This window comes from Scyliorhinus canicula, chromosome 19 (genome assembly GCF_902713615.1).
Source record: "Scyliorhinus canicula chromosome 19, sScyCan1.1, whole genome shotgun sequence".
NCBI lineage: Eukaryota > Metazoa > Chordata > Chondrichthyes > Carcharhiniformes > Scyliorhinidae > Scyliorhinus > Scyliorhinus canicula.
The window spans coordinates 71,963,625-72,035,713 of record NC_052164.1 but is presented as its reverse complement, the minus strand read 5'-3'; the positions used below and the strand labels follow the sequence as shown (position 1 = coordinate 72,035,713).

The window sequence follows — 72,089 nt, the reverse complement described above, 5'->3', positions numbered from 1 at the left end:
CCACCACTGAACAAAGGCAAAGCACCGTAGACCACGCTAAATGTAGGAAGCAGATTGCGCAGCTGCAATCTCTGCTTTCTGTGCAGAATGGGTTCCAAGAGACATTTGGGACACAGTTAGATGAAGAAAATGCCCCAGATTGGCAGGAGTTGAGTGAAACTGCGCAGCGATATGTTCAGGGAACATGTGCTCCAGCAGCACAACAGAAAAGGAAAGCGCCCCAACCCCCCACAGATCAGATAGCACCCGCACCAATGAACCCAGTCACCACCCAAAGAAAAGCAACCGCAGAAGGCGCACCCGCGATCACATACACCACCCCCTTAACCGTAACACAACTAAGGGACGCGTGTGAGAAAATCACCCCGTTCCTCCCCACTGCAGAACCCCACCAATTCTTGTACGGCCTGGATGAGCGAGAGCAAGTGAAGCTCACAGTTTTGAGTTTAGACTCATCCGTAGTAGCAGCCCTCCCCGACCCACAGAACGTTGGAGGAGGCACCCTCGAACAGATGCATACAGCTATTTTAGACGCGATAGGGTACAACAGAGGAGACCCAGTCGAAGGCCTAAATAAGTGTAGGTAGAAAAGGACAGAGCACCCCTCAGCATCTGCAGGAAGGCTGTGGATTCATTTCATTGCCGTTTTTGGTGATTTAGACCGCGCACATTTAACCCGAGACAATATGGTTAAATGGACCCGCACCATCATCTCTCACGCCACAGATGCAGGACAGAATGTCTGCAGCAATTATGACCCATCAGAAGAGGCCCATAATGAAAAATGGGTATTGAAAAGATTGTCCCGCGCTTGGGAGCAATCTGTCGAAGGCAAGATAAAAGTAAAGACCCCCGAAGAAGCTCAGGCTGCAGCAGTCATTCAGGCAGTGAGAGCACACCAAAACCCTGCATGGGTAAATGGAGGAAAGAATAGCCCCCCACAGAAGTCACAGGAATGTTATAACTGCGGACAGTTAGGGCATTTTGCTAGGGAATGCAACGCCCCGCAGAAATCTCAGCGAGGCCAGCAGACAGGCACTCTAAACAGGAACAAAGCTAAGCCTATCCATAGTATTGGGATGCAGTCAGGACAGACCAATGTGGGCGGAACGGACTGAGGATTTTCGGGCTCCCCCACTTGGGTCTGTGACACCCTCTGGGACCAATCCGGAAGACCGATGGTCACGGCGAAAATTCAGGGAAAGCCCACAGAATAACTTTGGGACACAGGAGGGTCCCGCACTACCATTAATTCCTCCACTACACCACAGGCAGACACGTGGCCCACAACAGCCACAATAACCCTCAGCGGCTTTACAGACCACTCACAGCAGGGACACATTACAGCCCCTGTATCAATCTAACTAGGGAATATCTCCACCAGACACCCCATTGTTTTAGTTAATCTGCCCCGCACAGCAGAACACATACTGGGCATTGACTTCATGAATGCCCACAGCCTGTCGTTCGATCCAGTAAATCAGTGTGTCTGGCGAATGGCGAAATCAGACAAAGCACCCGCAACGCTCACAGTAGGAGAGTATGCGAACAGGATTAGCGCAGTAGGCGACTATTGTTTTGACCTGACCACACTTAGCACGGACAAACAGGTTAGGGCAGTATTGAACAGACACAGGACAGCATTTGCCAGTCACCGGCACGACTGCAGCAGAATGACTGGACAAGTTCAAGTTACTGGACCTGACCCGAGACCACAGAGACAGTACCGATTTCCCCGAGAAGCAGAGGGAGAAATTGGAAAGGTTATAGAGAGCTTATTAGAGCAGGGTGTACTTAGGACAGTAGCCTCGACTAATAATGCCCCTATTTGGCCAGTGAGGAAGCCCGATGGGTCATGGCGTCTGACCATTGATTATCGGGAACTCAACAAAGTTACCCCAGCAGTAGCCCCCACGGTAGCAACAAGTCCCAAGACCATGCTCAAGCAGGGACTCCACTCCAAATATTTCACGGTATTGGACATTAGCAACGGCTTTTGGTCAATCCCATTGGCAAAGGCATGCCAGTACAAATTTGCCTTCACATTCAAAGGACAGCAGTATATGTAGACATGCCTCCCACAAGGATTCCACAATTCCCCCTCCATTTTCCACTGACAGCTGGCAAATGGACTAGCAAAATTTTCCCGACCTGAATGTCTGGTACAGTATGTGGATGACCTATTACTGCAGACAGACACCAAGGCAGAGCACATCACGCTTCTGTCCAAACTCCTGGAACTATTGCAAGACATTGGATGTAAAGTTACCCCAAGAAAGGCCCAAATATTGGAGAATTAAGTGATGTATTTGGGTACAATCATCACGCATGGCAAACGCGAGATCGAGTTCAAAAGAATTGACTCGATCGTCAAATTGCCCCTTCCCCAAAATGTTTCAGCCCTCCGGTCGTTTTTAGGACTGGTTGGGTATTGTTGGAACCATATCAATGGTTTTGCGACCAAGGCTACCCACTATCAGACCTCCTTAAGAAAGGAGCCCCTTGGGAATGGCTTCCGCAGCATACAGAGGCTGTGGAAGAGTTAAAGAAAGCCCTCAGCGCAGCACCCGCGCTACAAGTTCCAGACCCACACTCCCCCTATACAATTGAGGTAGCTAGCACAGATCTGACCCTCTCGGCCGTGCTCCTTCAGGAACGGCACGAGCAGCGAGGACCAGTGGCTTATGCCTCACGACTGTTAGACCCCGTGGAGCAAGGTTTCTCAGCCTGCAAAAGGCACCTGCTCGCGGTATTCTGGGCAGTGCAATATTTTTCCTACATTACCGGACTCAACACCATCACCATTTTGACCGAACACACCCCCACACAGTTATTTTAAACGGATGACTGAAGGACGGTTCAGTGAGCCAGATAAGAGCAGCTAGGTGGACACTACTGTTACAAGGACGGGTCATAACAGTTGAATGGACCAAGACACACACATTTTTAGTGGGCAACCTACAGTATCCAGGACAACCCCATGAATGCAAAATCGTAGCACCCCTACACAACACAGGACCCTTCATTGCTAAAACGCCCTCCAGGAAGATAGGGAATTCATGCCAGAGCCCCCAGCACACAGACACGTGTGCCCCCTTGAAAATCTATGTGGACGGTTCATCCATAGTTTTAGATGGCGAACACATTACAGGATGCGGTATTTATGTAGAAGATGCGCAGGGACGCGCACTAGAGGAGATATCACTAAAGTTACCCGGACACTTAGGCGCGCAGGCAGCAAAGCTCGCGGCCATTGCATAAATAGTGGACCACCCAGATTCGTTCCCCAGCCCAGCAGACACATATTCGGACAGTTTATATGTCTGTAACAGTTTAACAGATTTTTTACCCCTGTGGAGGACAAGAGGTTTTGTTTCCTCAGACGCAAAGCCCCTTCCATCAGCCCCATTGCTCCGTCATATCCTAGAACAGGCAAAAGATAGGACGTATGGCATTATCAAAGTTAGAAGCCACCATCGATCATCCCCCCTTGGAAATGTAAAAGCCGACGCACTGGCTAAAGCAGGTTCCAGGCGAGGTCATTTTTGGACATCCGCAGCTAGCGCACCAGCTAGCGTCCCTGTGAGTTCAGTTCAGGTCTCACAGATAGACATCGAGGATTTGGTACAGGCACAGAAGCAGGACGCAAATCTCCGGGAGATTTTAAAAGGAAACTTTGTGGCCCAGCCCGAAGAATTCAAACACGCTTTGACTACACATGAGGGTCTGATTATCAAAGACCAGTTCTATGTGGTTCCTGAGAAGGACAGGAATCAAATGATTGCCTTATTCCATGATGGTCATGGACACCAAGTGATCGACCCTACCACAGCCCACCTTAGATAATTCTGTTGGTGGCCCAATTTAAGAGAAAATGTTACCCACTGCATCGAAAACTGTTTGATTTGTGCGCAGAATAACCAAGAGACATCGACTGTGACTTGGACGACAGCCACATCACGCCTCTCTACTGCCCTGATTTCACAGACTCCACACATATCAACTACGACACCGACAACAGTGATTTAGAGATCACTTATATTAAAAATCCAGACCCACAACCAAACCCACCGCCCAACTATGACGACCCAGACACCGTTCATTCAAATTTAGACCCCACGATTTGGCACAGGGACAATTCATGGAGACTTGTCAGCAATGATGAGAGTGACCCCCGGTCACACAATGCCAAAATTGCATGCCTGATCCATACAAGGGTATGGGATCCAGGAGAAGAGGATGACTTGATGTCTTACTCCCGACACGGCAACCCCGTTGCGAACCTGTTCGCAGAGGATAATGAATGAGGTGTCCAGATGATGAAGTATAAGGAACCGCTTGAGAGAAGCGCTGTCCTTTCTGATGGAACCGGCACGCATGTTTAGACGTTTGTTTGTATGTTAAGTGTTTGATATGGAAATTGGCCACTCGCTTTTCAGCCGAAAAGCTTGTGACCACCTCACATGCACGTTAGTTTGTCCGCCGATATTTCTGAGAACTTGACTCAGCTGCAATATCTGGAGCCCAACTTAAGGCTTCACCCTTCACCCCACTAGGAGCATCTTGGCTCCCCTTTTTTTTTCTGGTGCCCCTCTATTCTGGGAATAGAGGCTGCAAATTCCACAATGAATACATTCATGCCCGTTCGTTCCAGGTTGCTCAGGCAGTGGAGAAATGGCATTGAGGACCCGACCTGTCTGAAGACCACCCCTCTGGTCAGCTAAGCTCGGGTACAGCACAGCACGCCCTACCCGGGGATCCCATTCAACTCTTACCCGTCGCGGCCCATAAGCAACTCATTCAACCTTTCTCATTTCTAAAGCTTGGTTTCATTTTGTTTAAGGTAGCCCTTCGGCCGCCACTCCATATGCTATTTACATCCAGGAACATTTTGGGATGGTAAATTGCAACACTCTGCGAGACGGCTCGCACTGGTTTAATAGATAAGTATATGTCTGGTCCTAAATTCGCTTTCGGAAAAAAAAAATGAGGGAGTCACATGGAGGTCACCATCATAAAGGGAAATTTGGAACAAGAGGACAGATATACTTAAAGTCAAGATATTAAGCTGAACACTAACAGATAATATGCTTGATCCCATAGCTTTCGGATGTTTGAGGGAGGAACCGAAGCAACAGCACAGCAAGATCCCAGGGAGGAAAGAGAAGAGAAGAGAGAAGATGAAGAGCACTCCAATTGCTATGTTTTTAGCTTTTGTGGCATCTGCGTGGTTGCTCATGGACGCGAACCCCCTTTCCCACAGTACAACGTTTGCTAACTTCTCCCAAACCCAGACCACCCCCAGCCCAGTCAATGGTTACACTACCCCGACCTAGTGTACCAGATTTCTGACATGGTACTCCTTGTCGTACGTTATAGAATCACTTTTAGCAATAGCAATCATCTGTATTATAGTCCAAACCCTCAGGATGAGGAAATGGAGAAGGAGAGCCTACCGCTCTCGTGCCTCAACAGTGTGTAGAGTGAGATCCCCTATTTTTGGATTCCACCAGTCCCCCGAACCCCTGGAAATGTAATCAAGTATTTATTTTTACACTCGATGTCTTTGTAAAATAAAGAGATTCTTTCTATTAATGATGTACCTCTGAGCTCGACTGCCGAGTCAGAGAGAATGAAATGTAATGATGCTGCTGTGTGAATGATTAAGGATTTAGAATGTTGTAGAATGTTTAATGATGAGATGAGAGTAGTTTATTGAGGATAGTTAGAGGTTCCCGATTTCAATTGATAATGCATGTCCCCTTTGACATAGCGCCAATCAGAAATTGTTAGTTAAAGTTGTTTTTGCCATAATTGAGGAAAGTATAGAAGTCATGGAACTTGCTGAGGTCAGGGAACCCAAAGACACCAACCTTGGGTGATCCTTCATGATTTCACATGAGGATCACAAGGAGGGAGTGTAGCCACCGAAGTTGGCCATTCCCTCAATACAAAATGGAGGAACGCAAAGCTTGCAGGGTAAAATGGACAAAGTTTGCAGCACAAGCAGGCTGCAACAAGCCACTGTGTATTCTGTCTGCTAAGAGAGCAGACAGCACCAAAACGAACATTCCGCATACTAATGAGGCAATCTCCAGGATAGTTAACATAGCAATGGAACGATCCCAGGGACAATGGACACAAATAGAGAAGTGATTGCAACAGTGTATGGGAAACCAGACACCCCGGCACCAGCGGGGTACAAAGACAAAGTACCTGAAGGCCCGCCCAGTAGCCGAGGGACAGCCTCAGTATTGGGGGGATTCAAACAAATCGATTGGGAAGAGACCCAATCGATCCCCAGCAGATAGAGGGTCCGCCCAAAAGGGCACGAAGCCCTAGGACCTATAAAAGACAGGTCCCAAATTTAGTTTGTTCTTCTTGACCCGGCCTCCTCTCTTGACCAGCCCTCTTGACCAGTCTTTACCAAAGAAGACCTTGACCGAGAGAGAGGAGAGGTTCGGACAGCAGCCGCCAGCAAGTAAGTGTCTCACAACGATCGCTACCAGAGATAGACACTCCTGACCCCTTTTTAACCCGTACCAACCTGAAGTCTGCGGACCCAGTGCAGAGCAAGAGGCCTTGTCCCCTGATCCGGCAGTTCCTTATTCAGATAAGTATTGGTCTATTTAGTGGGAGGAATAGTTTAGTCATCTTAGCGTGTGCATGAGTAGTTTATAATTGTATTATAATAAACTCATTTGTTTGAACTTACTAATTGGTGTGTGGTTTTATTGCTTTGAACTTGACCTTGAAACTTGTGGCGGTATCTTAACGATACCTGGCGACTCCAAAGCTAAGTAACGAAACAGAGCCAAATCGAGTGTTAAGCACACTCACCCAGAACGCGTAACAAGATCTATTAGGGTAGTATATCGGGACATATATTAGGATGGTATACTGAGAGATTTATACGGATACGATATTGGTAGATCTATTAGGGCAGCATCACAAATGACAGAAGTCAGTTATGTGGAGAGGCTAAGGAAGGTGGGATTGTTCTCCTTGGAGATGGGAAGTTAAAGGGAGATTTAATGGTGGTATTCAAAATTATAGAGAGCTTTTGCGAGTTTGAAAAGGAAAGCCTGTTTCTATCAACACGAAGTTGGTAAATAAAGGACACGGACCTGGGATAATTGGGAAAAGATCAAGAAAATACATGAGGAAAAATATTTTTTGGGCAGCGAGTTGTGATGACCCGGTTGGCAGTGTCTAAAAGGATGCCGGAAGCAGATTCAATGATACCTTCCAAAAGTGAGTTGATCATCCACTCAGAAATGAAAAACAATTGAAGGCTATGGGAAAAATGCTGGGGTGCGGGACTAATTGGGTAGCCCCCTCAAAGTGCTGGCAGAGGAAATGCAGAGGCATTGAATAGCCTCGACGTTATCTGTATGATTTGATTATTTAAGCTCATAGAATCAGTAATACAGTATTAAAATTTTTCATTTTGAATAGCTGTCTTACTATACAAGTATCCGGTCAGATCAGAAGACAGGAGTTTCCTTGGATTTGGTTTTGGACTTGCCAGCAATTTGGAAGTAAAATTGATCCCTCCTCAAGTCCAGACACACTGTTAACCAAAATGAATCAATAATCACATCTTCTAGATTGATTATTTAACTCACTTAAGTCTTCAAAAGAAATCCAGTGTATGAACATGCCCCTAGTGTTACCAGTTAGCAGTGGTGTACCGCAGGGATCAGTTCTGGGTCCTCTGCTGTTTGTGATTTTCATGAATGACTTGGATGAGGGAGTTGAAGGGTGGGTCTGTAAATTTGCAGATGATACGAAGATTGGTGGAGTTGTGGATAGTGAGGAGGACTGTTGTCGGCTGCAAAGAGACATAGATAGGATGCAGAGCTGGGCTGAGAAGCGGCAGATGGAGTTTAACCCTGACAAGTGTGAGGTTGTCCATTTTGGAAGGACAAATATGAATGCGGAATACAGGGTTAACGGTAGGGTTCTTGGCAATGTAGAGGAGCAGAGAGATCTTGGGGTCTATGTTCATAGATCTTGAAAGTTACCACTCAAGTGGATAGAGCTGTGAAGAAGGCCTATGGTGTGCTGGCGTTCATTAGCAGAGGGATTGAATTTTAGAGCCGTGAGGTGATGATGCAGCTGTACAAAACCTTGGTAAGGCCACATTTGAAGTACTGTGTGCAGTTCTGGTCACCTCATTTTAGGAAGGATGTGGAAGCTTTAGAAAAAGTTCAAAGGAGATTTACCAGGATGTTGCGTGGACTGGAGAGTAGGTCTTATGAGGAAAGGTTGAGGGTGCTAGGCCTTTTCTCATTAGAACGGAGAAGGATGAGGGGCGACTTGATAGAGGTTTATAAGATGATCAGGGGAATAGATAGAGTGGACAGTCAGAGACTTTTTTCCCCGGGTGGAACAAACCATTACAAGGGGACATAAATTTAAGGTAAATGGTGGAAGATATAGGTGGGATGTCAGAGGTAGGTTCTTTACCCAGAGAGTAGTGGGGGCATGGAATGCACTGCCTGTGGAAGTAGTTGAGTCGGAAACGTTAGTGACCTTCAAGTGGCTATTGGATAGGTACATGGATTATGGTAGAATAATGGAGTGTAGATTAATTTGTTCTTAAGGGCAGCATGGTAGCATTGTGGATAGCACAATTGCTTCACAGCTCCAGGGTCCCAGGTTTGATTCTGGCTTGCGTCACTGTCTGTGTGGAGTCTGCACATCTTCCCAGTGTGTGCGTGGGTTTCCTCCGGGTGCTCCGGTTTCCTCCCACAGTCCAAAGACGTGCAGGTTGGGTGGATTGGCCATGATAAATTGCCCTTAGTGTCCAAAATTCTATGATCTATGATTAACCTAGGACAAAGGGCAGCACGGTGGCCTAGTGGTTAGCACAACCGCCTCACGGCGCTGAGGTCCCAGGTTCGATCCCGGCTCTGGGTCACTGTCCGTGTGGAGTTTGCACATTCTCCCCGTGTCTGCGTGGGTTTCGCCCCCACAACCCAAAACTGTGCAGAGTAGGTGGATTGGCCACGCTAAATTGCCCCTTAATTGGAAAAAATAATTGGGTAATCTAAATTTAAAAAAAACACTAAAAAAAAACCTAGGACAAAAGTTTGGCACAACATCGTGGGAAAAAGGGCCTGTTCTGTGCTGTATTTCTCTATATCTATATCTATCAAGCTCTAAGCCGAACTGTCAAGAGACATTTCATGACAAGAGAGTCCTAATCCATTGCACCCTCAAATACCCTTATTATTGACCGTGTGTGATAACTGGTATCACAGCTCAGAATTTTGAAGTATTTTTTCTTTGTTTGCTGCGAATTGCTGTGTTTCTTTTCCAGTTCTTCGGTGTGTCTCCAGAGATTGGGAAGGCAAGATGGGAATGGGTGAAGACAAGTGTTGTCAATCTTTTACTGTAGCAAACAAAAATGACGCGCAGTCACTAATTCTTCCAAAGGTACATTCCCATGAGTGTTTGCAGCTTATGGTATCTCAGTCGATGTTGCCATTTGTCCTCTCAGAATAAGGGGCAGGTCACTGAGAACAGATGTGAGGAATTTCTTCATTCAGAGGGTAGTAATCTTTGGAATTCTCTACCCCAAATGGCTGTGCACGCTCAGTGTCTGAGTCTGTTCAAAGCAGTGGTTGATAGTTTTCTAGATATTCATGATATCAAAGTAAGTGGGGCAGGGGTGTGGGGGCAGTGTGAAAAAATGCCGTTGAGGTAGAAATAAGATCAACCATGAACTCCTTAAATAGTGGAGCAGCCTCGAGATGCTAAATGGCCTATTCTTGCCCCCCCCCCCATGTTCATATCCGTGAGCCTACACAGAGCATCAGAAAAGCGTGATAGTTTGGAACAACGCAACTAAACCCATTGTTGTGGCCTGGTGAGAACTCAGCTGAAATTAGCTATTGTGGCAACAGACTGAAAATGGTATCCGAAAGCAAGTTTTATGACTTTGTGAAATAACCTGTTAGTGTAATTCATAGCTGAGAGCAACAACAGAATGCATCAATATCATACATTGTAAATATATGTTTGATATATCTTGCATTTTATGCTCGCATTGAAGGATAACTTAACTGTCATTGAGCACCAGCGGGTTATGTATTCAGTTCATCGGCAATGAAAATATCTTTACCTCCTCATAATTTGGCTTCAAGAGGAATGCTGGAGCAGTAATGGATTCTTGAGTTCAGACTTCTGATAAACGGAAGCATCAAGTACTTCCCTCAAGGGGGAAAAGGAGCACTAAAGGGACAGAGGAAAGTAGGAATTGGACGAAGTGCAAGTATAAATTCTTATTGAAAAATGTGCCATTTTGATGAGTTCACTAAACCAGTCCATCCCCAAGGACCAAAAGCTTTCAGGTATGTGGCATTATCCGTTCCTGACAATGATTCAGGAGACAGTTAGGGTCCTAAATGGTTTAGTGATGTCCTAGTGTAAAGTCAGTCAAGCTGTTGGAAGCCCGGGGGACTCTTCTTTTATTTGGATCGAAGAAAAACGTCAACTGATGGGCCTTCTGAACATGATCCTTTGGGAATTTACCACAATTAGGGATGTGACTCCACATGTCAAGTAAGTCAACCAATCAGCAGATGTTTTATTGTTGATAAAATAAAATGCTCAAGCTAACATTGATGGACAGAAACAAAATCATTTCCACTTGTGCCTTTAATTGGTGATGGTTAAGCAATGCTGGGCGGAGGGTATACAGGCCCTGTGCATGTGGGAAAATGAGCAATCAAAGTTGTCCATTTTTAATCATGGTGTTTATTGCACACAACAGCTTTTCCAACATCAGCTCCACCCTGTTAGTCTCCTTGTTAATGAGCCGAGTTAGGAGTTGTTAACTAAGAACTATTGATCTTCTAGTAGTCAGTACCCTTGGCTAACTACTTTTGTGTTCTCACATGAATTGTGGGACGGGCTTCTCTGACCCCCCCGCCGGGTCGGAGAATCGCCGGGGCGGGGGAGGCGTGAACCCCGCCCCCGCTAGCTACCGAATTCTCCGATGCCAGGGATTTGGCGGGGGTGGGAATCGCACTGCGCCGGTCGGCAACTGCCGGCAGCGGCCCCCCCCCGGACGATTCTCCGGCCCGTGATGGGCCGAGTGGCTGCCCATTTTCAGCAAGTCTCTCTGGCGTATATTACACCAGGTATTTGCCGGCAGGACCTGGCTGCGCGGGCGCCCTCCGGGGTCCTCGGGGGGGGGAGGGGGGGGGTGCGAGGGGTCTGGTCCCAGGAGGTGGCCTAGCCGCAATCGGGGCTCACCGATCTGCGGGCGGGTCTGTGCTGTGGGGGTACTCTATTCTTCCTCGTCGGCCGCTGTGGTCTTCCGCGATGGCCGACACGAAGATGAACCCCCCTCCCCGCGCATGCACTGGGATAACGACAGCACATGCTGGTGCTCCCGCACATGTGCCAACTTGCGGCAGCCAGCGGAGGCCCTTCAGCGCCATTTGATGTGGCACCAAGCCCCTTCGCTGCCAGCCGGCGCGGTGCAAACCACTCTGCCGCCGGCCTAGCCTCTGAAGGTGCGGTAGGATTTCGCACCTTTGGGGCGGCCCAATGGGGAGTGGTTCACGCCATTCCTTCGCGCCGGAGTTGCCCTCCCTGCCGATTCCCGCAGAATCCCACCCGTGGTCTGAAGAGAATTCAATTAATTCCAGAAATGCCTGACATTGCAGCCAGGAAACCAATAAAATAAAATAAATCGGAAAATTGACAAACGCTGACATACATAGCTGTACAGTCAGTATCTGTGAAGAGAAAGAGCAGGTTATGAAGCTTCTGTGTGCCTACAACTACTGAGACAGCAGTGAGAAGCATATGCTAAAGGGATTGATGTCTATCCCCATTTCAGGTATTGAATGAGATGTGACTGCTCATTCACAACATGGCTAACTGCATGCAGGGAAGTAAGGTAGCTCGGAATCGAACAGTGTGATCCAGAACCAAGCTGTGAGGTTGGGTTCTGACAAGGTGGAAAAATAGTTGTGAAGACGGGGGGTGTAATCGATAACAATCTTATCACTGGAAACCTAGCAAGGAGTCAAACACTGAGGCGAGGCCTTGGAACAAGCATTGGATGCAAACTGATACGGGGCATTGGAATTCCCCATCCATAAGTTCAAGGTTGCTAGCGCAGCGCACATTATTCTTCGTATGTCCTTTCACACTATCCGCCATCTAACTGATCTGGAAACGCGCAGAATAACCTTATCTGACGTTAGCTAGCAGAACACCCTGCATACTCACCCATCTTGCTGCCCATCGTGGCTAGGCTTGAGAGAAACATTACGGTGTTGCCAAAGCTTCGCATCTCTAAATGATGGAACTTTCAGTTCCGAGAATGGCAAAATGAGAACTATTTGCTACGAAGTTAAGATTCTTTCCATTCAGCTTCAGAAAACCGGACACTGGGGGTGGGATTCTCTCAGCCCGGGGCCCGGCCGGAGAGTGTCCGTGACCAACGCGAATCCCGCCCCGCCGCCGGGATGCGATTCTCCGCTGGCGCTGCGCTGACTACGCGCCCCCCCGGTGATTCTCCGCCCAGGATGGGCCGAACAGCTGTGTCAAAAAACCCGAGTCCCGCCGGCGCCGTTCACAACTGCTCTCAGACAGTGGGAACTCGGCATGGAAGGGTCAGGGGGCGGCCTGTGGGGGTGGGGGGGTCCGGCCGGGTCCGGCACCCGGGGGTGTACCTCCGATGTGGCCTGGCCCGCGATCAGGGTGCACCGATCGGCAGGTCGGCCTCTCCGGTTGGGGGCCTCCTTTCTTCCACGCCGGCCCCTATAGCCTTGCGCCATGTTGCGTCGGGGCCGGCGCAGAGAAGGGAGACACCGCGCATGCACGTGTTGGCGCTGGTGCCACTGCGCATGCGCGGACCCTGCAGTGCTTAGTTCACACCAGGATCAGCAGCAGGAGCAGCTTGGGCCGCACCTGTGCTGTGCTGGCCCCCTTTCGGGACCAGAATTACTGATCCTGAGGCCGGGTTGACGCCGTCGAGAAACGCGACAACGTTTCCGACGGCGTTAACACTTAGCCTCAGGATCAGAGACTCCCGCCCTGAGAATTGGAGCAATGCTACATGCTAGTAAGATGCCCTGTACTGGAAATAGCACTTAAAGAGTGTACCTCAGCACTTGCCAACCTGTGTTTAAGGTTCTGGAATGGTTTGCTAAAGACAGTATTAAGTGTTTTATTATCACCCAGGTAATCTATTTTTTCCAGCCTCTTCACGTCATTTTTATAATATGGAGGCTATCTAGTTGAACTCACTGCCTATTTCTACCATTCAGTTGTATGTTTGGCAACAATTGTATTTCCCTTCATTTACTGATCTGAAAATGGAAACAAAATCCAACTGAACAAAACCTGTAATAAATGTGTGAAAATATCAGATGAAGCCTAATAAAAGAAACCAATGTCCCGGTCTCTTGCCTCCACAGGCAAATATCTGTTATTCCCTGATGTGATTGGGCGCAGTGACACTCAGTCAGATTTCAAGGAATAACTGGACAGCATCATTCTTATAAAGATGCCTGCAACACGAAGCACTCACACATAGCAGGCTCACTGTTTACCCAATTCCTCAGATTCCCATCAACCGAATCCACCAGTGAAAACAATCACAACATTTGGAATATGTAGCCTCGCTGTTGCACAAATTAAGCTAATTCACCTGGGTAGTCGTGTGTATAAATCACACTTTAATATTTTGAAGTATTGTGATGAATATCCTGGTACAAACATCAAGGGCTTTGAGATAAGGAAGACCTTTTCACAGAGATATTGAACAAAATAGTCTCGAAAGATTAGTCAAGCTACACAGAAGCTCAATTTTTCATCTTTCACATTTACCTGAAAAATATTTTGACAACAAACCTTAATTTGGAGCTTCCCAGATTGGGTAATTGCATCTGTCCTCATCCAAGATCCACGCACATATGTATGGAAAAACATACGCGCATACATGGGCCCACAAGCATACACAGTCCTTTAGATGTATGCACACCACACGCTCATAGAAACACAGCCAAACAAGCATACGCACACACACACGTCACATACACATGCCACACAAACACACCATGCGCACGCACACACATTTACGTCCAGTAAATAGCCTGTGTGACATCCAGGAGGGGAAACCACTGTTTTAACCTCCCTGGCTAACTGAAGCAGTCCCCACTGTCATCTAGTTAGGACCAAGTAATTCAGCGGAGCCCACAGATAAAACAGTGGACTTCTCAGACACAAGCCACTTGTTAGAACTTCTTTCAGCAAAGATCATAGAATTCCCAACACTTGCAATTTAGAACCCTTGAAAGGGCCATACAGTGATTGGCTCTTGTTTGATGACAGACTTCTCCTTGGGTATACAGTGAAGTACATGCAAAATATCAACTGATAAATATTATAATAAGTACAGATCTTTTCCTATTACGGCAGCCACACTTTGTTCATCCTTGCTGTAAAGTAATCAGTACCTCCAGTCAAAGACTGTCAATCTTCAAAAAGCATAATGGGCTGCTAATAACAATAGATCACATTCAAGAGTAATTCTGATACAAATCACTTCCCACTCTTAACTATTAAATTTAATTCTAATGTATTAGACCTTGTGTAGACGTCCCAAAATGTAGAATTCCGAATCAACATGGCGCAAACTAGTCATGTATTTTAAATTTTGTTTTTGGAAAATTGGGGAATGTACCCACTTGGATCATCTTTGACCTTGAAGGACCGACACTTCCCATCCAGCATCCACATATATACACACACAAAATTATACAAATTGTGGGAGTCAGCTATTCAATTATAGTGTTCCTCACTCCGCGACTGACTAAATGACAAAGTTCCAGTTAAAGAACTTTAACTACTGTAGGGGAGCTAAACATCCACCAGGTGGCTTTGCAATTCTCCGAACACTGAAAATACAGGGCACGTATACCTTTGCTAATCACCCAAGTGATCAACATATACCAAACAAAAGATTACATTTGTGGAGGAATTATCTGTATCCATTCGCAACTAAGATTACATAATGCATAACATGAGTTTGATTATCCAATCACAATTTGGGCACGTATACTTAATTATAATAAGCATGGTTCAATGGAAAAATTTCAAAGTGTCATTTTGGGAGAGTTTGGCGGTGTGTTAGATCAAAGAGATTTAAGTGCACACCAAACACTAAGTGCATTCCAATCACTCAAGCGTGTGATTTCATTGCACTTATTTTTCTTTGATGTCGTTAATGTTTACTAACATTGGGGTTTCACCACTTAATTGCAGATGATTTGCAGAAGCTGTCAATCAGAGACCATGGGCGGTATTCTCCCCTGCCCGGCGGGGCGGGGCGTCCTGGCATAGCGGAGTGGCGCCAATTCTCCGCACCTTTAGGGGCTAGGCCCGCACCGGAGTGACTCCTGCTCCGCCAACTGATGGCAACGGCTTTTGGCGCCACACCGACCGGCGTCATGGTTGGCCGAAAGGTCGGCGGGAGTCCGGGCATGCGCCAGAGCGTCAGTGACTGCCACCGGCGCATGCGCGGTGGAGGGTGTCTCTTCCGCCTCCACCATGGTGGAGGCTGTGGCGGCGGCAGAAGAAAAAGAGTGCCCCCACGGCACAGGCCCGCCCGCTGATCGGTGGGCCCCGATCGCGGGCCAGGCCACCATGGGGGCACCCCCCGGGGCCCGATCGCCCCGCGCCCCCCCCCAGGACCCCGGGGCCCGCTCGCGCTGCCTGCTCCCACCGGCACCAGAGGTGGTTTAAACCACGTCGGCGGGAGAGGCCTGACAGCGGCGGGACTTCGGCCCATCGTGGGCCAGAGAATCGCCGCGGGGGGGGGGGGGGGCGCAATTCCCGCCCCCGCGATTTCCAGGTAGCAGAGAATTCCGGCCATGTCGGGGGCAGGATTTACGAAGGCCCCGGGCGATTCCCCAACCCTGCGGGGGGTCGTAGAATTCCGCCCCATTTCACAAAAGACATGAGTGGCTTACAGCTAATGGATCTGTGGGAACCAGGTGCAGGCACAGCTACTCTCCTTCTAGGAATGGACATGTGGAGATGCAAGGTACGTATTACACTATAATGCCCCACTGCCCCTGTGTCCAGACAGGGGTTTTTCTTCTGGGGGGGGGGGGGGGGGGAGTGGAATGTGTGCCTGGGTGAGTCTGTGCAGGGGGTCCCATTAGACAGGGGATCCCTGTGGGGGGCTCCTCCTTTACAGAGTTCCCTGTGTGGGGTCCCCATAATACAGAGGTCCCTGGGGGATTCCCTATTACTGGGTTCCCTGGTGGAGGGGGCAGGTCGGGTCACCCCTGTACTTGGAATGCCATCCAGGCAATCTGGGGGCGGGGAGCTGCTGTGCCATGGGAGGGTGGGATCGGAGCCAATGTGCAGTGTTTGTGTGTGTGTGTGTGTGTGTGTGGGGGGGGGGGGGGGGGGGGGGTGCGGCCAGTCGCAGTACCAATCTATCGGGCCGCCTGCTCAAGTTGATGGCCCGACAGTGGGATTCCCGTGGAATCCTTCGTATGCCATGCAATGCATACATCTGCATGGCGTGGAACATTGAATTGCATCCCGCTTTACAACCCCAAGGGTATCGCAGTTCAGCTCTGACAGGAGAACATTGGGTGAGATTCTCTGTTTAAGAGACTAAGGATTGGGATTCTGATTTGGGTTTATTGTCTTGTGCACTGAGTTACAGTGAAAAGTACAGTTCCAGACAGATTGTTCCATACATGAAAAAAACATAGGACATCTGCTAGATACACATTGTAAATACATAGACACAGACATCGGGTGAAGCATATGTAATATAGTACTGCTCAGTAGAAAAGATGTGTCGAGAGATCAGTTTAGTCCATAAGAGGGTCATTCAGGAGTCTGGTAACAGCGTGGAAGAAGCAGATAGCGTCTGCTGTGGACCAGTTTTGGAGGTATGCGAATTACAATGGATCAAGGCATTCTGGGAGTATGGAGTTGATGAGACTGGGCGGGATTCTCCGTTTCAGAAATTAAGGGATGGATTCTTCTGTCCCACCTGCTGCAAGATTGCCACGGGCGGGACGTGGACCATATAAAGGTCCATTGATCTCAGGTGGGAATTTCCGGTCACCTGGTGTGCGAGGCTGGAGAATCCCACCAGAAGAGTTGACGCTGGGACAGGATCAGTGGACTTCTACGACAGCAAAATTGGCGCCGCTCCCAGAGCAATTTAATAACCGTTAATGGTCTGGCACCGGCACCACATGAAAGACAATGGATTCCAATGAGAAACGGTGTCAGATTTGGCAAGGTCAGGATTGACACTAAAGAGGCTCACAAGCTGCAGCCGCATATTAACACTCCGCTCGCCACAAACACTCATCCCAAACAACAAGATGGCAGCACGGCGAGCGACACCCTGGTTTGCGGATGAGGAGCTGGAAACCCTGCTGGGTTCTCCTGTATTCAGGAATGGAAAGGAGATTGCCACCTGCCGGCGTACACCTAACCTGGGCGCAGGTGCCAGCGGCCATGAGTGTCATGGACCCCACCACCAGGATCGGACAGCAGTGCCGCAAAAAACTGCATGACTTCCTCAGGGCGGCCAGGGTGAGTAGATAGCATTGTGCCCCTGGCAGCAACCCCCATCCCAAACACATATAACCCGCCTCCCCAACCTGGAGGGTGACCGGATACCACCCACTGTGTGGGCTCCCCACCCTGCACCACATCCCGGCACCCAGACGGGCCGCCATAGCCCCTAATCGGTGCACCTGGCGGTGATTAACGCGTCCCGTGCATGATACATCGCGATCTGGATCTCACACGCGCTGGGCGAGATTCAGATTGACATATTTAAATGAGCCATACAGCTCATGTAAATATGTCTGTGCCGGATTCTCCCAGCGCCCGGGAGCTCATGGCCTCCCGAGAAAGGCCAGAACCTTGAGCCTTTTAGTGCTTGTCCACACAAACGTGGACCAGGCCTAAGGGCACCTGGGGGGTTTCCCAAGCCATTGGTCACTCCTGGGCTGTAAGGGATAGGGCAGGGTGGCCCATCCTGGCTCTCTGCCTGGCACCTGGGCACCTTGGCTCTACTACCCGGACACCGCTATGATGTCTAGATGGCATTGCCATGCTGTCATGGACACTGTCAGGGTGGCATTTCCAGGGTGCCCGGGTGCCTACATGATACTGCCAAGGGCCAGAGCCTGAGGGGGCCATGCTCTTGAAAGGTGGGTGATTGGGCTATGAAGGGGTGGTGAAAGGTGGATACGAAGGAGCCTCATAAAGGTCGGTGGGTTAAGGGTGAGGGGCCAGAAAGGGGGAGGGGGGAGAAAGCAGAGTGGGGAGCCCTGAAAAGGGGGTGCTCTCAGCAACTCCTTCACAGGGTGTCCTCACCTGGGCGGGGAGGGGCCGGGGGGGGGGGGGGGGGTGGGGGCAAATGCCCATGTGTGCAGGGGGTGACATTACTCATGCATGGGAGGTGTGGGGAGCCTCAAGGTCACTTAGAGATCAAGGTACCCTTTCAAAATGACAGCCCGATCTCTAAGGAGCTGGCCTGGTTACCGAGTTCAGCTCCCCAGTGATGAAAACATTTCGAAGTGTGGGCTCGCCCAAAGAGAAACTTGCCAAGGCCGAAGAAAAATGACAAAGTGTGGTTTGGATAGCAGTGTGGATCTCACCTACAAAGCTGACGAGAAACACCCTGTCAAATGTGCCAAAAATTACACTTAGAAATATTTTGGTTCAATCACGCCTGTCATTTCAACTTGTGAGTCACATCTAATAAGGTTCCAGTTTACACCGAGTGAGACCTTACTTCTTCACCCCTTATCTCATTATTATTCTTGATCACTTTCTTTCTCTAGCCCCTGAATGAGGTGATGAGCGCAACACGATTCCAGCTTCCTCTTCACATAATTTGTGTTAAGCTTCATTATATTACATAATCTGTTGTAACTTGATCTCTGAAGAGCAGAGGGAAGGGTTCAGAAAGAAAATGGGGAGGGTACAAGCCCAACATATTCCCTCTGAGGTGTTAGGAATGAGTGACAAGCCCCAGAGAACCATGGATGGCCAGAGATGTTCAGGATACGATGAGAAGGAAAAGAGAGGCTTTTAGAAGTTGAAAGGCCAGCATTTGTGGAGTACAGAAAGTGCAGGGTGGAACTTAGGAAATCAATTAGGAAAATAAAGAGGGGATATAAGAAATCCCAGGCTGGTAACAGGAGGGAAAATCCCAAGATATTCCATAAATTTGTCAATAGGAAAGTGATAACCAGGGAAAGAGTAGGCCTCTGTAGGGACCAGGCGGACAATCTGTGGGTGGAGCCAGAGGACATTGGTAGGGTGTTAAATGGATACTTCACATCCGTCTTCATCCAGGAGAATGAGGATGTAGGTATTGTAAATATCCTTCATGTTTGTTCCTATATTCCCCCTTTCTTTTACTTCTGCTGTTACATTGTTGATCCATGGATGTTTAATGGACCTGTAACTTTAAGGCAAAGAGCTTGTAAGCAGCCTTAAATTCAAAACAGCAGATTCCTGAAGGCTGTGCTCTTTTAGACTCATTGGAGATTGGTTGGTGACTTGGTTGATGTGGCTGGTGGTCAATTAATTGGGCCAGAAAGCTATGCTCTGCCCAGTAACAGGTGGTGATTGGATATTATCCTTCTGGAATGTTCCTCACAGCCACCAGGTTACATTTTAGTTTCACTTTTGGTTCTGCAGTCTGGCTGGAGGATTCCAACTAATTCTCTCCCAAAAGGTCCAGCTAAACGCTTTACGTAAGGCGAACGTGATGACTGATTCACCCTCCAGCAAGGCTGGGTGTCATTCTCTTGAGACTGCAAAACCTGGAAGTCAAACCATGAGCTGGAAGCAGGGTTTGATGTGAGACAAAGTGTCTCAAGAAAGAAATAGGTCTGAATGGGAACCTTAAGCTGAAGGCCCAGCTTAATAACAACTAAGATGTCTCCCCAGAAGAAAGCCTACTGCTTGAGTACTGAATGAATGACTATGCGGAGAAGACCATTACCAGCTGTAAACCAAAGACTTTAACTAACCAGCGTGCTGTGAGGAAAGGGCCATCATTCGAAGCAAAGACTCTTATCTTTTGACCTTCAGCCTTATTATTTTACCCCATTCAACCCTTCTGCGGTTCTCTGTATTGCCTGTATGGGTACAGGGTGGGGCAGTTAAAGGGTGAGTCATGTTAGCTTGACATTAAGCAGCTGCATTCACTGCATATTCCGCATTTGTTCAAGTTATAAATAAACAGTAATTGTGTTTAAACTTATAAAACTGTTGACTGTAAGTATTGTACAGCCAAGGCCCAAAGATTTGGGTTATATATAAGGATTATTGGTTAATTAACTTATGTTATGACCCCAGGACGAGTGGGGCTGGAATTGACTGTACCTGCCCAAGGTGTCGTAACATAAATTGGGAGCTTGGGTCCGGGATTTTTGGAACGTTAGATGGCAAAGTTCGGGTTACAAAGTAAATTAAAAAGAGACCCCACATTTGCAGTGATATAACAGGATAGATCTGGAAGCTGCCTAACATTTTCTCAAGCTGGAAGACTCATTCCTGGTTTAGTTAAAAGAACTTTACAGAGACAAGCCAGTTGAATTGGTAGTTAAATTAAAAATAAAGGTATCAGCTCGAGCTGGGAAAGTGGAGATAATTGCAGCGACTGCTCAACATTTAAATTTGAATTGAAATTTCGATGTCATGTCGGTGAGGTTTACAGCAGGCTTTTAAAAACTTGATGCAGTCGACCCCAAGGCAAGTATAGCCCCCAGGGAAGAGGGACATGTCCTGCCATTGCCCCTGGTGCTGCCGCCTGGCACTGCCAGGGTTGCATTGCCAGGGATGAGCCCGCTGGGAAGCTCCATAAGGAGGTTTCCATTAAGTGTGTGTGTGTGTGTGTGTGTGTGGTGGGGGGGCGGGGGGGGGGGGGGGGCAACCTGAGGCTTTTGAGCCGGGGTTGCCCCGATATTTGTGAGGGGGTTGCGCCAATGCTTGTGGGAGGGATCCCCAATGTCCACTCTGACAAATTAGGGAAAGGTTCCGCCAAATGAAAAGAATGTGCATAGCTAAGATGGCAAAAAACATAGGGAAACCCCAGTGAAGAAGAGAGAGCAAGGTGATGGAGCATGTGAAGAAACTGATTAATCTTTACTTTCATTATTGTACTTGTTCATGGGTGTGGCAGTGCTAGAAAGGCACGTATGTTTTGCCCATCCCCTACTGTCCTTGGAAAAATTCTTGAACCACTGCAGTTCATATTGTACAGCCACAATGCCATTTTTTCCCGTAGTTCTGTTTTATATAGTGACAGCTGACATTATCTGGTGTTTCTTTGAGAGAGGTAACTGAGGTAGAGAGTGTGAAAGTTCTTAGCTTGAAGAAAGTGCAAAAGCAGAGATCACTGAGTTGCCTCGCGCTAATGGTTGGATTTATTGTTACAATTTCCCACGAAAAGCTAAGAGGCTCATAGATACATACTTTGAAATATGTAATCCTGTCAATCACACATTGCTGCTTACACTTGAAGGTGAAGAATATTCGCTTTCTGCATTTGGTTGCTCAGCTTCTGTATAGCTAAGTGCAATGAATATCAATATTAACATGTTCTTCAATTACACATTCCACATCCTGAGTGAGCCTTTGAACTATCCTGTGTAATCATAGTAGCAAAAGGGTTGAGCGTTTGTTTAACGTTCTTTCGTCTTCTGATCTAAGCAAGGCATCAACCCATTTATTTTAAATGTAAGAAGAGGAAAATGCACTTGTATTGCAGATAAGGAAATTTCAACTGTGTTTACAGGTTCTTTGCTAATATCACACAGCATTCTTTTTCAGCACATTATCGCCAGGTCAAATACAGACTACAATGGTTGCCATTCAAGAGCATGTGACGGAGGAGATAGATTAATGTACGGCTTTTACCCTGTCTGCTCAGTATTGTCAAATGATTGGTGGGATCTCTGGGTTCCAGATTGCTGAAATTAAAGCAGACACATTATTTATTAAAGACAAAATGAACCAGCACAAATTTGGTGAAGCATTATGAATAAAAGATGAGCTAAAACAAACATAACCAAATGATATGAAGCAAAATTCAAAACTCCTGTTTGAGCCCATGGAATGGAATTGATTCCAGGAGATGGAACACATCTAATCAGGTAAGAATTTTGATACTCAGGAAGTCTTAACAATGCACTGAGAAACTCATTGCATGATCAGAGATTGTGTTTGACAAATCTATTGGACTATTTTGAGGATGTCATTAGTAATGCAGCTCAAAGAGAACCAGTGTAGGTTTTGTGAGGGCCACGAAGAATCCAGCACGAGTTGAAGGATAGAAAGAAATAACATTTATTAACAATAACATAAATATACACAACAGCAGCAGCAACTCCCATGCTGCTCATTCTCCTCTCTCGCCAGTTCCAAACTGGCCAGCTTTCCAGGAATCTGCTAATGATTTCTCTGCCTTCCCCTCATTGGGGAAGCTCACACTCACAAAGTATTGTGGGATTGCCATTAGTCCCCAGCCAGTGGTAAGCAGGCAGGTTATAACATCCCTCATCCCCAAAGTCCAAGGAATCCACCGAAGACCCTGGCGAAGGAGGGCGTCGGACTCGTTTTGCCACAGGCCGGGCACCACTTGCACGAGGCGCTGGATTGGGCGGCATGTAACGAGACGGAGAACAGCGTTTCCGTGATGAGCTCCGGGGGCGGGGGATCTTTGGAAGGGATGGTCTTCTGGACCGAACATGGTCTACATGCTTGCGCTGGAGACGACCCTGGGCTTGCACCTGGTAAGAGACAGGGCCCGTTTGCCGAAAGATTATGCCAGGGACCCACTGGGCACCACCAGCAAAATTCGGAACGAACATAGCTGAATCGGCCGATGCCGAGAAAAACCATGTCCCTACTGTTCTTGTGTGTGGCGTACTTTTGCGCCAATGTCCGGGAAAACCATGCTAAGGCGGGTGCAAAGTCTCCGGCCCATTAGGAGTTTCGCGGAAGCTACCCCAGTCACCGCATGTGGGGTGGTCCTGTATGAAAACAAAAAAAACGAGCCAGTCTTGTGTCCATCGACCCAGAATACCCAGTGCGCGCTCCACCAACCCATTTGAAGCCGGGTGGTGTGGGGCAGTGTGGATATGGCGTATGCCGTTCATCTTCATGAAACTCGCAAACTCCTCACTTGTGAACTGAGTGCCGTTGTCCGTGACCAGCACCTCGGGGAGGCCATGCATATTGAAAGACAAACACATCTTCTCGATTGTTGCGCAGGACATTGTGCCTACCATCTTATGCACCTCTAACCATTTAGACTGGGCATCGATTAATAGAAGGAACATGGATCCTTGAAAAGGGCCGGCGAAATCCGCATGCAAACACGGCCAAGGCCGCCCTGGCCATTCCCAGTGATGTTGGGGCGCTGCCGGCGGAAGCTTCTGATGCTCCTGGCAAATGGAGCAGTTTTGGGCCACCTTCTCAATGTCGGTGTCGAGGCCTGACCACCAGACATAACTCCGGGCCAACATTTTCATTTTGGTAACTCCCGGATGCCCATTGTGCAAGTCTCTTAGATTCAACTCCTGTCCTTTTTCCGGGACAATCACACGTGTCCCCCACAAGAGGATGCCGTCTTCCATGCTAAATTCTGACAGCTTGGAGGAAAATGCCTGCAACTCGCCTGCGAGCCGTCTATGCTGCCCACCATACAGGACTATGTGCCGAACCTTTGACAGGACTGGCTCTGTCTGGGTCCACTCACAGATCTGTGATGCCGTGACAGGCAAGATGTCCATAAAATTTAGGGTTGCAACCACCTCGCCGGTCGTGGGGGTCGACATGGGGCCGGTCGATAAACGTAATCGGCTTAGTGCGCCGGCATTCCCTATCTGGGTTCCTGGTTTGTGCTCCAGAGAATACTCGTAGGCTGCGAGCAACAAAGCCTAGTGCTGGATCCGTGCGGAAGCAATGGGCGGTATTGGCTTATCCTCTCTGAAAAGTCCCAGCAGTGGTTTATGCTCAGTCACAACAGTGAAGTGGTGGCCATACACGTACTGGTGGAAGCATTTCACCACAAAGACCACCGCCAGACCCTCCTTCTCGATCTGCGCGTACTTCTTTTCCACTGCAGACAATGTGCGGGAGGCGAAAGCTATAGGCCGCTCAGCCCCGTTCTCCATCTTGTGGGACAGGACGGCCCCAATGCCATACGGGATGCATCACATGTGATGAGCAAAGGTTTTCCAGGATCATAGTGGGTTAGTAACCCAGACGACGACAATTGTTGTTTTACCCGCTGGAAAGCGGTTTATTGCGGCTGACCCCAAACCCAGGTGTGATTCTTCTTTAGCAGAAGGTGCAACGGGTCCAGTGCAGTTGCCAGATTGGGGAGGAACTTCTCGTAATAGTTTACGAGGCCGAGAAAAAAACAAAGATGCGAAGTGTCTGTCGGGGCGGGGGCCTGTTGAATTGCACGCACCTTCTCTGCGACGGGGTGCAAACATTCGCGGTCCACCCGATAACCCAGGGAGACTACTTCCTTTGCCTGAAAGACACACTTTGTATGACGTATCGGACTCCAGCCTCCGAAATACGTCTCAGGACAGCCTCCAAATTTTCCAAATGTTCCTGCTCCGACGTCCCTGCAATCAAAACGTTGTGTAAGTAGACAGCAAAATGCCTTCCATGACCCGTTGAAAAATAGCACAGGCAGAGGATACCCCAAATGGCAACCGTGTATATTCATCCAGGTCCGGGTGTGTATTAACCATTACTTATGGCCGGAGGCAGGGTCCAGCTCCAACTGTAGGTAGGCGTGACTCATATCTAATTTTGTGAACGAGAGTCTGCCTGAAAGCTTTGCGTAGAGATCCTCTATGCGAGGCATTGGATATTGGTCGAGCCGGGAAGCCGTATTCACTGTGTTCTGGAAAATACAGAAGGTGTCATTTGAAACATAGAGGTCTGCCAATATCTGGTCTGGGAGAGTGCAGGGAAAGATCCCACAAGAGGTTGGTGGCAGCTGAAAAGAGCAGAAACTGTGGCCAGCTCTTCTGTCAAAAATGCAGTCAATTTCAGTCTGTCAGAATTGTTATTAACAACCTGCAGCAGGAAAAAGGGAAAAAGAAAAAAACAGAGTTTGCATACATTTCTTTGTGTTGTTGAAATATTGTAATGGACTGCCCCTTTAAGCCCCGTAGTCCTTTCCCTATCGGAGGTCCCGATCTCCCGCCAAAAATCACTGAGCGCAGGCTTCCCTCGCTCCTCCCCCCACGTGCGAGGCAGCAGACATCGGGAGAAAAAGCAGAACGCGAGGGAGCAGCAGCTGGAGAGGTCAGAACGGAGCTCAGAGGAAGGAGGACAGAAAACAGAGAACCAGCATCAGGAGAGAAGAGGAGGAGAGAGAGAGAGAGAGAGAACTTGGTTATGGGAAAGGCAAAGTAAACAGCTGAGTGTAAACGGTAATAGATTTAAAGAAGGCTAGGATTTAAAGGTAAAATGTTAAGTTTGGGTCTGAAGGTCCCCAACCAACCAGACAACATCCAAAATCACTAATCTGTTTACCTTTCTGTAGAGAAAGTGTTTACAACTTATAAAAAAAAAGTATGATAATAATAAAATAATTTAACCTGAAAAAGTGGTTATTAGCTTACTTCACTTCCTTAGCAATGCAGGACCCAGGACATCGATGCTACTAAGGGGTAAGTAGGTAAAATTCTTCGGTGAAGGTATGGGTTATACCGGGGAATAACTTGGAAATATAGTTTGACCTGAATGGCACCCACTGAAGCCTGCATCGGAGTCAGGGAGTGAGAATCCCTGTTCACCATTTGGAATATCGGCCCTTTTTTGGTATAGGGGGAATTCTAAGACAGAGTGGTGGATTTACAAAAACAACTGTAAGTTTATAGTCGCGAAGATACAGATCCTGTACTCAAGGTTGAGCTCCAACATTTTCCCCCTGATCCAGGACGCGCCGAACTATGCTGAAGCCATGACGATTCTCAAGAAAACTACGCGCAGAAGACAAACACGCTCTTCGCCAGGCACGTACTCGGCACTCGCTCTCAACTCCCTGGTGAATCCATCGAAGACTTCTGGCGGGCCCTAATCCCACTCGTCCGGGACTGTGACTGTCAGGCCGTTACGGCCACTGAACATTCAAACTTCCTTATGAGGGACGCGTTCGTTATGGGGATTGGGTCGGAACTCATACGCCAAAGTCTGTTAGAGGGGGCCACGCACAATCTAGCTGAGACAAAGAAGCTAGCGCTCTCCATGACAGTTGCCTCGCGCAACATTCAGGCCTACACCCACAGCCGCGCGGCCCATGCCTCCTAAGCATCATGGACCCAACAGACGGCCGCCCCAGTGGGGGCCTTACCCAGCCAATACGCCTGGGCCGCATGCCAGCCATCGCATCCTGGGGGCCCCCGATGCTATTTTTGAGGCCAGCAGAAACACCCTCGCCAACGCTGCCCGGCCCGCGCTGCCCTTTGTAAAGCTTGCGGTAAAAAGGGGCCCTTCACTGCGGTGTGCCAGGCCCGTGCAGTCTCCGCTGTCGCTGCCATCCCCATAGTCTACGCACATCTTCACCTCCCCGGACCACGCGCGGCCAGTGGGCACCGGCATCTTCACCTCCCGAGACAACGCGCGGTCAGTGGGCGCTGCCATCTTCCCCTCTCAGACCACGTGCGGCCCATGGGCGCCGCCATCTTGTCCAACCCCCGCAACGTGCGACCCATGGGGGGCGCCATTTTGTCCCCCTCAAGATCTTCAGACGCCGTCATCTTGTCTTCCCCACGGCACATGGACACCGACAGCATTTCAGAACCTGGGCCACCCAGGCTCCCCATCATCCGACGTCAGCGACGACCGACCACAACGCGCCTCAGTGACAGTTGACCAGTCTTGTCACCGCATCGACCAGCGTGAAAATCAACGGCCATGTGACCTCTTGCCTGCTGTACTCCAGCAGCAACGAAAGCTTCATCCACCCGGATACAGAAGTCCACATCCGGGGTGTCGCTCCCGACTTGACTCGCAACTCCAGGACCAGTAATGCTCCGTAGGCACATCCGACTCCACAAGGCGGACCCGTTGGTGGAGAGGGCGCAATTGCTCCATGCAAACTCCCAGTATGCCTACGTGGCGTACCCCGCCGTCCCCCAGGATACTGTCTCACTCAGGGACCTGGCACCGGTGCCACGTTCCCCTCCCTGGCGCTCCCAGCAGCAACCCTTCCAGGACCATCCGTCTTCCCCCTGCCCGCACCCGAGGATGAAGAGGATTTCGGCACGCTTCCGGAGTCACCGAACATCAGGCCAGCATCAACATTGCCGCCGCCACTACGTCGCTCCCAGCGGAACATCAAGGCCCCGGGCCGGTTAAACCTCTAGCTGGTCCACTGGACTTCAAAAGACATTTTTTTGCGCTCTCAAATATTGTAAATATAAATTCATTGCCTTATATAGTTCTCCACCACCCCCGCCGGACTCAATTTTAACAGGGGGTGAATGTGGTAAACCACTGTTACACCTTTATTAGGTGATCTATGGTAGGACCTGTACTACAGGTTCGCTGGTAGTCCCTGCCTGCTGGCTCCGCCCAGTAGGTGGAGTATAAGTATGTGTGTCCTCCATGCAGCAGCCATTTCGCCAGCTGCTGTGGGAGGCCACACATCTTAGAGCAATAAAGCCTCAGTTGTATCCAACTCTAGTCTTTGTTCAATTGATCGTGCATCAGCCCCGTAGATATTTTTACTTCAGGTTTCATTCAATTCTCTTTTGAATATTGCTATTGAATCTGCTTCTGTTGTCCTTTTAGACAGGTCATTGCAGATCCAGTCAGAGCTGTTTCCTCATGGCATCTCTGGTTCTTTTGTCTTAAATCTGTATTTGCTGATTACTGAGCCTTCTGTCACTCCATTTTAAAAATAAACATTCATGACTTTGAAGAAAAGAATCTTGACTTACTTCGCTGCGCCGATTCCAGCTTCTCCAATCTCTCCACATGACTGAACTCCTTCGTCCCTGGTTATTATCAACAGATAATATTCTGAAAAGTATTTAACTTCAGATTTGACATGGTATTAATGGATTTAATGAAGGGTAAAATTTAGAAACATCATCACACGGGTTACGGGAGATTGAGTCGGAATGACAGGTAGGTTCGGCTGGCCTCAAAGAATTCTTGGATCAGCAACTTTCTAAAGTTCTGCAGAATCAGTTTAATCTATTTAGCCGATGGATTCAGATGCTGCTTTACGACAACTGGAATAGTTTCTCTGGAACAAAGGCAAAATGCTACAGAGGTCAGATATTTGGAATAAATGGACAAAATGTTGGAAACCCTCTACAGGTAAGTCCTGTCGATAGGTCATCAACCCACACTGTCGATTGCGTTTCTCCCTCCAGAGATGTTGGCAGACATGCTGGGTGGAATTCTCCGACCCCCGCCGGGTCAGAGAATCAGCGCGACACCGCGCGAATCGTGCCACGCTGCCCCGACGCCGGGACGGAATTCTCCACAGTGCGGAGAATCGGCGGTATCGGCGCTGGCATGGTCGGCGCGGCGCTGGTGGGCTTATGCACCAAATCTCTGGCCTGGGCAGGCACAGGCCGTCGCGCCAATTCCCCGGGCCGGATGGGCTGAGCGGCAGTCAACAAAAAGCCGAGTCCGGCCGCTGCCATTCTAACATCCTCTGAGCCGGCGGTGGAGGGGGGGGGGGTCTGACACCAGGGGGGGCTCTGTAGTAGCCTGGCCCGCGATCGGGGCCCACCAATCGGCGGGCTGGCCTCTTTGCCCCCCGGCCTCCTTTCCTCCCCGCCGGCTCCTGTAGCCCTGCGAGGAAGAAGGCGCTAGTTGCCGCAAGCCCAACTGCGCACGTGCGGACCCTGCGGCGCCAGGTTCAGGCCGGCATCGACAGCACGAGCAGCGGAGGCCACTCCAGCGCCGTCCTAGCCCCCTGTGGGCCGCAGAATGGGGTTCCGGAACAGGCGCCGACGCCGGAGTAAAAGATTCCCGTTTTTACTCCGCCGTTGGGAGAATCCCACCTGCTGAATGTTTCCAGCATTTTCCGTTCTGATTTGTGATTCTCGAGAACATGGATTGTTAGCAGCAGGAAGATTTCACAGTGTTGTAACATAATTGGTATAATTTTAAATGAAATTTACCAGTCAGGAGAGTGGGGTTTTTGGTAATTATTTAAGGTACAGTAAATCCAATTCATTAATGGCAACTACTGCACTTTAGGGAGGTCTTGTGGCCCATTGGGTAGTGTCTGGTTTAGCTCACTCGGCTAAATCGCTGGCTTTTAAAGCAGACCAAACAGGCCAGCAGCACGGTTCGATTCCCGTACCAGCCTCCCCGGACAGGCGCCGGAATGTGGCGACTAGGGGCTTTTCACAGTAACTTCATTGAAGCCTACTCGTGACAATAAGCGATTTTCATTTTTCATTTCATTTCCCTGCCTATGAGCCAGAAGCTCCAGGTTCAAGACTCACCCCAAGACATGATGGTCAAGTAAGGTGTATTCATAACACAGCCATACAGGTTAATCATCAATCTTCAAGATCCGTCCAACCTGTTAATGGCAGGTGAGAGTGTGAGAGACTCCTGGTCAGCCTGCTTGATGTGGAGTAGAATCCCGACAGCACTGAAGGAGGCCACTTGACCCACTGAGTCTGCAGAGACACTCAGAAAGAGTTTCCGACCTAGGCCGAATCCCATGCCTATCCCCACCTAATCTTTGGACACTAAGGACAATTTTAGCATGGCCAATCCATCTAAACTGCACATCTGTGGGAAGAAACCAGATCACCCGGAGGAAACCCATGCAGACATGGGGAGAACGTGCAAACTCCACAGAGACAGTCACCCAAGGCCGGAATTGAACCCGGGCCCCTGGCAGTGCTCACCACTGTGCCATTGTGCCTCTCTGTGGTGGCCCTCAAGCAATAAGCCTCTGGCCACTGGAAAAAAATTGCTATGGGAACAGGTGAACGTCTGCCTTGTGCACCACTAGATGTGGGAAGTGAAACAATAACAATGTTTAAGAATCCAGACCGTTGTTGATTCAAGGGTTTGTTTAACCTCCGGAATATCTTCATCATTCAGTCTTGTGCTCCTCTGTAGTGCTGTAAATTTTTGTCAGCCTTCATTAAACTCAATAATGCCACGTCTGAACTGGAACATTGAATTGCTTGTTAATCATTTTCAATCACTTGGGAAATAGTTTGCTAAAAGGCATATAAATGTTCATCCTCTTACACTTTCAGCATTCGTACAGATACCAAACACATAGCAAACCAACGAACTAGCAGAGACAGGGGGAGTTTTCTTTTTTAAACATTTAGAGTACCCAATAATTTTTTTCCAATTAAGGGGCAATTTAGCATGGCCAGTCCACCAAACCAGCACATTTTTGGGTTGCGGGGGTGAAACCCACGCAGCCATGGGGAGAATGTGCAAACTTGGCACGGACAGTGACCTGGGGCCGAGATCGAAACCGGGTCCTCGGGCCGAGAGGCAGCAGTGATAACCAGTGCACCACAGTGCCACCCTGAAATAGGGGGAGTTTTTATGAACATGTTTGATGCAAAGCATATTTTGCCATAACAGGTGGAAGCTATTGCGGCAATTTTAACCCTAGTGGTACAATTGGGCTTGCAGGGACTTAAACTGGCCGCAGTGGCTTCCCTATTTTGATCCTTCTGCTTGCAACCTGCTTGTTTGAGCAGGCCAATCGGTGCCTTGCCAAAGGCAGCCACACCCTTATTTCCCTATGGAGATTGAGCTACAATGGCACCACTGATGCTCAAATTCATTTTTTAAACTGAGCCCTGTGTTTGAAAACTAGGGTCAGAAGAGACCCAAAGAAAGTTAAGTGAGCCCTTTTTTATCCTCCAGGCCCAACAAGTGAACCATGAGCCTCCCTTGATATAAAGGTACGATGGTCCCAGTTGTGTTCTCTGTTTTGCTTTACCTGGATGGCTTGGTGCGTAGTGTTGCATAAAGAACGCAAAGCTTTGTTAATGAACAAAACTATACATTTATTCTACTACTAACAAAGATTTGTTCACATTCCTAAAATAGAAGGTTTCTATATTAATCTATGCCATTTCGAGCTGCAGAACTCTCAAGTACACAACTGCACTCTCTCATGTCTCACTAGCTTCTGTCTGCCTGTTCTTCTTCTTCATCATCTGACCCACAAGGCTTCGCCCCATCCCTTATATACTTATGGGACTAGCTCCCTCTAGTGGATGTCTGTACTCATTTCATTAACTCTTGCATTGCCTTCAGTTCTTTTTTTTTTTAATTTTAGATTACCCAATTATTTTTTCCAATTAAGGGGCAATTTAGCGTGTCCAATCCACCTACTCTGCACATTTTTGGGTTGTGGGGGCGAAACCCACGCAGACACGGGGAGAATGTGCAAACTCCACACGGACAGTGACCCAGAGCCGGGATCGAACCTGGGACCTCGGCGCCGTGAGGCGGTTGTGCTAACCACTAGGCCACCGTGCTGCCCCGCCTTCAGTTCTGATAATACCACATACCCCTTTCTTTCTAAAGAAAAATTATTACACTTTGTTTAAAACATTTTTCTTTGATTCTTATGTCATGTGGTATTAATCATAAATGCATTATCCTGTTCTATTGCTAATGACTATACATGCCATACTATCCCAGTATGGTAGCATAGTGGTTAGCACTGTGGCTTCACAGTGCCAGGGTCCTAGGTTCGATTCCCTGCTGGGTCACTGTCTGCGGAGTCTGCACATTCTCCCCGTGTCTGCGTGGGTTTCCTTTGGGTGCACTGGTTTCCTCCCACAGTCCAAAGGTGTGCAGGTTAGGTGGATTTGCCATGCTAAATTGGCCTTAGTGTTCATTAGGAGGGGTTATCGGGTTAGGGGGATAGGGTGGAAGTGAGGGCTTAAGTGGGTCTGTGCAGACTCGACGGGCTGAATGGCCTCCTTCTGCACTATATGTTCTATGTCTATGTCTATCCCCCTTTCTTCCTGTTCCTTGACTGCAAGATAATTGGAGTTTGCTACAAACTTATGTCAAAATCATTGTCTGTTCATCACAAGTACTAGTGAACAATTGTTCAAACTTTTTTTTTTACAGTCCACAAATTTGAGTATACACTCAGACGCCACTGTGGTAGTGTGTTACAGTGCCAACAAGTCATCAGTCCAAATCGATCAGGTGTTCGACTGGTTGAACCATGTTCGTTGTCTGACGTAGTTTCTTTCTGTGCTTGTGATGTTGCTTTTGTGTTTCATTTGCCTTCAAAACCTGTTTGTTTTCTGGTTTTACGGCAAATACCAACTCATTAAATTTGTTGGCACGACTTATTTTTTGTCTAAACAGTGTCCAGTTCTTCCTGACATTGGACCATTATGCGTGAATTTTGTATTGTTTACACACGCATTTGTCCGTGGTACCCCGATCTGATGCTGTGTTTCACACACTGTCCTGCAGTCCCTTGCTCAGTTGCCATCTGGATTGCTTTCCATCCTGTATGGTCTGTCAAGCCTGTCTGCAAGTTCAAACACTTTCTTGTCATTGCATTGGACTGTACTGTTTAGTTGACCTTCGGTTTCACAGTCAGACCTTTGTGTACAGTCTGTTATTCCGTAGTTACTTTTTGTGTACTCAAGATCTGTTCCTTCTGGCTTTCAACTTTATACTATCAATGTCCTTTGTATTATCTAATGATTCATCAGGCTTTGTGGTCTCAGGTTCCTGTGCATGATCTGATGCATCATTGAGCTTTGTGACATCGGTGCCTTCTGGATGATCTGATTTATCTTTGATCTCTTGGTGCTTCTCATCTGGGGTGAGGGGCTGTTTAGCACAGGGCTAAATCGCTGGTTTTGAAAGCAGACCAAGGCAGGCCAGCAGTACGGTTCAATTCCCGTACCAGCCTCCCCAAACAGGCGCCGGAATGTGGCGACTAGGGGCTTTTCACAGTAACTTCATTTGAAGCCTACTTGTAACAATAAGTGATTTTCATTCATTTTTTTTTACTTGTCCAAGATGTCTTCATTTTCTTGTTGGCTGTTCACAATTGTATGTGCTCTCAGTTGATCTGTTCATTGTTGCACTCTGAAATGAAATGAAATGAAAATGAAAATCGCTTATTGTCACAAATAGGCTTCAAATGAAGTTACTGTGAAAAGCCCCTAGTCGCCACATGCTGGCGTCTGTTCAGGGAGGCTGGTACGGGAATTGAACCGTGCTGCTGGCCTGCCTTGGTGTTGCTCGTTTTACTGGAGTGTGATTAACACGCCTCCGTTTAAAGGCCGTGTGCTTAACACTACTATGGCTCTGTGTATGCAATTATGCTCGGAGTCGCCAGGTGCCATATTTAGACACCGTCACAAGTATATCAAGGTCAGGTTCAAAGTAATAAATCTGTACACCGATTGGTAAGTCCAAACGATTGGTGTTTATTATAACAAATATAATAAATACACATGCATACGCTAAAGAGACTAACTTACTTCTAATACTAAACAACTAAAATACTTATCTAGACAGGAACAGGCAAGGTCAGGGGACAAGGCCTTCATCCCGTTCTTGGTCTGCAACTCTCTGATTCTTAAAGTTGTCAGGATCTAGCAAGGTCTGGATCACGTAGCGATCGTTGTATTGGCACTTACAGTTCGATGGCTGATGCTCAACGGCCGGTGATGAAACTGGAGTCAGGATGCGATGTAACAAATCTGGGCCGGAGTCTGGAAGCAACAGACCGAGTCATGTGCTTGACCTTCTCTTTATAGGTCCTAGAAGTCCATGCCCCCTTGGGGCGGTTCTTTTACCTGCCAGGTATCGATTGGGCCTTTCCCAATCGATACCTTCCAAACCTCCCAATCTGAGGGTCGTTCCTCGATGGGTGGGGCGATCCCTATGGTTCTTTGTGTTGGTTACTGTGGCGCCATTCTGTCTGGGCGTCTACGCAAAAGTATCCATTGATACTTAAATGTTTCTATTGTGCGGGGTCTGGATCTGGATCACCTCATTACTATGCAGATCTGTTCCCATTTGCACCTTTGGCTGAAACTCTGCACCTGGCCAAAAACTGGTTTCTGTATGTGCAGAATGCAAATTAGTCTTCTGCAAACTGCTTGTCCTCACTAAGACTGTTTTTCCCTGCAGCCTTAGCAGTTCTCCATTTTGTAGCCCAGTGTCCATCTTAGATGGCTACATTGGTCTGCTTTAAAAGCCAATTATTTAGCCCCGTGCTAAACCAGCCCCTGGTTTCTAGCCCCAGCCTCTGATTGTCAACCTTTGTGCAGTCCATCTGAGATCTGTCAGTCTCGATTTTGTCCTGCACAGCTTGTATGCTACTTGTGATCACTTTGTCACTCTTTGCAAATAAAGTGGATAGACTGTCATCGTCTTCTTTTTCTTGCTCATTATCTTTTTCTTCACTGTTGTCCTTAGTGGCAAATACAGTGGATAGACTTTCATCGTCTTTTGCTTGCTCATCATCTGTTTCTTTCAGTGCTCTTCCTGGAGTCTTTAATTGCTCTCTTCCTGCAGTCTTTTATTGTTCTATTTCTGGAGTCTTTCAGTCTGTAAACTGCTTGTTCAATGCTGCTGCAAAAGTTATTCTTCTTCATCTTCATTTGCCAGATTACTGTCCTCTACGGATGATTGCGGTATCATCTCTTGTGGGCGGTTATAATGATGCTCTGTCTTCACGCTGTCTGGAACGTGCAGTCGTTGAACGAGGTTCAGAGCTTCACGCGCTTTTGCTCCCAATATGGACTCTCACTTTGTGTCCACAATGGCGAATTGCACGATATGACTTTGATTGTGCACCCATGCTTCTAGGTAACATATCCCTAACGTTTCAATCGCAGTCCCACTGTAGATTTCAGCTTTTGAAATTTTTTGTATACCTTGACCTACACTTTCAATTATATCCATGTAGAATATATCTTGCAAATCCATTTAATCTTATGTGATGTTGAGTTTATACTCTTTACTTTTAGATTTGTGAACATTTTCTTCTGGTTGAAAACTGGTTGTTCAGCTGTTCGGTGAAATTTCATTCCTGTTCTGCATTGCAAAGCCAAATGATTCAGTTTGCTGCAGTTTAAACATTGTTTTCCGATTGCCGGGCATTTTTTCTTTAAGTGGGCGTGGCCACAACGCATGCAGGTTATTGACGTCATGCTCAAACTTCCATTGTGCATGCGCAAATCGATCCTCTTCCGGAGTGTGCTCTTTTTTCAACTGTGCATGCGCAATCTTCTGCGCAGACAGTCATCTCCCGAATCACGGCTGGGATTTTCCCCGACCCGGCGGGGCGGGGGTCCCGGAGGGACGGAGTGTGAACCACTCCGGCGTCGGGCCTCCCCAAAGGAGCGGAATTCTCCGCACCTTTAGGGGCCAAGCCCTCACATTGAGGGGCTAGTCCCGCGGCGGAGTGGCTTCCGCTCCGCCGGTCGGCGCGGATGGCCTTTGGCACCCTGCCAGCTGGGGCCGAAAGGCCTTCGTCGGCCGGCGGAAGTCCTCGCATGCGCTGGTGCATCAGCGGCTGCTGACATCATACCGGCTAATGCGCAGGGGAGGGGGTCTCTTCCGCCGTGGTGAAAGCTATGGCGGGGCGGAAGAAAAAGAGTGCCCCCACGGCGCAGGCCCGCCCGCCCGCCGATCGGTGGGTCGCAATCGCAGGCCAGGCCACCGTGGGGACACCCCCCGGGGTCAGATCGCCCCATGCCCCCCCCCCCCCCCCCCCCCCCCCCCAGGACCCCGGAGCCCACCCGCGCCGCCAATCCCGCCGGTACCAGAGGTGGTTTAAACCACGCCGGTGGGAAAGGCCTGTCAGCGGCGGGACTTCGGCCCATCACGGGCCGGAGAATCGCCGCGGGGGGCCTGCCGACCGGCACGGCGCGATTCCCGTCCCCTCCGAATCTCGGGGGGCGGAGAATTCGGGACACGGCGGGGGCGGGATTGACGCCGGCCCCGGGCGATTCTCCGACCCGCCCCACATCTTTTTTAACGTGGGCATGTGCGAACCGGTCCCGCACATGCACAGAACGTTCAACATACGAATTGTGAGTTTTTTTTCTTTAACTGCGCATGTCCGTAATGTCTGACTTCTGAAGCGTATGTTTTTTTCAGATGCGCTTGCGCAATTTGGTCTTCTTTTCCAGTGAGCTTAATTTTCTGCTGCGCCACAGCTTCAACGGAGACAAAAAAAGTTTTACTTTGCCCATTCAACATATCAGCACTTCTAGTTTTAGATTCTTTGCTCGCACGGGATATGTTACACGGATCTTCTAGCATTTATTTTTGTTGTTTACTGAGCTTTACATTTCTTTTCAGCTCACAATTATTTTAAATTTTTTCAATTATCTCATCAAACTTATTTATTTCAACTTCATTCTCAAAGTGGAATGAGTAATATAATTCTGTAGCCTGCGGTCCAGCCCAATTTAGCGCAATCTTTCGCTTTTCACTGACCACTTCGAGAGTTAAGGCTGAGAGGCAGTGTTCAAACTCTTGTTTGAAAAGTTTGTCACATCTACTTTACCCGATATCCTGAATGAATTTGGAGTCTTCAGACTTCCATGTAGCTTCAGCTGGGTATTTCTTTTTCGTGATGCTGTTGGTTGTAGCTCTTGGAGTCTGGTTGAAATTTTCCCTTCGCACGTTTGTTTTTCAATCGGAGATTCTTTCTTTCTCCATAAACTTTACTAATCTATTCTAGTCAGACCTGGTACCATGTTGTTCTCTATTTTACTTTACCTGGATGGTTTGGATGCATGGTGTTGAATAAAGAACGCAAAGCTTTGTTAACAAACAACACCAATAATGTATTAACTAACTACTATCTAAGATTTGTTTCTATATTAAACTATGCTATCTCTAACTGCAGAACTCTCAAGTACATAACTGCTCTCTCCCATGCCTCACTGTCTTCTGTTTTTCTTCTTCATCATCATCTGATCCACAAGGCTTAGCCGCATTCCTCGTATACTTAATGGGACTAGCTCCTTCTAATGGCTGTCTGTATATATTTAATTAACTCTTGCATTGCCTTCATTTATGATAATACCACAGTCCCTATTTCAACTATTTCCTGTGGCAAAGGATCACTAGTCCAGATAAATCTCTCAGAAAGAAATTCCTTCAAAGCTCTCTCCTGCATCTCTTGGTGACAATTCTTTATTGACGGCCTCTCATTACTGACTCCTTAACCAAAGGAAACAAGTTTTCTGCATTCAACGCAACAGGTATTTTTCATAATTTTAAAAACCTCCATTAAATCTCAAAGAACAAAGAACAATACAGCACAGGAAAAGGCCCTTCGGCCCTCCAAGCCGCTACCGGTCATGATACAAATCTTGGCCAAAGCCGTCAGCACGTCCTTGTGCTGTTTCCTTCTATATCCATCCTATCCATGTATTTGTCAAGATGCCTTTTGAACACTGTTAATGTATCTGCTTCCACAACCTCCCCTAGCAGCATGTTCCAGGCACTCACCACCCTCTGTGTAAAAAACCTGTCTCGGACATCTGCTCTAAACTTTGTCCCACACACCTTAAACCTGTGACCCCTGGTGACTGACCCCTCTACTGTGGGAAAGAGTGCCTACCCATCTACTCTATCCATGCCCCTCACAATCTTGGAATCCTGTAGTCCTCTATCAGGTCACCCCTCAACCTCCGTCGTTCTAATGAAAACAGTCTGAGTCTATTTGGCCTCTCCGCAGATTTAACACCCTCCAGACCAGACAACATCCTGGTAGACATCAAAGAACAAAGAATAAAGAACAAAGAACAATACAGCGCAGGGACAGGCCCTTTGACCTTCTAAACCGCTACCTGTCATGATACCAACCTTTGCCAAAACCCTCACCACACCTTTATGCCATATCCCTCTATAGCCACCCTATCCATGGTTGTCAAGATGCCTTTTGAACGCTGTTAATGTATCTGATTCCACAACCTACCCTGGCAACGTGTTCCAGGCACTCACCACCCTCTGCGTAAAAAACCTGCCTTGCACATCTCCTCTAAGCTTTGCCCAATGGACTTTAAACCTATGCCCCCTGGTGACTGACCCCTTCACCCTGGGAAAGAGTGCCCGCCCATCCACTCTATCCATACCCCTCATCATCTTGTAGACCTCTATCAGGTCACCCCTCAACCTCTGTCTTTCTAATGAAGTGGAGATGCTCGCGTTGGACTGGGGTGAGCACAGTAAGAAGTCTTACAACACCAGTTTAAAGTCCAACAGGTTTGTTTCAAACACGAGCTTTCGGAGCACTGCTCCTTCCTCAGGAGAATGGAGAGGTATGTTTTCAATGAAAACAGTCAGAGTCTATTCAGCCCCTCCATATCGCTAACATCCTCCAGACCAGGCAACATCCTGATAAACCTCCTTTGCACCCTCTCCAAAGCCTCCACATCCTTCTGCTAGTGTGGCGACCAGAATTGTACACAATATTTCAAGTGCGGCCTTACCAAGGTTCGATACAACTGTAGCATGACTTGCAAGTTTTTATACTCGATGCTCATTTCAATGAAGGCAAGCATTCCTTATGCTTTCTTGGCAACCTTGTCTACTTGTGTTGCCACTTTCAAAGATCTGTAGACTTGTACACCCAGATCTCTCTGACTTTCTATATTCCTAAGAGTTTTGCCATTTACGATATAGTTCCCCTCTGTGTTAGACCGATCAAAATGCATTACCTCACATTTGTCTGGACTAAACTCCATTTGCCATTTCTCTGTCCAAGTCTCCAACCTATCTATGTTCTGCTGTATCCTCTGACAATTCTCAACACTATCTGCCAATCCACCAACCTTAGTGTCATCCGCGAACTTACTAATCAAAAATCTCCTCCTAACCTTCTCTGCTCCAGTGGAAAGAGTGCGTGGAATTATCCGCATCCACTACGATATGTTTTGTGACTGCAGATGGGGCTCGCCATTGGCTGGGAGTGGGATCTTCTGGTCCCACTGCTGTTGGCAGAGGTACCCATTGTATGCAATTAAATATTGGGACGACATGAATGTTTCTTTTTATAGTCACACTCAAGAATCCATTCCTTCAACCTGGCAATTGTCCGAGACTAAACCGGACTATTTGAAACTTTGGTGTCATATTTGACGTGAGTTGAGTTTCCAATCTCATATCTGCACCATCACTAAGACCATTTATTTCCACCTCTGCAACATCGCTCAACTGCGCTCCTCGGATCATCCTCTGTTTAAGCCGGGTGGCATGGTGGCACAGTGGTTTGAACTATGCCTCACAGACCAGGCATCTGAGTTCAATGTCTGTGTGGAGTTTGGACTTTCTCCCAATGTCTGCAATGACTGTCATCCGAGTACACCGGTTTTCTCCCACAGTCCAAAGATGTGCTTGTGAGGTGGATTAGCCATGCTAAATTGCCCCTTAGTGTCCAAGGATGTGTGGGTTAGGTGGGGTTACAGGGACAGGGTGGGGGAGTGGGCCTAGTTAAGGTGCTGTTTCCGAGAGTCGGTGCAGGCTCGATGGACCGAATGGACTCCATCTGCGCTGTAGAAATACCAATTCTGTGGAACTCCCCATTACTTTGTGACACTGGATTTAACGGGCGGGATCCTCCCGTACCCGACAGGGCGGGGGGGGGGGGGGGGGGGGGGGGGGTCCTGGTGGGACGGAGTGGCGTAAAACATTCCGGCGTCGGGTCGCCTCAAAGATGCGGAATCCTCCGCACCTTCAGGGGCTAGGCCCGCCACGGAGTGGTTTGCGCCCCGCCGGCAGGCGGGATAGGGGCGCCAACCAGTGCCGAAGGGCCTCCGCCAATCGGCACGGTGGAGTTGTAGACAGTGCGGAAGGATGTTGCAGGTTACAGAGGGACATAGATAAGCTGCAGAGCTGGGCTGAGAGGTGGCAAATGGAGTTTAATGTGGAGAAGTGTGAGGTGATTCAATTTGGAAAGAATAACAGGAATGCGGAATATTTGGCTAATGGTAAAATTCTTGGTAGTGTGGATGAGCAGAGGGATCTCGGTGTCCATGTACATAGATCCCTGAAAGTTGCCACCCAAGTTGATAGGGTTGTGAAGAAGGCCTATGGTGTGTTGGCCTTTATTGGTAGAGGGATTGAGTTCTGGAGCCATGAGGTCATGTTGCAGTTGTACAAACCTCTAGTACGGCCGCATTTGGAGTATTGCGTACAGTTCTGGTCGCCTCATTATAGGAAGGACGTGGGAGCTTTGGAACGGGTGCAGAGGAGATTTACCAGGATGTTGCCTGGTATGGAGGGAAAATCTTATGAGGAAAGGCTGATGGACTTGAGGTTGTTTTCGTTAGAGAGAAGAAGGTTAAGAGGTGACTTAATAGAGGCATACAAAATGATCAGAGGGTTAGATAGGGTGGACAGCGAGAGCCTTCTCCCGTGGATGGAGGTGGCTAGCACGAGGGGACATAGCCTTAAATTGAGGGGTAATAGATATAGGACAGAGGTCAGAGGTGGGTTTTTTACGCAAAGAGTGGTGAGGCCGTGGAATGCCCTACCTGCAACAGTAGTGAACCCGCCAACATTGAGGGCATTTAAAAATTTGTTGGATAAGCATATGGATGATAAGGGCATAGTGTAGGTTAGATGGCCTTTAGTTTTTTTTCCATGTCGGTGCAACATCGAGGGCCGAAGGGCCTGTACTGCGCTGTATCGTTCTCTGTTCTATGAGTCAGCGCATGCGCAGGAGTGCCAGCGTATGCTGGCGTCATCCCCCTGCATGCGCACAAGGATTCGCTTCCGCATCGGTCATCGCGGAGGGCCACAATGGCCAATGCGGAAGGAATAGAGTTCCCCCACGGCACAGGCCCGCCCGCGGATTGGTGGGCCCCGATCGCGGGCCAGGCCACTGTGGGGGCACCTCTCGGGGCAAGATCCCCCCACGACCCCCCAGGAACCCCGGAGCCCGCCCGCGCCACCAGGTCCCGCCGGTAAGGGACCTACTCTGATTTACGCCGGCGGGACCGGCTACAGGTGGGCAGGACTTCGGAACATCACAGGCCGGAGAAGTCGGGCGGCCCCGGCGCATATTGAGTCGCGCTGGACCCTGCCATACTCCGAGGCAGGCGGCGCGATTCACGCCGGTCCGGTTTTTGGCGGGCGGGAAAATTGGGAGGACGGCAGGGGCAGGATTCACGCTGACCCGCGGCGATTCTCCCACCCGGTGGGGGGTCGGAGAATCCCGCTCCACTATTCCAATGCACTCCTGGTTATTCTCCCACATTCTACATTCTATAAACTTGATCTCATCCAAAACTCTGCTGTCTGTTTCTTAACTTGTACCAAGCCCCAATCACCTATCACCACTGACCTACATTGGTTCCCAGTCAAGCAGCATCTAGATTTTAAAATTCTCATCCTCGGTTTCAATCCATCCCTGGCCTCACCTCTCCCTAACTCTGTGATCTCCTCCAGTCTCATAACACTTCGAGGCAGCGGCACTCATCCAATTCTAAACACTTGTGCATTCCCAATTTGAATCACCCCACGAAGATGACCAAGCCTTTGGATGCCTAATTCCTCAGTTTGGAACCTCTCCATCTCTCGATCATTCTTTCATCCTTCACGACGCTCATTAAAACCTTCCTGTTTGACCAAACATTTCCATCAGCGAATCCAAAATTTATTTATTTTACCTCAAAGTCATATTTTCTTTACTAAAAAGCCTTTGGATATTTCATTACAAGGAAGGTGCTATACAATATATGTTGTTGTTGTTGATTTTATCAAAGGGTAAAGTGATCGAGAAATTGTGACAAGAATCAAAATTATATAATTGCACACCTTCTGGAAAGATACACCTTGATGTTGAATTCACAATTAAAATTATGAAATCAGTGCAATGTTTGAGTTTGTGAATATGAGAGAAAGTAAATTGTTGATTAGGAATAAGAGCTGTCGGGCGGTACGGTGGCAAGCAATGCTGCCTCACAGCGCCGAAGACCCAGAATCAATCCCGATCTGGGTCACTGTCCGAGTGGAGTTTGTACATTCTCCCCATGTCTGCATGGGTTTCACCCCCACAACCCAAAAAGAATTGGATACTCTAAATTTATAAAGAAAAATGAATAAGATCTGTGAACAGTTGCTTGTAGCTCATTTATCAGGTACAGGTGCCTGAAGTGCCTCACAGCCAACGGGGCATTTGTTCAATTGTCATTTACCACAGAACCTGTCCGCTCATATCTGGATTAACAAGCTTTCAGAGTTTTGAGTCACGATTAAGTGGTGACCAAATTGCTGAAATAAACATTGACTGAATTCTCATTTACTCATCACCTTTTATGTCCTTCGGGCTTCCTGTTGAATTCCTGTGTAAGTGAAGCCACTGAGCTGAATTTAATGCCCTCCCCTTTGCGAGTTTTGGTGGCATTAAATTGGGCAGGAGGGTGGCAGATGGGGACCCTGCCCCTTCCCACCTCCACCCTGATCACATCTGTAGTGGGGGAGGGGGGTGGGGGGAGGCACAAAGGGTTATTCCCCTGCCCTTGCAGCTGACCCCATCTCCTGGAAATTCGGCCTAGGTATCCAGCAATTATACTAAGTCCGAGGTAGGTATTGTACCAGCAGCAGCTACCACCTTCCCAATGGTGTTGCCAGTCAATCAAGGTAGGAAGTTTTGGCAGGAGGGTGGGATTCTTCCCCCCCCCCCCCCCACCCCCACCACCCCCTGCCCCTCAGGACCTTAACCCTGGGGAAGGCCCACAGCTGTCCAGTTAAGTGCCCAGCAGGCCGACGCTAAAAAAGATGACACAGGCTTCACTGGCTCTCCAGCCATGGTTTAGACACCATCACCTTCATTTAATACCACCACTGTTTTTATTAACATTTAGTCACAGGATTTGGGTGCCGTTGGCAAGGCGATATTTACTCTTGAGAAGGAGGTGGTGAGCAGCCTTCTTGCATCGCTGCAGTAAGCATTGTGTAAATATTCCCATGGTGCTGTTAGGGACATTGTTAAAAGGATTTTGACCCAGCAACAGTAAAGAACAACAATATATTTCCAAATCAGGGTGGCAGGGAACTTATATTGTTTCAATGAACCAATGTTCTTGTCGATGTTCTTGTCAGTCAAGGAGGTGCTGTTGAAGAAGCCTTGGTGAGTTGCTGCAGTGCATCTTGTAGATTTGGAGGGTCTTGAGTGTTGTTGAAGCTGCATTCATCCTGGAAAAGGGAGAAATTTCCATCATACTATTGGCTTGTGCCTTTTGGGAGTCAGAGGGTGAGTCATTGTGCAAAATATGCAGCCTGTAATTTTCTCTTGGAGCTACTGAATTTATGTGTTCAGTTCAACTACATTTCTGGTCAATTGTGACTCCCAGGGTATTGACAGTATTGGGGTGTTCAAGAATGATAATGTTGTTAAGTGCCCAAATGAGGTGGACAGACACCCTCCTGTTGGAGATGGACTTTGTATGGCACCTGTTTAATTAATGTTACTTGCAAATTATCAGCCCAAACCCAAATGTTGACCAGACTGTCCAGACTTCAATGCAGGCACGGTCTTCCTAGTTAACTGACGGGTTCCAAATGGAGCTGCGCACTGATCAATGATCAGCGAACATCGCCATTCCTGGCCTTATGATGGAAGGAAGGTGGCCAGACATAACTCCAAACAGTGGAAAGTATTCCCCTGATTCCCACTGACTTCAGTTTTGCGAGGGCACCTTAATGCTACACACAATCTTATGTGTTAATGTAAAGGGCAGTTATGTTTTGTCAGCTAATCCCCTTTAGTGATATTGGTACAGGAACATGCGTTGGTCAGCACCGGCTTCATTTCTTCGGCATTTGTACCAAATTAACTTATGTGCTATTTCTTATGGATTAACAGGAGTCCTCCACAACAATATTCCGCATGGAAATGGAGTATGAGTTTGAACAGCATTCAAGTGTGACCTTTTCCAGTCAGATGCTCCAGCCAACGGTTCCCATTCTACAGATCTCTCTGTTACCATTTTCTAACTGTTGCACTAAACTGTAAAAAACCATTTGCATCCACTGAGAGCTATTGGCCAACGCTAGGCTGTGTGTCATGTGTCAGATTGTCAGCACTCTGAGCTTTGAGCCCAAAGATTGACGTTGACACTTCAGTTATCTTAAGAAACTCTGTTTTATTGGATGTGCTACCTTTCAGAGCAGATCTTCCCTGGTTATCCACACCAATGCAATTCTCAGCCTTTCGAAAACAATCAGCAGTAGGTACCATAACTGATTGCTTTGCTCTAATTCACCGACACTGAGGCAGCTTGTCTTTTCCCTAGATTAACCTTTGCTAAATATGTACCTGTCAGAGAAACAAAACCATTTCTTTTACTTTATTGGAAGCATCTTCTGAAATAAATTCATCAAAGATGAAAGTATTGACATTGCAATCAATACTGACATTAAAACGCAAAACATCCACAGCGAGGAGAAATATTGAAAAGTTCAGAAAATGTCACGAAATGTCACTCAAGAAAAGGCAACACACCATCAAAATTATACGTTTTGAAGAGGGTTTCAATTTGCATGAGTGAAATTTCCAGTTCATTGATAGATTTATTTACAGCCTCAATGGTTTTAGAAATTAGACATTGAAATGGGAAGGCGGGTATTATGTTTTGACAAAGCATAAAGATCCAATTGGCCTATGCTTGCTTTCATTTCTTCTGCTTTGCGATGTTCCAGCACTGAAACGTAAGAGCTGGACACTGATTTTCGTACATTAGGGGAAAATTTGAAATTTTGAGCCCTGTCTAATTAAATAATCATAGCGTGTGTCCAGCCCAGATTGGGCCTTTTGATTGGCCAAACAAGGAACATAGAGAATATTTCAGGCCTCGGGTAACAAAGAATTAAAGGAGGACTTGCATTTGTATATAAACTTTCACTACCACCAGATGTCTCAAACCAGTTTGCAGCTGATGATCTACTTTGGAAGTACCGTCACTGTTGTAAAGCAGGAAACATAACTGCCAATTTGTCCTCTCACAAATTGCAATGTAATAATGCCCAGAATATCAGTTTTTATTAATGCTGTTTGAGGGATGAATGAGGGCCAGGACACTGTGGGCAGCATGGTAGCACATTAGTTAACACTGTTGCTTCACAGCACCAGGGTCCCAGGTTCGATTCCTTGCTTGGGTCACTGACTGTTTGGAGTCTGCACGTTCTCCCTGTGTTTGCGTGGGTTTCCTCCGGGTGCTCTGATTTCCTCCCACAAGTCCTGAAAGATGTGCTGTCGGGTAATGTGGCCATTCTGAATTCTCCCTCAGTATACCCAAACAGGCGCTGGAATGTGGCGACTAGAGGCTTCTCACAGTAACTTCATTGCAGTGTTAATGTAAGCCTACTGGTGATAATAAAAAATATCATTATTTAAAGAAATCGCACAAGATTTCAAGTTTTAAGACTTTTGCTGTAACAAATAATCTAAAAGCAATAAACACAACAAAGATTATTATTAAGAATTAACCTCCCTGCTTTTCTTTGATATGCCTCCACAGGACCTTTTAAATTCACCTGAGAGGGTCGACGGAGTCTCAGTTAAATAATTAATTGAAAATACAACATCTACAACAACGCAGCACACCAGTAAGCCTAGATTATTTTTCCAATTAAGGGGCAATTTAGCGTGATCAATCCACCTATCCTGCACATAGAACAGAACATAGAACAGTACAGCACAGAACAGGCCCTTTTGGCGCTCAATGTTGTGCTGAGCAATGATCACCCTACTTAAACCCACATACCCGTAACCCAACAATCCCCCCCATTAACCTTACACTACGGGCAATTTAGCATGGCCAATCCACCTAACCCGCACATCTTTGGACTGTGGGAGGAAACCGGAGCACCCGGAGGAAACCCACGCACACACGGGGAGGACGTGCAGACTCCACACAGACAGTGACCCAGCCGGGAATCGAACCTGGGACCCTGGAGCTGTGAAGCATTGATGCTAACCACCATGCTACCGTGAGGCCCCTTTGGGTTGTGGGAGTGAAACCCATGCAAACATTGGGAGAATGATAACCACTGCGCTACCGTGCTGCCCTCAGTGTCAGCTTAGATTTTTGTTCTTGAATAGGACTTAAACCTCCAACCTTCTGACTCAAGTAATAAAAGTGTTACTAACTGGACCACAGCAACAAGGTCAAATGTTACGTGGTTTGTTCCTCAACTCCAATCTTAGAAACAAAACTTCTGCCGTGGAGCCACATCCAATGGTTTTGGAGAGACAGGGGTATCGGCTGAGGGCTGGATTTCAATGGAAAGGGTGGAAATTGTTGTACTGTCATAGAGATCCAGCACAGTCATTGTAAGACTGACATATGAAATGCATTTATTCCTTTTGCTCATCCATAGAATCCCTACAGTGCAGATGAAGGCCATTTGGTCCATCAAGTCTGCACCAACCCTCTGAAAGAATACCTGATCTCGGCCCAATCCCCACAACCCACCTTACCTGGACACTAAGGAGCAATTTAGCATGGCTAATCCACCAAATATGCACATCTTTGGACTGTGGGAGGAAACCGGAGTATTTGGAGGAAACCCACGCAGACATGGGAGAAGGTGCAGACGCCATGCAGACAGTCATCCCAGGCTTGAATTGAACACCAGTCCCTGGCGATGTGAGGCATCTAACCACTGTGCCACCATGCCGATTCAAAATGGGCGTTCAATGTCCATTCAAAAGCACTTGCTGAGCCAGTTGTCACTTACAATGAGGAAGCAGACAGCGCACTTAGACTTTGGGTGGAATTTTTCAACATCACCATCAACTCCTCCCCCCGGCAATGTGTTTGTTTTTCCGATGGTGGAGGCGGCTCAACATTGGCCGTCAGCAAGATCTTCCGTCTTGCCGAGGTCTGGGATGTTTTTCATGGCTAGTCCATCTTGTCACCAGGGAACACACTATGGGGGGGGGTCACCTTTGGCGGGACCGGAAGACCCCACCAGTGGGATGGGCTGGAAATCCCACCCTTTGCAATGATTTTCGCTGGTGACATTTTCACTTCCTTCCTCAGATGCCTCATCACCACGACCCCAAATGAACCCTGAGGATCCCCTCCCACTCTTGATGCCCGAGGAGAAACATCTGCCAGATGCAAATGTATCACATTCTGTCTCTGCACCGTCCACCAGCACAGATGCTGGCATATTGGTGGGCATATGCTTCTCAGATCAGAGGTTGGTGCACTGTGGTGAAGTCATTTCACACTCACTTAAAGTGTTCTTGGAGGCAGAGGACACTGGCAGTAAAGGAGTGCTGGAGTCTGAGGCAGATGATTAGCCTCTGGAGTCAGCAGATGCTCCATGCCCGGCAGAATGCGCGGGAGAGATCCCTGAGGATCTGTGTGCCATTGTGTTTGCCTTTGAAGCACTGCATTAAACCAATGCCCAGCCTCCTCCATAAAGAGTGGCGACTCTCATGGAGAGGCAGCTCCAGGAACTCAGTCAGGGGTTTCTGGGATTGCGTTCCGACCTGTGAGCCCACATATTGGTACTAACCTCAGCCAGTCACTGCCATTGTGAGACATGGATGAGGCACCTAATAAACCTGTTGCCTGCCCATCCAGCTATGGTGAGCAGGGAGGTTCAAATCAACCACATCTTGGCGGATGAGCTGCAACTTGTATCTGCGGAATCCTCTCCGGGCACTCTGGATGATGGCAGCAGTTCCTCTGACCCTCCGCCAGAGACTGTCGCACATGATGAGGCTGCAATAACTGAGCTCAGCCTTGGCACTGGATTCTCCACCATGTGGGACCTGCACATTTCTCGATGACCACAGGACAGCGGTCAAAGTCATCAAGGCCTACAGAACATCAGAGTCAGCAGACTGCCACTAATCCAGCTTCCAGGGAGGAACAGCATCAAGATATATCACCCCATATGTATGTTTACATCACTGTGATCACAAAAAGGGGTTATCACAAGTAATTTATGTTTCCTTGACACATGTACACTGATTCATTCGTACATTTCCCTTCATTATAAAAATGCCTCATTATGTGCAGTGGCCTTTGTGTGCTTCACGTATTTGATAGGGAAGAAGCCTGGGACTTGTGTGAGACACAGAAGAAAGACTGCAAATTTATTTCAGAGGTCAGACCTTGAATTAAGAGTGAGACGATTGCAGGAACAGGAGAGGTCAGGAAGGTGACGTACCCTTTGCAATCACCCTTACTCCTTGGTTTCTATGCCGAGTTGAAAGTCTCTGGGTCAAAGCCTCCCTGGTCTTACTACCTCCCATAAAGATTCCCTGTTCCTGATCCTCACCCAGGGGCTGCTCCAGCTCCTCCTCAGATCTAGCACTTGAGTCATCCTCTGTGGAGCAAGATCACTATCTTCATCCTCCACTGGATCCCCCTTCACAATGCCAGATTGTGCAGCCAGCAACAACAACAATGGAAAGGTGCTCAGCAGGATATTGAAGTGCTCTTCCTGAGCAGTCCGGAGACTGTAACCTCATCTGTGCTCCTCACACCTATTGCCCTTGTTGAGACATCACAATGACAGCTCTCCTTGGCTTCTGCACTTGGGTGTCTCAGTGGCGTCTTGAGTAACCTTTTCAGTGGATAGCCTTTGTTCCCCAAGAAGCCAACTATACAAGCAAGCTGGAACCACAAAATATCCATGCCAACTGGGAGTGATGGAAGATGTGGGCAACATGATAGCTTCCTAGGTACCTGGCAAATCTCCGATCTCTTACTTTTGCGGTCAGACACAATCTGGATGTAAAGGGAGTGGAAATCCTGCCTATTGATGAAGATGCCCGACTCCCCCAATCTGTCACGTTAATATTCACAGTGGGCTTGCCCACACACACCACCCCCCCCCCCACCCCACCCCCCCCCCCCCCCCCCAGCCCCTGTTACCCTTCACTCTTCCTCCCTACCCCTTGGATACAGTGATCCAAGATCAAAAGCCCCCAATGCAGACCCCATTCAGAGGATGGGTGTGAGCGCGCTGTCAGCAGAAGGTCAGGAGTTAGACTTCAGCAGAAAATGAGAACACCAGAGCTCTCCTCACAGCGAGTTACCCTGCAGGCTGCACAAACCCTTGGAAGAGAAATAGTGTGGCCGCGGTGACGGTGGTGTGATGGGACTGAGTATTGAGGAATGGTGGGGCGAGAAGGGGGGTGAGTGCAATTGGGGGAGGTAGGGAAAGCGGGGGAGGGAGCGAGGGATGGCAGGGGTTGGTGGGAGAATTGGGGGCAGTGATGGAAATGGAAGGGATTGGGAGAGGGAGGGAAATGGAGGTAAAGGGGGATTGGTGAAGGGAGGGAATTGGAGGGGAGTAGGCATTGCAGCGGAGGGGCGGAAACGGGGTGGGGAGGAGGAGAACTTGGGCGGGTTGAGTTGGTGGACACAGCCTCAACTTAGGAGAATCTGGAGAAAATGAGGCTCTTCCTGGCATGTCGGACCTTTGCTACCGTCTGTCCTCCATCCCTCTACTCTTCCTCAGGCTCATTCTCCAGCTCTTCCTGGACTACTTCATCCTCCTCCTCAGATGAGGCCATATGTCCCTCTGCCTTCTCCTGTTCTTCCTCCTCCTCCAGCATGTAGCCTCACTGCTGTGCTAAATTGTGGAGGGCAAAGCTCCTCAGAATCGCATTTCCAGCAGCTCGATGCAGCGCTTAACGACAGCACGCGTGGTAATGTGGGCCTCATTGTATCGGGCCGTCGTCTCAGGTTCATGCCTCCACACCTGCGTCATCAGCCATGACCTCTTCAGGTATCCTTTGTCTCCCACAAGCCAACTCATCACCCTGGAATGGTCTTCGAAGACACCAGAGATCTCGGAGAGCTCCAGGAAGTAGGTGTCATGCACGTGCGCAGGGTAACGGGCACACACGTGCATGATTCGGAGTTTGTGGACACACATGATCTGAACATTCAGGGAGAGAATGACAGGGCACTCCCAAATGCCAGTGTCGGTAGGGTAACATGGGTGTCGTCAATAACCCCCTGGGCCTGGGGCATCCTGGCAATGGCAGCAAATCCTGCAGCCAAGACACCTTGGTGGGCCTGGTTCAGCTGGAAGGGGATATGGCGGATGACCGGGCACGCAGAGCATTCATCACCTCCGGATGCACCCGTGGGCTGAAGATTGGGTTATGCCACCCAGGAGCCCTGGGATAACCGGATGGCATAAAGATTCAGGGCTGCAGTGACCTTCATGGCCATTGGGAAAGGGTGACCTCCTCCTCCACACTGACCACACTGTCTCCCTGTTGAAATGCAGTTTTATGTATCTGCCAGCACATTGAATGACGCAGCTACACTTTGCCCCCCTTCTGGGTCCCTCCTCAGCTTGATTGGCGGCCGAATCTTCAGGGTGAATGGCGGCTCCCTGCAAATGGGGTGCCACCTACAGCCTGCATTTTTGTTGCTGCCGCATTCTCCGGTATCTGCCCGCCTCGGCTGCCACAAGCAATGCGAGGGCAGCCGCTTTGGGGTCGACTCCAGCAAACATTGTTTTATCTTGAAGGAACTGGAGAAGGAAAGAGACCGACAATCAGTTCGGGCTTCCATGCCGGGACCCTCAAATCCACCTATGTCTCGCCCATCCTTACTATCACTGTCCGGCTTCTCTCAACCAGCGAGCCAGTTGTGCTGGCAAACTTTGCTCTGCACATTCACATCAGGAGCGCCTAGCCCCCTGATCTCAGACCTCTGCCAGGGACATTAGGCACAGCTGCCCACTCCTCATCCACACACTTACCCTTTGCTGGCAGGAAGGTCCACAGTGGGGAAGCCCTGCTCTTTAGTGTTTAATTGTTTTCAGCTGCCTCTATGATGCTGATGCTCCGAGATCTCAGGCAGACTGTTCAAGCATCAAAGTCTGCTATCCATAAAATATTCCAATTATCTTCTGGGACATGGCACAACTGCCCTCGAGGAGGCAATTGAGAATTGAGAATTCTGAAGTGCTGTCAGAAAAAAACAAGGCTAATTCCTCATTTGAAATACCCTTCAGCTGTGGAGCTCGAGGCTTTTCTTAGTCAAAGGGAGTGAAATTGAATGTCAGGATGAAAGCCACAGCAGGGAAATGTCCTGGAAGCGTTTGGTAGGACAGACAGGCTGCAGTTATGGTTGCCTCTGTTATGGGTCTCCACAATATTTATCATGATATTGACCAAGCCCAACCCCTCCTGAGGGGGTCGCCACCCTGTCCAAGCACTGGGCAGCAGCTCCAGTGCCCTTGAGTAGCATGCCGGAAAATGGAAATGGCTACTCACCTCCTCACTCCTTCCCTGTAGCCATTGCGCCAGTCTCCCGTTTTTGAAAAGGTGTATGAAATGACGCCCGCATGACTTCCCCCTGGCGTGTCGGGTCATTCCCAGGAGGGCGATGCTTTCATCATCAATTTCAGTAATTAATGAGATTGAAATGAATGCAAATGAGGGTTAATTATATTCTCGCCATTTGTGGATGAGATCTGGAGCTCGCCATTAGGAGTGGGCCAGGTGAATCGCAAAATGGTTCACGCCTGGCGTGAATCTTGATTTTGCCCTCACTCGCTATTCATCCAGCGCATCTTGATCAGTGCCAGGCACAATGCGGTTGCTGAATTGCACCCTTGGTGTCCTCTCTTGTGTGTTTGCAGGAGACAGTGGGTAGTGTTATTGTCGATTGACTAGAAATCCAGAGATCCATCTCATACTCTGGGCACAAGTGTTTGAAGCCGACTCTGACAGCTGGTGGAATTTGAATTCAGTTAATAAATCCGAATGGAAGGGTGGGATTTTCCATCCCTGCCTGCTGAATGGATCATAAGGTGCCGTGGAAAGTCAATGGACCTTTGGCTGGGCTTAAGAATTTCCCTTGGTGGGTCTCACCACAACAGCCATCGTCTGAGTGAAGGTATCCATGAAACAATCATTGATTGTTGTAAAAACCCATCTGGTTCACTAATGTCCATTAGGCAGAAAATCTGCCATCCAGGCTTGGTCAGGCAGATATGTGACTCCATATTCGAAGCAGTGTGGCTGACTCTTAACTGCCCTCGGAAATGGAATAGCAAGCCACACAAGAGCAATTAGGGATGGGCATAAAATATCAGCTGTTCCAGTGATGCCTACATCCCACAAAAGAATAAAAGAACAAAAATATAATGTGCTACCTGAAGAAGAACAGGAGAATTGGTTTGGCCAACATTAACTTATCAACACCAAAATCATTGATTCCTGAAGTAATACTCTTGAAGCACCTTAGGCTGGTCTGAGTATATGAAAGGTGCTATCCAAATGTAAACTTGTTTGTTCATTCTTCCTTTCTTGGGAGGTTGTGGAAGCAGATGCGTTAACGGCGTTCAAAAGACATCCTCACAAACGCACGGATAGGACGGGTATAGAATCAGAGAATTTACAGTGCAGAAGGAGGCCATTCAGCCCATCGAGTCTGCACCAGCTCTTGGAAATAGCACGCGACCCAAGCCCACACCTCCACCCCATTTCCATAACCCAGTAACCCCACCCAACACTAAGGGCAATTTTGGGCACCAAGAGCAATTTATCATGGCCAATCCACCTAGCCTGCATATCTTTTGACTGTGGGAAGAAACCGGAGCACCCGGAGGAAACCGGAGCACACACGGGGAGGACGTTCAGACTCTGCACAGACAGTGACCCAAGTCGGGAATCGAACCTGGACCCTGGAACTGTGTTAACCATTATGCTACTGTGCTTCCCATGAGGGATATAGAGGGATATGGTTCAAGGAAATGCTGAGGGTTTTGGCAAAGGTTAGTATCATGACCGGTACAGGCTTGGAGGGCCGAAAGGCCTGTTCCTGTGTTGTATTGTTCTATGTTCCTTGTTTCTTTTGCATCTGGAACATTAAAATGATTGAACAAATGCTCATTGCATAATCTCATACTGCTAATCAATTTTTTTCAAGAATGCACCTTCCCAACTCTATCAATTCTTCATTCCTCATTACAGCCTTCAAACTTCTAGACCACAAGGTATTTAAATATTGTATCTTCAACCTATCTTGTTTCATTAAATTATTTTCAAGATTGTGCTTTGCTCCGAGAACCATGGATGAAATGGTTTAAAACTGAGTTAAACCATTAAACTCAGCTCTTCCATCTTGCCATTTTTCCCAATCCATTAACCCCCTTGGCATCCAAAGATCTACCGGGTAGAATAGGGTGTTTCTAAAATGTCTTTAAAAGTGCAAGGTGTTTGGTGAAATAAAGCTGGCAATTAGCACAAAGACCAGGAAAAGAACATTGATTAATGCAAGAAGACAGGATAAAGCCATAAAGAGCAGTAGGAGAGACAAAGAAAGATGGATGGAGTTAAATGGAATGAGGCACAAGAAGAAGCAAATTGGTATGACTTTAAAATGGTGTAGAGGATTGCATAGGACCTGCCTGGTGCAAGAAGCAACACCATCTCACCAATCAAGAGCAAGGATGACAAGGTGCTATTGATGAATCAGGAGCAAGAGGTCAGGTAGGTGAAAAACTTTCAGGTGGTCCGCAATTTGCCCGACCCCCGCTCCATATTTGCGATCAACAACAGCACTGTACCTAAACAGCTAACGTCAATTTGGGAGAAATTGCCAGATTAGAGGAAATCCAAAGAACCATCAAGAGCCTGAAGAACAGAAAGGCACCTTTAATCAATGAGATACCAGAAGAGCTATTGAAACAGGACAGGAACACGGCCACAAAAGTGCTCATGGACCACTTCAACAACCTTTAGATGATGGAGGCCATTCCAGACATTGGAGGCGGGGAATAATCGTCAAACTGCCAAAGAAAGGGAATCTCAGTGACTGAAGCGATTGAAGGCACATAACACTGTTGTCAGTACTTGGCAAGGTCTTCAGCACTGTGCCTCTCAATAGGTTGAGGAGCAGAAGTGGACAGAAACTTTCATGAAGGACAGGCAGATTTCCAGGCTGGCAGATCTTTACTCTCAGGAACATAACAGATCACAGCCTAGAGTATTGAAAGCCACTTGTTATAATCTTCATTCCTTTCAATAAATCTTTGATGACATCCATCAGTAGTCACTTAGATACAGTGGAAGACAGTACACCATCCCAGAGTGGATTATTAGCACCTTCAAAGACTTGTACTATGAGTTCAGCTGCTATGAAACATCATTGCAAGACTATGACAAGGTTGCACAGTCTCCCCATTCCTTTTGCTCATGATTGTTGATTTCACCATGAAGAAGGCAATGGCAAGTGGTGGCGCAGTAGCCCACTGGTCAGCACTGTTGCTTCACAGCGCCGGGGACCCGGATTCGATTCCCGGCTTGGATGACTGTCCGTGAGGAGGCTGCACGTTCTCCCCGTTTCTGCATGGTTTCCTACAGGTGTTCCGGTTTCCTCCCACAGCTCCCGAAAAATGTGCTTGTTAGCTGAATTGGACATTCTGAATTCTCCCTCAGTGTACCCAAACAGGCGCCGTAGTGTGGCAATTAGGGGATTTTCATAGTAACTTCATTGGAGTGTTAAGGGAAGCCTACTTGTGACACTAATAAAGATTATTATTATAAGTGAAGACTTTGACATCCTGTGGCAACACCGCTGGTTGTCAGACCACATCATCTTACTAGATGAAGAATAAAGTACACCGTATGGTTTGACCACCAGTATTGAACAAAATGGCGCCAATTGGCTAGTCTACGCATCAGCTGCGAAAAGACCAAGGCAGTGATAACTGGACAGCAAAAAGGTCCTCCTATAACCATTGGGCAACAAAACATCGAGGACATCAACCTCTTCCCCTACCTAGTATACAACATCTTCCAGGGAGATGTGAAGATCAGACAAGAATTGGCAAAGAACCATTGGTCTTCCAACAGCTTCAAATGGTCTTGTCATCCAAAACCATCAACACAGCCATTAGAAGAGGACTACCAACTGCGACATGTGCCAACAAGACACGGAAGAGAACAGCAAAGGTCTCACCTAAGTTGGATTTATTTCACCAGCGTTGTTTACGTAAGATCCTGAATATTACATGGAGAGACAAGATAACCAAAATGGCAGTGTTACAGAACACTGGACAGACGTGTCTGGGGGACATTGTGATGGAAAGATGACTGAGACCAGCAGGACAAGTATTTTGCCTCCTGTAAGTGCACCCCTCCAGTAGAACGGACACCACCAGATGGGAAAAAGATGACCGGTCTGGCCTTAGAAGCGTTGGTGAAGTGCATTCATGGAGGACCTTCGAACGTAGGAAAACCACTGGGCTAGAGCAAAATAAATTGTGATGACCTGGGGCTGCTGCGAAGTTTTGTTGCGTATTGACCTGCAGTAAGGAACTAAGTCGAAGTAAACTTACTGATGGAGAAAAATTGTCAGAGGAATGAGTTAAAAATAGAAAATGAAAGTAGGAACAATAATTGATGATGCAAGCTAAACCGTTTCTTGGGAATATGAGCTTTCATGTCAGGAAATATTTCATCAGCATTATCACAGTACCAAAGACTATTAAGTGCAAGGAAGTAAACAGTGGATATGGAGCAACATGCTGAACAGTGGGAATCGGGCTCTGACTTGTATACAAATTAGAAGCAATTAAGATCGGAAGCAGATGTGCAGGTGGATATACTGATGAGCAAATCCAGCAAAGGGAAGAGTTAGGATAATGGTTTGAGTATTACAAGTAAGAACAAAGATGTGTACCAAAGAGACTGTGAAAGGCAAGGCGCAGAAGTGCAGGAGAGCCACATACATGCAATAATTACAGAGAACTTGTAGCTCCCAGTGTAATTGATGAGAGATTTTTTCTCAATAACCCTGCAGTGATTGTATTGTTATGGCTGATTTGGTTGTGTGACGATGACCATTCATCAGGGATAGAGGATGCACTGACAGCCAATGTCAGCATGGAAACAGACACAAAACCAAATGAAGCAGAAACGAAGAGAGAGACACTGAAGCTGCAGGGAGGGTAATCTCAAGGTTCTTATAACAGTTATGAGCCTTTCAAGTTTCACCTGTTCTTGGAATTAATGATACCATTGAATACTTAGTGTTAGATTGTTGCTTCAGATAGCCATTATTCTCTCTGCAATGTGCAGAAAAGGTATAAAACCACAATAATTTATGTAGTCAATTCCTGATCAGTGAATAAGCCAGTACGCCACAGGGTTGTGCTCACTTATCGTGATTCACAGTGATACAATATAAGTAATTTACAATGATGTGACAGTAAATTATTGACAGCACACTAGCAGTAGGTAACATACAGTAGACTGGTACGAACTATGATGGAATATTTCTCTGTGGGTTGTGTGTGGGAAATGGAACATATATTTTTTTCTCCCTATGTCAAGTATCCATTGTCAGCTTCAAAAGCTCCTGGGTCATGTGAGGGACAATTGGATGCAACATAAAATTCCCTCCTCAAGCCCCAAACTCAGATTAGTCAGTCTCCCACTGCAGCCGTGCGATTTTCTTTTCCCCCATTTACTGCAGCAGCCAACCAGTAACATCTCTGAAGAATGGTAGCCATGATGTGGAGATGCCGGCGTTGGACTGGGGTGAGCACAGTAAGAAGTCTTACAACACCAGGTTAAAGTCCAACAGGTTTGTTTCAAACACGAGCTTTCGGAGCACGGCTCCTTCTTCAGGTGAATTCACCTGAAGAAGGAGCCGTGCTCCGAAAGCTCGTGTTTGAAACAAACCTGTTGGACTTTAACCTGGTGTTGTAAGACTTCTTACTGATCTCTGAAGAAAACCTGGTGTCAGTCAGTGCCAAATGGGGAAGTTAATGACTCTGTGCCCTATGGACAGGACTCTGTGCCCTATGGACAGGACTGAGGTGACCAAGAAATGCAACTCCTACAACCATCAGGCCGAGAAGGCTTTCATTCGCAATCAGGTTTAGATTCAGGTGTCAGAAGCTAGTGCAATCGCCGAAGATCCCAACTTTCACCTGTTAACTAAAAGGTTCACTGTATCTCTAATGGGATTAATCAACTAAAGCTCAATTACTTCTCCAGGCAGCACGGTGGCACAGTGGTTAGCCAGACACCCGGGTTCAATCCCAGCCTCGGGTGACTGTGTGGAATTTGAACGTTCTCCCCGTGTCTGCGTGGGTTTCCTCCCACAGTCCAAAGATGTGCAGTTTAGCTGGATTGGTTGTGCTAAATTGCCCATAGTGTCCAAAAGGTGGGGTTGCGGGGATAGGGTGGGGGTGTTTGTTCAGAGGGTGGGGGTAGACTCGATGGGCCAAATGGCCTCCTTCTTCACTGTAGGGATTCTATGATATGGCTATCTGTTCAGAGCACCAGAGGGAGTTAGGGTACTATCTAATCTCTGGTGTCACTTGGAACTTCAAAATTATGAAAGCATTAAAATATTTATAAAAACGCATACCGAGGTCTCATAGCAAGTGATACAATTTCTGGGCTTTCCAGGCTCAGAATCCCATACACCGAGAGTACAGATTGAGGAGTTTGGATGTCTTTCAGGTTGACCACTGAAGGTGAAAATGTTTCCCTCCATAATTATTAACATTGAGAGAAAAAATACATAAACAGGACAACTTATCTAAAATACTCACCTCCCTCTATTTGTGGTGGATGATACTTTCAGTACCTTATGTAATATCTTAAACTGCTCCAGTTGAATCGATACAAATGGAGCTCAAAGGGATGATGCCATTAAAACTTGATTGGAATATTAATGCAGTAGACACAGCTGTGCCACTTTGAAAGTCACGGAGAAATGTTGCTCAAAATAATGATTTAACCCTCAACTAAATTTGGAATTAGTTTTACTCACTGATTTACGATTGTGAATCCCTTCCCTGGTTTACCTGCTGCTCCTTTGTGATTAGTTACCACTGCTAAATTTGTCAATTTCTATTAATTTGACTATGGGATCTATGTCTGATTGTGCAAGCTGCTAGGATGCACTTCCTGAGAGAGTACTGTACATATCTACCAAGACGGATCTCGAATTTTTCCATTGTATTTGCTCTTTATTAGGCTAATTTCCCCGATGGCATGTCTTCTTCGTAAACAGGTTGTGGTTATGGTAAAATTGAATCATTCACGAGGCAAATTCAGAATCAGCCACACTGGTGTGGGACTGGATTCAAATTCAGGTCAGACTAGGTTGAGACAGTCAATCAGTCAAGTTTTCAAAACAATTCGATAGTCATATTTACTGATACCGTATTTCTACTTAAAGCCATGGGCTGGATTCTCCAAAATCCCGGCCAAGTGTTGACGCTGGTGTCAAAACCAGCACATGTGACGCCAGCATCAATGGCCCTCCTGGCCCAATAATTTACCCCTTCCTAGGGGGCTAGAATGACACTGGAGTGCTGTGCGCTGCTCTGGCACCAAAAGCCGGCCCACCACGGCCGGCACGGGTCTACGCACGCACGGCACGGCCATCTCCGCGCTAGCCCACGGGCAACATGTTGAAGCCATACAGGAGCCTGGCGCAGAGGAACATAGGCCCCCACGGAATGAGCCCGCCCGCCGATCAATTGCTCCCGATCACGGGCCTGGCCACTATGGAGCCCCCCTCTGGAGTTGGCCCCACCTGCCGCCCCACCAGGATGGCCCCTGCAGGAGGTCCCGCCGGATAGGACCATACATAAACGATGCCAGCGTGACTCAGCGGAACTTGGCGGGCACTCGGCCCGTCGAGTGCAGAGAATCGCCGGGGGGGACCACTTTCAATGGCCCCCAACCTGCACCGTGGCGACTGCACCGGCGCAAGATCAGAGAATCCCGGCCATGAATTCAAACTAGCAGAAGAGGATTTGGGCTGACGTTCATCGGGACTATTCAACCACTGTCAGATTTCTAGTTCTATAAAATAGTCACTACACTATCATAGCTTCAACTGCTGGCATTGAAATTTCAATACAGAAGACAACAGGGAAGCTATTCAGTGTTCAATTATACAATTGTTCTGAAGTTGATAATGTGAGCCTGTTTACTACTGATGCTCAATGTGCTTGATTGGTTAAGTCTGAGTGCGAATTCAGGGTAAATGTAACAAACTGTATAAAGAGTTGGAAGTCATAGCTGAAGCATTGAGTAGACATTTTAAAGCACTGTAAATAAAACCTGTCACATACAGTGTCATCTCAGCATAAATCCAAAGATATAGAATGTAGAATACGCAGGGAGTGTAAACAAATCTTCATGCTTTGAAAAGGATGTATTAGTTGGGCTCAATATTTTTATTGCTTTCAGTGACTCATGTTAGAAGGCACCTGTGTGTGGTGTCATGTGAGAGTGCCTTTAAGAAATGGATGCTTAAGAAATGTACCTTTGAGAAATAGAGCTGGTCATGTTATTGGAGTGATGTCAGAGTGCGGGTGGAGCTGAGCTCTACTTCTGCTTTTTAGTTTCAGTTTGAGAAAATGCTTGGGTGTGTCTATGTTTTTCAGTGAGCTGCATCTGGAGTTTAAGCAAAGAGCTGTACGGTTGATCTCTGCCATCCAAAGACTATCTATGGATCATTTGGTGAACCCAGAATTGTAAACGGTCTCAGTATTGAATGTAAACCTAATGTGATCCTGTTTGAAGGTTTGTTAACTCTTTGGGATGTTAAAAGGACAGCTTACAGGGTTACCCAGGGTTGTAGTCTTTGGGGTTCTATTTGAATTGATGGTTGACTAGGTGTTCACTGTTTGTTTTAAAAAAGGTTAACTTGCGTTCATAGAATGAACATTATTTTGTGTTAAAAAACACTTGCCCTTTTCTGCTGTACCACACCTGCAGAGTGGGCTGTTTGCTCCCCATACCACAATCTATTAAAAGTTGTGGGTCAAGTGAACTCCATGATAGACGTTGGGGTTCACTAAACCCTGATCCATAACAATTGGGGGCTCAAGGGGGATAAAAGTCTACCTATTCGATTGGCTTAGTGAACTTAAAGACAGTGAGGGGTGAACATATTGTGGTTGCTTTTCAGATGTGGTATTTTAGTTTAAGTGTCCCCAATGGCTCTTTCAGAGGCTCAGAAGTTTTTGGGGGTGGAGACGGTCACACGCAGTACCTTATGGACAGAGACTAAAAGCAGACTGTTAGATTTAGTAAAAAAACTGCAGTTAACATTGCCTGACAAAATGTGAAAAGATGACATAATTATGAAGGTGGCTAAGCATTTAAAGTTGCCTGAGATACAGTCTGACTCATTAGAAATGGCAAAAATTCAGTTGCAAATTTAAAAAATGGAACATGAGAAAGAATTAAAGCAGCTTGAATATGCAATGAGATAAAAAGAAAGAGAGGGGGAGATACAGATCGGGGAAAAAGTTTTAGTGTTGTTACCAGTGGTAGGTGAGCCTTTAAAAGCTAGGTTTTGTGGACCTTATCAGATTGAAAGGAAATTAAGTGAGGTGAATTATGTGGTAAAAACACCAGATAGAAGGAAGACTCACTGAGTGTATCATGTGACTATGCTTAAAGGATACTTTGAAAGGGAAGGAGAGAAAAAGGAGGAGGTTTTAATGATTCTAACTCAAAGTGACGAACCAAATCCAGATGACTGTCAATTTGACATACCTCAAATTAAATTGGAAAATGAGGATGTTCTTAAAAATTGGGATAAATTGTTGAGTTACCTTCGAGAGGAAAAACAAACTGACCTGAAAGAGTTATTGATATCACATGGGCAACTTTGTGGAGATGAATAGGGACGTACTAAAATGGCTATACATGATGTAGATGTGGGAAATGCTGTTCCAATCAAACAACATCCATACAGACTTAACCCTTTAAAATTGGCACAGGTTAACAAAGAGATTGAAAGTATGCTTAAAAATGTCATAATTGAAGTGGGTTGCAGCCAATGGAGATCACCCATAGTGATGGTGCCTAAACCAGATGGTACCCAATAGTTGTATGTGGACTATAGAAAGGTTAACGCAGTTACAAAATTGGACTCTTGTCTTATCCCACATTTGGAGGATTGCATTGAGAAAGTGGGACAATCAGCTTTTATTTCCAAACTGGATTTACTTAAAGGTTACTGGCAGATACCTTTATCAAAAAGGGTGAAGGAGATTTCAGCTTTTGTGACTCCAGATGGTATATACCAATTCAAAGTTAAGCCATTTGGCATGAAAAACACCCTTGCCACATTTCACCGGTTAACTAACAAAGTTGTTTCAGGATTACCCAATTGTGTGGTATATATCGACGATCTGGTAATTTCCAGCCAGACATGGAAAGAACATTTGAAACATCTGAGAGAGTTATTCGATCAACTTGAGGCAGCAGGTTTGGTGATAAACCTAGCCAAAAGTGAATTTGGAGAAGCCCAAGTCACTTTCCTTGAGGAGTTTACGATACCCTCAAGACAAAGTGAAATAATGCAATTTCTTGGCACAAGTGGATTTGATCGAACATTTGTGCAAAAGTTTTGTCGCATGATTGCTCCACTGATGGACTTGCTGAAGAAACATCGAAAATTTCAATGGACAGCGGACTTTCAACAGGCATTTGACTACCTGAAAGCTGTGATAACCAATGCTCCTGTGTTGGAGAATTACAAGGGACTCTGTGATACAATTGAACTAAATATCTGATTTTGAAGAGAAATGCCGAGGCGTAGAGAAATGGACGGATCGTACAGAGACACTCTTGTTCAAAGAGACTGTCAATCAGGAAGGATTTCAGTTGGAGGAAGAAGAGCAAAAATGGACTATATTATAGTACCTGTTTGCGTGTGTTGTTTTTTTTTTCAAACGAAAAAGTATATTTACTGTGTGCATTTCTTAAAGGATGGTGAAAAGGTGAAAAATGAAACCATCTTGAAGTTGATGGTTTATTTTATTTTCTTGGGGGAGGTGTCATGTGAGAGTACCTTTACGAAATGGGTATTTAAGAAATGTACCTTTAAGAAATGAAACTGCTCATGTTACTGGAGTGATGTCAGAGTATGGGTGGAGCTGAGCTCTAATTCTGCTTTTTAGTTTCAGTTTGAGAAAAAGCTTGGGTGTGTCTGTGTTTTTCAGTGAGCTGCATCTGGAGTGTAAGCAAAGAGCTGTACGGTTGATCTCTGCCATCCAAAGACTATCTATGGATCATTTGGTGAACCCAGAATTGTAAAAGGTCTCAGTATTGAATGCAAACCTAATATGCTCCTGTTTGAAGGTTTGTTAAGTCTTTTGGATGTTAAAAGGACAGCTTACAGGGTTACTTAGGGTTGTAGTCTTTGGGTTGTATTTGAATTAATGGTTGCTTAGATGTTCATTGTTTGTTTAAAAAAAGGTTAAGTTGCGTTTATAGAAGGAACATTGTTCTGTTTTAAAAACCCTTGTCCTTTTCTGCAGAGTGGGCCGTGTGCTCCCCATACCACAATCTATTAAAAGTTGTGGATCAGCTGAACTCCATGATACACTTTGGCGTTCTCTAAATCCTGATCCATAACAGTGGCCACTGGACGAAGAAATTAAGTAGATTGGCCATGCTAAATTGCCCATTTGTGTCCAATGATATGTAGGTTAGGTTAGGGGGTTATTGGGAGAGGGTGGGTGAGTGGGTCTAGATCGGGTGCTCTTTCAGAGGGTTTGTGCAGACTCGATGGACTGAATGGCCTCCTTCTGCACTGCAGGGATTCTATGGTTTCAATGAGAGTAACAGGCTGATTTAAACAGCTAACTGTGACTCACTGCCTCAGATGGCCTCACATGAACAATGGTCTTCTAGACAAGGTATTGGTGTGTATAAGACAATAAGACATAGGAGCAGAAAAAGGCCATTTGGTCCATTGATTCTGCTCTGCCATTCAATCATGGTTGGTATATTTCTCATCCCCATTCTCCTGTCTACTTCCCATAACCCCTGATCCCCTTATTAATCAAGAACCAATCTATCTCTGTCTTAAAGACACACACTGATTTGGCCTCCACAGCCTTCTGTGGCAAGGAATTCCACAGATTCACCACACTGTGGCTGATGAAATTCCTCCCCATCTCAGTTTTAATGGACCACCCCTTCAATCTGAGGCTGTGCTTTCGGGTTCTAGTTCGGTTGAAAGATAAAGGACCTGATTTAAACACAGTGTAAGTGGATTACTTTTGAATAAGTTAAAATCTCACTCAGAGCCTTCACTTCTCAGCCCTGCAGATCAGGAAACTCTCCAATTAGCTGCAGGTGTATACGCTTGACCACAATGACCCTGGGTTATTAGAAAGGAAAAGTCAGCCAAGGGCTCCATCCCTCGATCATTATAGGAAGTCTCAACTGCAAATGCCTGCGAGCTCATGCTGGGCTGTGAAACTCTCCTCAGTCAAATAGCCCCCCATCACTCTGCCTAGATACACTATGAGTAACAGGGAGTTTAGCCCAAAACGCCAGAGGCTGGCCATGTGCCTGTGGAACGGAACACCACCAAAGAAGTCAATGCTGTCAGGAGGGAGAAAGCGAACGGTGGAAATGTAGCCAAATAAAGTGCTCTGTAAAATGAAATGATTTTACTTTCTTTTTTTTATATGAATTTAGAATACCCAATCATTTTATTCCCGGCAATTTAGCATGGCCAATCTACCTAACCTGCACATCTTTGGGTTGTGGGGGTGAAACTCATGCAGACACGGGGAGAATGTGCAAACTCCACACGGACAGTGACCCAGGGCCGGGATTTGAACCCAGGTCCTCAGAGCTGAAGTCCCAGTGCTACCCACTGGTCTACATGCCGCCCTTATTTTACTTTCTGAAGTAAATTTAAATCATTGGTTCAGGAAATTCTCGCTGAACGATGACCTGACCTTTTGAAGTATGTTTTCAAATATTGATCAATCACCTTAAATATGATTCATCTATTCTTCTGACCCACAAAGTCCTTTGGATACTACGAAGACTGGTTTGCTCAATTTTTTCACTTCTCTTATATTTCCTGTAGATTTCGGACTGCAGCTATTCAGGATCCTGATGTGAGCAGCACCTCCTAACGCATCTTTTGCATCTTTACTTATCCTGTTACCAACACCTTTGGTCTTCACACAGAGTGGTGAAACTGTGGAATTCGCTGTTGTGTAATTTCAAGAAGTAATTAAATATACCTCTTGGGGCTAAAGGGATCAAGGGATTGGGGGGGGGGGGGGGGGGGGGACGCTGAATCAGGATGTTAAATTTGATGGTGAGCCAGGATCATAATGAATGGCGGAGCAGGCTCAAAGGGCTGAATGGTCTCCTCCCGCTTCTATTTTCTACATATGTTTCTATATAAATCCTTTTGACATTTATTCTCAACCGTCCTTCATGCCATCACTGACCTTACCTTTTGTTCTTTTCCTGCCTTCCCTATTTGACTTGCTCAAAACCTATTACAATTCTAACTTTCCCCACTTCCGACGTAAGGTCACAGAGCCGAAACTCTGAACTCTGTTTCTCTCTCCACTGATGCTGCCAGACCTGCGAGCTATTTCCAGGAATATTTTTTTCTTACCAAATTCCGGGTTTATTTGCCCGAACTCATCACTGTAAAAGGACTCAATAGATGACCACTGTTAGAAAGATAACTGTTTGCATTTATATACCAGTCAAATATAGAAAATAATTTGCAAGGTGTTTCACAAAAGCATAATCAGCCAAAAAATGATACTATTCCAAAGGAGACATCAGGAGAGTTGATCTTGGTGATCTTTATGTAGGTCTTAAAGACCTTAAAGGCAGTTAACAATGAATTGGGAAAAGATTTCAAGACCTCCAGGTGAAGGCAGCTATAGGAAAGATTGCTGGTGGTGGAATGAAGGGCAGCATGATAGCACAGTGGTCGGCACTGTTGCTTCACAGTGATCGGGTCCCAGGTTCGATTCCTGGCTTAGGTGACTGTCTGTGCAAAGTCTGCACGTTCTCCCCGCGTCTGTGTGGGTTTCCTCCGGGTGCTCCGGTTTCCTCCCACAAAGTTCCGAAAGATGTGCGTGTTCAGTAATTTGGACATTCTGAATTCTCCCTCCTGAACAGGTGCCAGAGTGTGCTGACTAGGGGATTTTCACAGTAAATTCATTGCAGTGTTAATGTAAGCCTACTTGTGACAATAATTATTATCATGAAAGGACTGGTGATGCACATGGGACCAGAATCTTGCTTTGGTCAAAGCTGACAATTACCCATTGATGCAGCTATGCAATCTGTATTCCAATTACTGAAAGGATAGAAAAGGGTGAAGCTATCATACTCAAACAGCACATGGTTCAAATACCATCAGACTCCTACAGTGCAACTGGCAGCTCGATTTGAAATTCACTATTGCTGTGGGAGTTTTCCCAGTGATCAGGAAACCTGGCAGTGAAACTGAACCTGGAGCTGTTGGCTCCACCAGGTAAGTGGATGTTTCAGCAGTCGATCTGGGCTACGGGGAGTGGGGCTGCTTCCTCCAGACTCCCTTTAAGGAAACTTTTGGTTTCTAGCTTCCCCTCCTTTAGTCCTCACCACTTCATTCCCACAAGCCCACTTAATCAAGGCCCTATTCCCCATCCCAATCACTTGCAATTTTAGTGTCTCTGGTTGCAGATTCATAGAACATAGAACATAGAACGATACAGCGCAGTACAGGCCCTTCGGCCCTCGATGTTGCACCGACATGGAAAAAATCTAAATGCCATCTAACCTACACTATGCCCTTATCATCCATATGCTTATCCAATAAATTTTTAAATGCCCTCAATGTTGGCGTGTTCACTACTGTTGCAGGTAGGGCATTCCACGGCCTCACCACTCTTTGCGTAAAAAACCCACCTCTGACCTCTGTCCTATATCTATTACCCCTCAATTTAAGGCTATGTCCCCTCGTGCTAGCCACCTCCATCCGCGGGAGAAGGCTCTCGCTGTCCACCCTATCTAACCCTCTGATCATTTTGTATGCCTCTATTAAGTCACCTCTTAACCTTCTTCTCTCTAACGAAAACAACCTCAAGTCCATCAGCCTTTCCTCATAAGATTTTCCCTCCATACCAGGCAACATCCTGGTAAATCTCCTCTGCACCCGTTCCAAAGCTTCCACGTCCTTCCTATAATGAGGCGACCAGAACTGTACGCAATACTCCAAATGCGGCCGTACTAGAGTTTTGTACAACTGCTATTCAGCTGCTAATGTTCTCTCCCTCCCATTGGTCAGCCTGTCCATATGGCTGGCTACCGGACAGAAGACTGACTGATAATGCTAATGAGGTCCCAATGTTAAAATCAGCCAGACCACCATGTCACCAGCCATATCAGGGTCTTTGGCCATTAATGAATGTTATATGGTTTCAAACCAGATGCTGAATTATGAAACTAGGCACAGATCATTTTCTTGTAAGTAGGTTTACTTACAGGATGTAGCATCACATATCTCTGCTTCCTACCTACCATGCCCAGTGACCCAGCAGTCCCCTTTTATATGTGCTCACGATAATTAATTAATCAATATCCTCCCCCTGTTTATCCATAAAATAAATAGCATAACATTAACAATGGACTCCTTGCCTCCCTATAAATATTGGAGCCTACTCAGGTTTTCTGAGGAATTTTGATCAACGTTGAATCATGGAATCTTGGAATGGTTACAGCATAGAAGGAGCTATTCAGCCTGTCAATCTCATGCTGGCTTTTTACAACTGCAAAAGCCATGTTCACTCCCGCGTCCTCTCCCTTTGGCCCCAATAAGTTTTCTTTTACCTCTTCATATGCTTATCCCACAGTTAGATCTGCCTCCATCACCATTTCAGCAGTAGCCAATTGTTGTGTATCTGTACTGCAATCTTAAATATGCCAGGATCAAAAATGTCGCACCCCTTTCAAATCACCCGAGCTGTTTTTGAAAGTTCATCCGAAGGATACATAGAGACAAAGGAAATAGAGCGGGAGAAAATGATTAAGGTTGAAAATGGGAGGCTATCTACCTTATTCCTGTCCTGCAAGTTGCCGTGCTCTTTCATCTTCCGAAATGTAGGAAATAACTTTTTTGTAGTCACTTGGTTCATGTATCTCTTCAGTCTGTGAATAATCAACAATATGAAATAGAGCTGACTATTACTGGATTTCCCATTTAGTTGAATTATACAGTTTAGTTCAGAGGACTGACTGCAAATTTGGGAAGCTAAACATGAAATGAAACTTGCAAAGTTGATATAACCATGATTAAACTATGAAAACCAAAGTGTTTAGGAAGATTTTCACAGGTGAAATTCCATTTTCTGTTGCTGTTATGCAGCCATCACATCTCTCCTGGATCCTTTGGGGAGCTGCACTCTATTTAGAGATAAGCTCTTTTTATTTCAAGGTACGAACTGCAGCCCGTAATATAATATTGCAAGCAGAACATCAATGCTAATGTGAAATTTACAAAAGTGTTTACCGTACAGAATGATTTTTAATCTGCTATTAAGAAGCATATTGTCGGTAATAATGCAGTGCCTCAGGAGGAGCAGCACTGAGCAATTGGACGCTGATGGGTGCCCTCTGACAATGTACAAACTCAACTGCTAACATAACATGAAGGCATTTGATAACAGCACTGCCTGAACGTTTTTTTTTCTCATTATCAAATGAGGACACACAGCAATGGATTCCAAACAGTTAACTTCTAGTTAGATCCTTATTTGCACTGATGAACCACATCTTGGAAAGAAGGAAAACAAACTCAGTTTTCGCCACATTACCCCCCCCCCCCCCCCCCCCCCCCCCCCCCCGCCACCCTTGGAGGAGCAACAGTCTTTTGTAACTCAACTTGATTTCATAAAATCCCTACAGTGCAGAAGGATGCCTTTCGGCCCATCGGGTCTACACTGATCCTCCGAAAGAACACTTGGCTAACTGCCCAGCCCACCCCGCCCTACCCTAGTAACCTAAACTTCACGTCCCTGGACACGAAGGTGCAATTTTTATTATCATGGCCAATCTGCTTAAGCTGGACATCTTTAGACTGTGGGAGGAATCCGAAGCACCCGGAGGAAACCCATGCAGACACAGGGAGAACGTGCCGACTCCACACAGCCACTCAAGGCGCAAATTGAACCCGGGTCCCTGCCGCTGTGAGGCAGCAGTGCTAACCATTGTGCCACCGTGTCACCCACGTTGCAGTTGCACACGGTCGCACACTGTTAATTGTTTGGCTGCTGTGTTGGCTGAAAGTACCAAACAGTGCATAGCCAGCAACAAGAGGTCAGAAAAACATTTGCAGAAGAAAAATATATAAGTAACTGCATGTCAGAGCAATCTCCACAATGAGAGATTTCCACTGTTCAATTCCCTAATGCTTGTGTATTACTGTTTTGAAAGACACATTATACGTACCTGCCACAGTGATGCATTTTCTAACATGTTTTCTATAGCTCCACAGTGGGTTCTGTCTGCTTGAAATCACAGTCAGGTGCCGTGGGCAGGAGCCCACAAGCATATCCAGGAGCTGTGATATCACAAACCCCTGTTCTTTTGATGACAGTCCCCAGAGATGTCTGCTTGCTTATGAGACATGGGACTGGATCAACGACACAAAAGTGAAAAGGGGATGCGGGACCTTAATGTTCCCTGTGTCCTTGGCATGTCATTCTTGATGAAGATTTTTCCGCGAAGGTCATGTATTCATTTCAGTTCAGTCACCATATGCTCAAAACATGAGGTGCTGAAGGTCTGGCAGGTTCAGCTTTGGGTTAAATAGGCGTTGAATGGAGCTGTCACACTGAACAGCAAATAATGCTGGAGGTCTTTTAGGCTGTATTGTTTAAGGTTTTGCAGTACGCCAGAATGCCTAACATTTGTGCAAAGCAGGTTGTTTACGGAATTACTCTGTGAGCTCCTTTCATCAGGATAAAAGATTTCTGCTGTGTGCAAAGTCTCTGCGGACAAAAGATGCGAGTGATTTATAAATCTGCGTGTTGATCTAGATGCAGTGGTATTAAAATCAAGAATTTTTTTTTGTCTGGCAGCTGCAGCTGTCTGGTTGGATCGAATCAGAGAGTCATGTACAGCCAAGAAATAGGCCATACAGCCCACTTCCACATGGCGAGTTTTCATTTCAACTGACTGAGGTGGAAGACACATCAGATGAAGTCTTGGTTCTCCTCTGCATAGGAGACATTGAGAGAATCTGGACAGGAGGTCACCTGCCTGCCCCCTTTACCATTTGACACAAGAGAGAGATGCACCACAACAGAATGCACTCTTAGCAGCTATCAATGGACGTGACAGTAAGGATGCTGCTGAAGGTCTCTATGGGTGGAATAATAGGGAAGGTGGGTTAGGGTAGGGGGGTGGACAGCCCCCATTCCGTCCCCAAAAATCCAATTGTTGGCTCCACACTGCCTGCAGCCATAAAGCACTGCGGGGATCATTAATGAAGGCCGAGTGGGATTTATACCCCTCATTAGTGGGCGCGGGGGGGAGGTCCCACCCTCTGAAGCTGTTGGCCAATTGTGATGCCTAATATGTCAAAATAGAATGTCAATAATTGTAGCGGTATTTACTAAGGAAGACAGATCTGAAGCAATATTGGCAGAAGTGGAGATGGTAGAGGTAATGAATAAGGTGAAAATTCAGGAGAATGAGATAATGGAAAGGCTGGCTATTCTTAGAGTTGATAAGTCATCTGGCCTGGATGGCTTGCATCTCAGATTTCTGAAGGAAGTGAGAGTGGGGATCGTGAAGGAGCTCATCTTAATCTTCCAATTTTCCTTTGATGCGGGGGAGTTGCCACAGCATTGGAGCGCAGCAAATGTGACACCCTTAACCAAGAGAATGGGTAAGGACAGTCCCAGTAACTCTTGGACAGTTGATTCAGATTTAGTAGTGGTTAAGGTTTTAGAAACTATAATCAGGGGAACAAAATCAGCAGGCACTTTGATTTGATTTTGATTTTATTGTCACATGCACCGTAGTACAGTGAAAAGTATTTTTCTGTGGCCAAGGGAAAATGCACAGTTCGTACATGGTAGATAAAAAAGAATAATCATCAGACAACATTGACAAATGGTACATTGACAAACTGCGATTGGTGACAATGCGGAACAAGGGACCAAACAAAGCAAATACAAGAGCAAGAGCAGCATTTTCAGTTAATTAAGGAGAGTGAGCACAGATTTGTAATGGCAGATGGTGCTTGACTAATTTAATTGTTTTTTGTTGTGAATTAACAGAGAAGTTTGCTGAAAGCAATGCAACGGAAGTTGTCTCCATGAATTTTAAGAAAATGTTTGATAACATGCCACATAAAAGGTAGGTTAACAAAATTGTTGCTAATGGAATAGGAGACTCACTGTTAGCTTGCAGAAAAGAAAATGGCCTCAGGGCAGTAAACAGCAAATTCAGTAAATGCTTATTTCTCAGACTGAAAGTTGGGAGATAATAATGTGCCCCCAAGCCATAATATTCAGACCACTGCTTCTCATGATACACTTGATGACTTGGATACATGAATACAGAGTAAAATTTCCCGATGACATCAAACTTGGAGAGTGGCCAACAGTGAGGATGATACAAATCGACTGCAACAATCATAGGTTGGCTGACAGAATAGACAGACAAGTAACAAATGAAATGTAATACAGAGAAATGTGAGATGATGCATTTTGGCAGAAGGGATTGGGAGAAGAAATATTGACTTCGAAAGAGTTCTAAAGAGTGTGCAAGGACAGAGGGGCATGGTCGTGCATGTCTATAGATCTTTGAAAGTGGGAGGACATATTAAGAGTTTGGTGAGCAAAGCGTGTGGAACAGTGGGCTTTTTAAGTAGAGGCATTGAAATCAGAAGCAGGGAAGTTTTGCTGAACATTTGTAAGGCTCTGGTTAGGCCACAGCTAGAGGATTGCATCTAGTTTAGGACACCATACATTAGGAAAGATGTGCAGACAATATTTACCACAATGGTTCCATGGAATTTTAGCTACAAGGTTAGATTGGAAAAATAATGGAGTTATTCTCCTTGAAGTAAAGGAGATTGCAAGGAGGCTTGATAGAGATGGATAAGGTTATGACAGATTTACATAAATTTGACAAGGAAAAACAAGATGATGGATAAAGAGGTAAGAGTCACAGACATAAAGAGCGGGATTCTCTGCGAACCGATGGGGCGAGCCACTCTGGCGTTGGGCCGCCGCGAAGGTGTGGAATCCTCCACACCTTCAGGGGCTAGGCCGGTGGCAGAGAGTTTAGCGATTCATCAACCGGTGCGAAAGGGCTTGGCCCCACGACAACCGGCGCCAAAGGGCCTCCGCCGGCTGGCGCGAGTTGGCACATGCGTGAGAGCGACAGTGTGTGCTGGCATCAGCCCAGCGTATGCGCAGGGGGGTTCTTCTCCGCACCGGCCATGGCGGAGGTTGACAGCGGCTGTTGCTGTGGAAAAGAGTGTCCCCACGGCACAGGCCCTCCCGCGGAATGGTGTGCCCCGATCGCAGGCCAGGACATCGTGGGGGCACCTCCCGGGGCCAGATCCCCCTGCGCCCCCCCCCCCCCCCGAGGACTCTGCAGGCCGCCCGTGGAGCCAGGTCCCACCAGTAAGGACCTGTTGTGATTTACGCTGGCGGGACCGGCCTAAAACGGGTGGCCACTCGGCCCATCGCGGGCCGGAGAATCGCTGGGGGGGGGGGGGGGGAGAGCTGCTGCCAACGGCCCCAGAACAGCGCGGCGCGATTCCCGCCCTGCCAAAGCCCCAGCGCCGGAGAATTCGGCAGCTGGTGGGGGCGGGATTCACGCCGACCCCCGGCGATTCTCCGACCTGGCGGGGGGTTAGAGAATCCCGCCCAAAGTTTTTGGCAATAGATGCAGGAGGGATTTGTCGATCATTTTTACACACAAGTGGTAATAGCAAAAAGAATAAAGAAAAGTACAACACAGGAACAGGCCCTTCGGCCTTCCAAGCCTGTGCCGACCATGATGCCTGTCTAAATTAAAATCTTCTGCACTTCCGTGGTCCGTATCCCTCTATTCCCATCCCATTCATGTATTTGTCAAGATGCCCCTTAAACGTCACTATCGTCCCTGCTTCCACCAACTCCTCCAGCAGCGTGTTCCAGACACCCACTACCCTTTGTGTAAAAAACGTGCCTCGTACATCTCCTCTAAACCTTGCCCCTCGCACCTTAAA

General features: G+C 47.1%; 1 long non-coding RNA gene across 2 annotated transcripts; it reads right to left on the bottom strand.

The window, feature by feature from the left end:
• Positions 1-33,068: 33,068 nt before the first annotated feature.
• Positions 33,069-68,733, bottom strand: LOC119954434. 2 transcript variants are annotated; one of them, XR_005458245.1, is made up of 3 exons: positions 68,306-68,733; positions 66,913-67,006; positions 33,069-33,156 (listed from the first exon to the last, which is right to left on the bottom strand). It is a non-coding gene; the product is annotated as an uncharacterized LOC119954434 (long non-coding RNA). The 2 variants fall into 2 exon arrangements; XR_005458244.1 differs by lacking the exon at positions 33,069-33,156 and adding an exon at positions 42,824-43,242.
• Between the last annotated feature and the right edge of the window lie 3,356 nt (positions 68,734-72,089).